General features: G+C 35.2%; 4 protein-coding genes across 5 annotated transcripts; 3 read left to right on the plus strand and 1 right to left on the minus strand.

The window, feature by feature from the left end:
* Window positions 1-311: 311 nt before the first annotated feature.
* LOC112416445 (probable leucine-rich repeat receptor-like protein kinase At1g35710) lies at window positions 312-2,887 on the minus strand. The gene is made up of 3 exons (XM_024770263.2): window positions 2,290-2,887; window positions 904-2,169; window positions 312-697 (listed from the first exon to the last, which is right to left on the minus strand). The coding sequence occupies exons 1-3, from the start codon at window positions 2,885-2,887 to the stop codon at window positions 312-314; spliced, it is 2,250 nt and encodes a 749-aa protein (XP_024626031.2).
* Window positions 2,888-11,503: 8,616 nt separating this feature from the next.
* On the plus strand, window positions 11,504-15,949 carry LOC25497451 (uncharacterized). 2 transcript variants are annotated; one of them, XM_039828057.1, is made up of 6 exons: window positions 11,504-11,616; window positions 12,174-12,544; window positions 13,767-14,074; window positions 14,164-14,220; window positions 14,455-14,867; window positions 15,515-15,949. In XM_039828057.1, exons 2-6 carry the CDS (start codon window positions 12,177-12,179, stop codon window positions 15,695-15,697), a joined length of 1,329 nt encoding a protein of 442 aa, XP_039683991.1. In that variant the 5' UTR covers window positions 11,504-11,616; window positions 12,174-12,176; the 3' UTR covers window positions 15,698-15,949. The 2 variants fall into 2 exon arrangements, with proteins under 2 accessions (XP_039683991.1, XP_024627279.2); XM_024771511.2 differs by having other exon boundaries at window positions 11,556-11,671.
* Window positions 15,950-53,173: 37,224 nt separating this feature from the next.
* On the plus strand, window positions 53,174-55,949 carry LOC25497452 (probable leucine-rich repeat receptor-like protein kinase At1g35710). The gene is made up of 2 exons (XM_013592032.1): window positions 53,174-55,016; window positions 55,564-55,949. The coding sequence occupies exons 1-2, from the start codon at window positions 53,174-53,176 to the stop codon at window positions 55,947-55,949; spliced, it is 2,229 nt and encodes a 742-aa protein (XP_013447486.1).
* Window positions 55,950-61,412: 5,463 nt separating this feature from the next.
* On the plus strand, window positions 61,413-64,058 carry LOC25497453 (MDIS1-interacting receptor like kinase 2). The gene is made up of 2 exons (XM_013592033.3): window positions 61,413-63,342; window positions 63,534-64,058. Exons 1-2 carry the CDS (start codon window positions 61,413-61,415, stop codon window positions 63,917-63,919), a joined length of 2,316 nt encoding a protein of 771 aa, XP_013447487.3. The 3' UTR covers window positions 63,920-64,058.
* The last annotated feature ends 8,031 nt before the right edge of the window (window positions 64,059-72,089 follow it).

The following is a 72,089-nucleotide window of genomic DNA, read 5'->3' on the forward strand; positions in this document are numbered from 1 at the left end:
TAGGTAATTTGCTGCCCATTCCATGCTACAGCCAGTATGACAGCTAAATCACACCTAAAAGGTAGCAAATCTGCTACGCTTTAACTGCGCATTAACTACGATTTGAATTGGAGCAAATCTATGATTTGAATTGTAGTGAATGCCTTTATCTTTTAATTCAATTTTATACACAAACAAAAATGTGAATACATATATACTTATGTTTGATTTATCAGAACAACAAAGTTTTACAGCATTTTTCAACAACTTTTGGGAAAGAAAAAAAAGACAACGTCTTTATTATTGAATAATAACACACTCAAGTTTCTCTTTCAAGGGTTCTCAATATAAAATAATGCATTGAGTTCTTCACTCATTAGTTGTTGCACTGAAATTTCACTCAAAGGAATGCTTAATGGTGTAAGTTCAGTGACAAAACTTTGTGACACACGTTTCATTGTTGGTCGAGAATGAGGATTGATATTTAAGCATGCAAATGCAACCACGACAACATGAATTATGTCACGTATAACTATGTCATTATTTGGAAGTGGAAGACGCTGGTCTAATACTTGACATAGTTTGACACTTCGTGTCGATGTTGACTGAAGTGATGACAGTAAATCTCCAGGATGCCTTCCAACTAAAGTTTCAAGTGCTACAACACCAAAACTATATGCATCACACTTTTCATTCACAACCATAGTATAGGCAAGCTCTGCATTGATCAAATCACAATGAGTATTTAAAAAGAGTCCACATACACACATATAAGCAACTATATAATTTGTTATAATCAACTTTGTAAGTACAACTGTATGTTATTTGTCGGGACTATGAATATGCATGTTTTGCATCATACAGAAATGAAGAAGAAAAAAACAAAATAAGAAAGAAAGAATATCAAAGATTAATATAATTTACCAGGAGCAATATATCCAATAGTTCCAGCAACTATAGTTCGATTGGATGAATCATATTGAAGGAGTCGAGCTGTGCCAAAGTCACAAACACTAGCCTGCCACTCAGAGTTAACAAATATATTGCTACTAGATACATCTCTATGCACTATTGGAGCATTGCAATCATGATGAAGATAAGATAGAGCAAATGCAACTCCTTTAACAGTGTTAACCCTTTTTCTCCAATTGAATTCCACAGCTTCCACATCATCATACAAGACAGAGAACAAGCTTCCTTTCTCCATGTATTGATATATCAAAAACATGATTCTTTTGTGCAAGCAGAATCCATAAAGCTTCACGATATGTTTGTGCTTTATTTCTGATAATATTCTCACTTCATTTCTGAAACTCTCATCAAAAGATGGAACCTCAGCTTCATAGCCGTGAAGTTTCTTTAAGGCAACAACCTTGCCACATGGTAATTGTGCCTTGTAAACACTTCCATATGCTCCTGTTCCAATGCAATATCTCATGTCAAAGTCTTCTGTTGCTTTGATGATGTCATCATATGCTATTTTCCCATCATAATTCCATATACAAAACATATCTCCATTCTTTGTTTTTGTTGAGTTTCCATGCAACTTCTCAGAAGAATGATGATGACGATTTAAACATATGAGAAGTAAGAAGACTATGACTAGAATAATAAGGATCGGAAGAACAATGACAACAATGTGCTTTAATTTATTATTTTTCTTGTGTGGTGACCAAGGCTGGAATTTGTTAAATGAACATACATCAGAATTTTCCATATGATCAAGACAATTTGGAATGGGACCCTCCAAACAATTGTATGAAATGTCCACATAATAATTGAATAAATTACAGAGAGATTGGGGAATTGTTCCAGTGAGATTATTATTGCTTAAATTAAGTGACCAATAAAATCCAATATGAGAAGGGATTTGACCACTAATGAGGTTGTGACGGAAGTCTACGTAAATTACATAATCAGTAAGATATGTTTGAAAAGTAGGCAGGTTACCATTAAGTCTATTGTGAGATAGATCTAATGAAGAGAGATATTCCAAGAACCCCAACTCATGAGGAATGGAACCTTTAAGGTTGTTGTGAGAGATGTCTAATCTAGTTAGATTTTTGAGGAACCGCAACTCAAAAGGAATATAACCTTCAATGTAGTTGTGAGAGATGTCTAGCTTCTGTAATTGTTTGAGATTTCCTAGTGAAGAAGGTATCTCACCTTTGAAACTATTGTTAGATAGACCTAAGAAAGTGAGATTTTTTAGCAACCACAATTCAGGAGGGATGGAACCATTAATATTGTTAAAAGAGATGTCTAGGTAGTTTAATTGTCTAAGATTTTCTATTGAAGGAGGTACCTAGCCTTTAAGATAATTGGCAGACAAATCAAGATGAGTGAGCTTGGAGAGATTTCCTAGTGAAGGAGGTATCCGACCTTCAAAATGATTGCGCGATAGATCAAGATGAGTGAGCTTGGAGAGATGTCCTAGTGAAGTAGGTACTGGACCTAGAAGATAAATGCCAGACAGATCAAGATGAGTGAGCATGGAGAGATTTCCTAGTGAATGAGGTACCTGACCTTCAATATAATTGTTAGACAGATCAAGATAAGTGAGCTTAGAGAGATGACCAATTTCATTTGGCATAGTCCCTTCTAGTTCAGCTGACCTTATAACAAGTCTTTCTAAATTGTTAAAAGTAGAATAGTTGAGAGTAGACAAGTTGGGTGTTGCAAGTGGAGATCTCCAAGGGTCTATGTTGATAGCTTTTATGCTTCCATCATCGTTGCAACATATATCATGCCAATTACAACGATCAGAGATATTGAATCGTGCATCAGAGGTGTTCCACCATCCACTATTCGATATAGCATTTGCTTCCATTTGAAGTTGAGATGTCACAGTGGCAGCGGATTGAGTTCCCACAATCAAACTGCAAATAATAAGAAAGGCAATCAACATTTTTGGACCAAGGAAATTTGAAATTATATATTTTTTCTATAGTTCATAAATTTTTGTTTTAGATCTAATGAATGACCATAAAAAAACCTTTATAATGTTTGTGTGACTACTAGCATATGCTCGTTGGTCAATCTCATTCTCACACGCCAATTTTGATATTTTAATTAAGGCTAAAATATAGTTTTAGTCCCTGCAAATATGCCTCGTTTTGATTTTAATCCCTGTTAAAAAAACATTTTGTTTTTGGTCCCTGCAAAATTTTTTGTTTATGAAAATAGTCCCTCCTGGGACTATTTAAAAAAATAAAAAAATTTGCAGGGACCTTTTTTAAAAACAAAATATTTTGCAGGGACCAAAAATTATAAAATTGGTTCAGTTATAATGTGTCACGTATGCAAATCATCACAAAAGTGGGGTCAGGGACTATTTTCAAAAACAAAAAATTTTGCAAGGACCAAAAACAATTTTTTTTTTACAGGGACTAAAATTAAAACGAGGCATATTTGCAGGGACTAAAACCATATTTTAGCCTTTAATTAATGTATTGTTCTACGTATATATGTCACTGCATAAGATAAGTCTATAGTATGTCCTCCCGAAATAGCATCACCCTGAACGTTACCCTGATTCTGATTCTGAGACATATCTACTCTGTTTTTACTCCGCTGCATATCAGATTCTGAACAATACATCAGAAGCAATTTAATTGCATCTGAAGTATTATCACATCAGAAGCACTCTCAAACAGCTTCTGAAGTGATATCAGAAGAAGATTTTTCTAAGAAAAAGAAAACACAATTCAACCCCCCTTCTTGTGTTTTTCTCACCTTCAGTATTTTCAGTTATTGAAGTAATAATCTCCCAAGTACATCAAGAAACAGTACTTCCTTAAATAATATATCTTCAATAAATAAAAATAAAAGCATCCTTCAAGAAAGAGCATGATCCACATATTCACATAATGTAATAATGAACTCATTTCTTGGTGCAGCAAAATATATACCAACTAAACCAGAATTTACACATTATGATTTTGATGTTGTAACTCTCGAAGAAATAAATAATCAAACTCTAAGGACCAAACTTCCTCCTTACCCTCCTTGTGTTCCTAGGGAAATGTGTCTTGGATGTTGAACATGGTTTAATAGAATGAGCATTAGGAACAGCATTCGCAGTGACCATGTTAGAGTCTGAAACTTGATCTCGAGAAATGGATTTCTACTCTTCAACTGATTCATTGGATTTCTCTTCAACTTGAACAATAACTGTTGTGAATCCCCGAGCCTCCAAGGTCGGATCGAACCACACCAATACAAAGAATAATGATGTGTGGAGCGACGGAGAGTGGTAACCACCGAACAGAGTATATTGTGCAAGCAAGAAACAACAAAACACCACCTAGATCTAATCTAGGAACCAAGTGTGAAACACAAAGCAACAATCACAAGATAAACAAGGAGAGGGAAGAAGAAAACAAATACACCAAGAGATTGGTTACCCAGTTCGGTCCAAACTTGACCTACTCTGGAGGAGAGATTGTACTCTCCAATCCACTATCAAATGAGTTCTTACAAAAGGGATACTCAAAGGTTGATCACGAGTATTGTTATCACCGCCTCTCCAGACTAACCACGAGTATTCTCACCACCGCCTCTCCAGGCTGACGTTGAGTGTTTAACGTCTCTCCAGACGAACCACACCGTCTACAAGGAATCAATACCAAGGTGAGACCCCTCACCTTCACCTTCCTCCCAACAACTCACCATCAAAGCACCCGCATCTCCATACTCCTCGGACACAACTTGCGCGGAGCTATCATCTTCCTCCGGACAATCCCTCTTGAAGTGTCCCAACTTGTGACACTTAAAGCACTTATACTTATCCTTGTTTCCGCTCTTTGAGCTTCCTCGGCTGCCCCTACCTCCACCATTTCCTTTTGACACACTAAGGCCTTCACTGTTTTCATCCGCTCTCAATTCCTTGGACTTGGTCAACTCCTTGGTTCTTAAAGCCGCTTGAACTTTTTCCAAGGTGACAGTGCCTTCTTTGCCATAGAGCATGGTATCCTTAAAGGATTCAAATGACCTCGGTAGTGCGCACAACAAGAGTATAGCCTTGTCTTCGTCCTCAAGTTGCACCTCAATGTTCTCTAAATCGTCGAGGATCTTGTTGAACTCCGCCAATTGCTCCATCACGGTCTTTGATTCCACCATCTTGAATGAGTAGAGTTGTTGCTTAAGGAATTGCCTATGAGCCAACGACTTGGTCATATACAACGATTCCAACTTAGACCATATCGATGCCGCGGTTGGTTCCTTCGCGACATCCCTCAAAACTTTGTCCCCAAGGCACAAGACAATGGCGCTCCTCGCCTTGTCCACCATCTCGGTCTTCTCCTCTTGTGACATGGTGACCGGCAACGCACCTTCACCCTTCAAAGCTTTCTCACACTTTTGTTGAATCAACACCGCTTGCATCTTCACCTTCCATAACCCGAAATTGTTAAGCCCGGTGAACTTCTCAATATCCCACTTTGAACCCATGGTACAAACTAAACCAAATCACTACCGTTGCCCCACGGTGGGCGCCAATTGTTGTGAATCCCCGAGCCTCCAAGGTCGGATCGAACCACACCAATACAAAGAATAATGATGTGTGGAGCGACGGAGAGTGGTAACCACCGAACAGAGTATATTGTGCAAGCAAGAAACAATAAAACACCACCTAGATCTAATCTAGGAACCAAGTGTGAAACACAAAGCAACAATCACAAGATAAACAAGGAGAGGGAAGAAGAAAACAAATACACCAAGAGATTGGTTACCCAGTTCGGTCCAAACTTGACCTACTCTGGAGGAGAGATTGTACTCTCCAATCCACTATCAAATGAGTTCTTACAAAAGGGATACAAAAGGTTACAAGAAATTAGCTTGACAAGTTCACTATGAACAAACCCTAATTTCTACCCTTTTCCCAATCTCACCAAGACACTCAATGATTCTCTCTACAAGGTGTTTCCCATGTTTTCAACCCAAGAGATACTCTAATCAAAGAACCCTAAACCCTAGAGCTTCCCCTTTGATTCCCCAAGTCTCTCTCTCTTCCAACTCTCTCCTTCAAATCTGCACAAGAACACATAAATACTAGTCTTCCTCTGTTCCAATCGTGTCACGATTTTCCCAATCGTGTCACGATTTGCGTCCGTCCCAAGGAACGACCAGTCCTTATCAAGGATACTTAACGAGCAAGTTTCACGATCGTGTCACGATTTTCCCAAATCGTGTCACGATTTTGCACCCCTGCAACCTAGCTCACGGCACCCGAAATCGTGTCACGATACCAAAATCGTGTCACGATTTCCCTGTTCTTCCAGACCACAAATTTGAAGACAATCTCAACAATAACATTACAAGAAAATGACAACATTCTAAATTTACAATGTCTGCAATAATCCTATTACGCAGAGTAATTGGAAAAGTTTTTCATTCTAACATGCAACCTTAGTAGATGAACAAACAGGTACATGACTAATCAAATTATTGTTATCAACTCCAAAAATTAAAGGTACCAGTGTTGTCAAATAGAAGCTATAGCATTGCGGAATTTGAACAGATTGTTACTTTCCCACGGTACGATGGAAGGAGTATCCCTTCTCGAGTTGATAATGCATTGTCAGTCATAAGTTGATCTTTCGCATATAACTCAGATTTACCAGCAAAACTACCTGGGAACTGGAATTTCTTTACGGGCAAAAGAGGCAGAATTATGAACAGAACGATTAAATCCATTCGATGGCCCAATTATGTTCGATTCAGTTGCAGAACAGAACTTTCCTGTATTTTCATTTTTCACGGTATCAATCCGAGTTTTCAAATTTTCAACTTGGGACAACAACGCTTCAACATTTTCAATCATGTCAATGAACAATTTATCATTATCCCCAACATTATCAGCATTACCTTTTCATATCAATGAAACAGAACGTGGGATTAAAAATTTAGAATCTCGTGGAATGTAGAATCATATACTCTAAACACATGAAAGTAAAGATGAATATCTATGTAACTCTTAAATCAAACTGTTTTTTTTTTTTTTTTTATCAATATATAGCAGCAATCTCTTTTAAATATTTCTGTGCTTGAAAGTCAAAATCACTTTATGACAAGGCAATGCTTCTGATAAGTTGACTATGTTATGCTTCAGTGCATATATAATTCAAATTCAGGGACGAGAATAGTTGTTTGGTTTAACACATTGAAGTAATAATCACCAAGTACATCAAGAATTTTTTTTTTGTTGAATTTGTAAACCTTGAGATTTTGATTGAAGCAATTGCAATACCTTTATCTTTTAATTAATTCAATTAACATAATAATTGAAACAGAAGTAGTTTAACTTTATACAAAAACAGAAATGTGAATACATATATACTTATGTTTGATATATCATAACAACAAAGTTTTACTTCTCTCAAAAAACAATGTCTTTTTTTTTTTTGTCAAGTAGCCTAGTGGTTAGAGCTCACACAATTTAATTGTAGAGAAGTGGGGTGTCCGGGGTTCGAACCCCGGCCCCTGCATATAATATGCAATATCCCTACCAACTGAGCAATGTCTTATTATTGAATAAAGACACACTCAACTTAATTCATTCCGAAGTTTTTCTTTCAAGGGGTCCCAATATAAAATAATGCTTCGAGTTCTTCACTCATTAGTTGCTGCACTGAAATTTCACTCAAAGGAAGGCTTAACGGTGTCAGCTCAGTGGCAAAACATTGTGATACACATTTCATTGTTGGTCGAGAACGAGGATTGAGATTTAAACTTGCAAATGCTACCACGGCAACATGAATTATGTCACGTATAACTATTTCGTTATTTGGAAGTCGAAGACGTTGGTCTAATACTTGACATAATTTGATACTTTGTGTCGATGTTGATTGAAGTGATGACAATATATCTCCAGGTTTCCTTCCAACTAAAGTTTCAAGTGTCACTACACCAAAACTATATGCCATTCATCACAACAACACGGTGGCAACCAAAAAAGACAAAGAGCAAACTCTAGGGAAATGAGAGAAGTCAATATATTAAATATATATAAATAAATTGGGAAGAAAATTAAGAGAGAGGAAAACCAGTGAGTTAAAGAATTAAAAACAGGAGAATAAGTTGCACAGGAGAATAGGAAATCAAAAGAAAAATTTGGACAGATATATGATTAAATTGTTAATTATTAGTTATTTATTTACTGAACGTCAATTGATTAGAATGTTATATGTTCAAGTTAAAAAAATATAGTGATAAATAAAGCAAAAAAAAAAAAAAAAACTAACAACTCTTTTACAATTAAAAAAACATTGTTTATTTTTTTTAGAAATCAAACTAGTCCACTAAAATTGGTATCAGGAAGAATTGAAGCTAAGACTTTGAGAGCACACTCTAAGATTTCAAGTCAACGTCACCAGACCAACCTAAATGAGTTATTAATACATATGGTTTTTTTAAGCTGTAAAAAAATATTGTTAGTTGTTGTAATAACTAAATAATTGTTATAACTTTTTTTTCTAAGCCAGGAGCAAAGACATGCATCAAGGGGAAGCAATGACATATCAACTATGTTGACACCTTGAAGAACCCTCATCCTCTGCCGCTAATCTCAAATAAAGTTTTATTAAACAAAGGGGGAAAAATATACAAGAGGGCGTACTAAGCCAAAAAAAACCCTCAAAACAGACAACAAAAAAACATAAACAGACAACAACAACTGCCTAAGGAAACTTGTAATTAGGCATAGCATACCACAACGATCCGTAAAGAACTCAATCTGCGAAGCGGGAGGCAACACCGAGAACCAAACCGTATCCTGAAGCGAGGGAATAGGTTCAACAAAAAAAAAAAACCACTGGTTTAGGAAACAAATAATTTTTTTTATGCAATTTCCGTGTCGAGTCACCAAAACCACGGGCATTCCAATAGAAGACATTCATTGAGCGGCATCTCGGCTGCTTTTTCATCATATTCACGAATACGACGCCATAATTTCATGTCATGTTATATTCTCGGATTGTTGTGTGTGTTCTCATGCACAACTAAAACCATGTTACCATCTGCATCTCGATCCACGACCGGTGTCACAATATCTTTTTTAAATAGTTAATATTCTTAAAATCACTTTAACAAATAACGTTTTCTTCAAAATAAAGCTTATATTATTACATACTCCACCCGTTTCTAAATATACGCAAATTTTACTTTTCAGGTTCATTCAATTAATGATGTATGTGGTTCATAATATGGATCACATACTTCATTAATTGAATGAACCTAAAAAATAAATTTTGCTTATATTTATAAACGGATGGAGTATACATGAAAGTGTGGTATATACTAATTTTATTAAAATTGATTCATAGTTGATAAATACAATTGATTATCAATTATAAAATTTATCTTAAACTTAGTTATATACATGGTGTCATCTCAACAGTGAGAGTTTGATATTATAACATCAAAAAATGAAGTTTAAATTTTTAGATTATACTCCCTTCGGTTCTATTTATAAGAGAATTTTGGGTCAACAAAAGTTGATGTATCTAGTTAAAAATTCAGTCCAAATACATTCACTTTTGTTGACCTAAATTTCTCTTATAAATAGGACCGGAGGTAGTATTTATTCAAAAAAAAAAAAAAAATTGGATTATTTGTAAAAATGGTCATTAATAATATATTTATCCATACCTTGTCTGTTTTATAAAAAACTATATTTTTGACCCGTGCTCCGCTCGGGTTTATTGTAAAGGGATTGACATACGAACAGTAAAATGCAATATATAATTGGGAACGGTGAAAAAAATAATTTGTAAGGTCATGTCTTTCCATTTGTAAAGCTCTAAATATCAAAATATATGATTTTTGTGTTATGTGTGAAATTTTTATACAGTTTAGGAGTTTTTATTTTTTTTTAGAGAAATACGTTAATGCTTGGTATATATAACCAAGTTTACATGGAAATTATGGTAGAAAAAAGGCATTAAATTAGTGCGATGAATTTTTCTAGTATTGTGTACAAAATATTGTCAAAAAAAAAAAAGGCAAGAGGATAGAAATGAAATTGGTGCGATCCATTTTTTTAGTATTAAATAAGTATACAAAATATTGTGAAAAAAATATATAAAATAGAAGGTATCAAACGTGATCATTGATATGCTCATAGTTTCTAGAACAAGCGTGTAACATCATATAAGTGTAGAAAATATTTTCTTCAAAATAAAAATAAAAAAACAAGAGGATATGAATGAAATTGGTGCAATTCATTTTCTTTAGATGAAATTTGTTAGGTTAAATAATTGCAAACCTAATAAAGCAAATGTGCGAAAAAAAAATTAGGTTAAATTGTTGCAGACCTAAAAAATTAGGTTAACACCTGTGTGAATTAACTCATGCGGCGCGAGTAAAGTCAAGCATGTGTAAAAAAAAAATTAAGTCAATTAATTTTACAGATACATTAGTTAACTAACGCATAAGTATTTTAATCAGTTTAGCTAAATGAGAACGAAACTTACTGAGAAGAGCAGAAATCATTGAACCTCTTTTTAAGATTTTGAGTTTGGAACTTGACCCTGAGGGCTACGGGCTACCTAGAGATATAAGAACAAGTTTGCCAACGAAGTGACTTTGTGGGAGAGAGGCTAATACATCTAAACTTTAGTAATTGATAAACTAACAATAATTAATGTACTTAGGACATTGGTTAAGATGATAAATTTATAAAAATTGTATTGAGAAACGGTGAAAAGTGATAAATTTGATTTTTGAAAAACTAAAAAATTGTTGAATTTTATGTAAACTTACCATTTTTTTTTATTTCCTTAACCATTCTCCTAAAGACACTGATTGACAATACCTTTAATTTTATTTTTTTTATCAAATGGTCTGGTAGTTAGAATTTCACTCTTTAAAATGAATAAGCAATAAATTAATGTTTAAACCCCACTATTATTGGCATTGTCTCTTTTTTCTAATATTTTTTTAAATTTTTTTATTGAATTGTCTCTAACAACTGAATTATACTCATAATGACACAATTATTAAATTTTTGATTTGGTCCCCTCCCTCTTCTTTGTATCTTTTACTCTTTTTATATATCCTTTGTGGGTTGCTAGCTTTTTGCAGCACCCTATTTTGCAAAAAAAAAAAAAAAAAAAAAAAAAAAGATGAAGCGAGTTTCATTTACGCACAATTGTAGTGACTATATAAAACTACACTTTACATCGACAATATATATGAACCAAATAATTTATTTAAATAATTACATCTTTTATAAAACTCTTTTACATTATAAAATAAAACTTTTTACTTCCACATTGTATATTAAATATGTTATAAAATAATTTATTACACAATACTATGATACATTTTAGAATTTTAATACTCGTAAGTATAACTTAGTTGATAGAAACATTATATTATACACACGAGAATCAATGTTCGAATTCTGGATTTCTCGTTAATTCAATTTAACCGGTGAAATTATAACAAATAAGCTGCTTGACGAAAAAGATAGAATTTAAAACGATTATTATTTTTTTTTTATCAAACTTAAAATTTAAAAATAATAATTTATCAAAAGTAATTTATATCAAAAGATAGAATATTTTACATTTTTTACAGCAAGGGAATTTCACCACTGTCGCTCACAACACAATCGAGTAGCGACAGCTTTCAATTGTAAGTGTTCTTTTTGTTCCCATGTTCTTCTTCTTCCTTGTTTCAAGGTTTTATGGTAATTGAATTTTGTTCATCGTATCGCACGATTTTATGATATTTTATATTATTTTTGTTCCATAATTATTTTATTTGTTTATTATTATTCACTTTTTTATGTGAAATTTGCACAATTTTGATGATTTTATGCAATTTCTTCACATGGGTTTATGCTGTTTTATTTGATCATGAAGGTGTTGCTTTTGTTTCATTGATTTGTGCATTATTTTTGTTGCATAAACATGTAATGTTTATTTGATGTTATTCATGATTTTGGTGAAAGTTTTGATTTTGATGATTATACAATTGATAGCATGTGATTTCTTCGTATGGGTTTGTGAGAAATCAATTTTTCAATCATGAAGTTGTTTCTTTTATTTCATTGATTGTATTCATGATTTTTTGTATGAAAGTTTTGATTTTGATGATTTTATAATTGTTTGCATGCAATTTCTTCATATGGGTCTATGATTATATTGATTTTTTTCGATTATGAAGTTTTAGCTATGGTTTTTGAACAGATAATGAGTGAAAAAACTGGCCCAGAATTGGAACTTGACAAGATAGTAGAAGGAGGTGACCTTGGAAAAGAAGAGAATAATGTAACAAATATTGAATCTTCTGTTGCAATTTCAGAACAAAAAGAACAAAATGTGGTTGAAGAGATTCCGTCGTTGTCTTGTAGAGATGAGGAGAATGTGGAAGTTAATATAATTGGGAATTCTGGTTTCAAGGGTGTGGAAGATAATTGTGTGGATCTTACTGTTACTGAGAGTTCAAGTTCTAGTTCTTTTGGTCATACAGACACTAGTTCTGATTCTGCATTCGGTGATTCTGAGGAGGTTGAATCGCAGCGGAGGCATAAGGTGTGGAGACAGCCACTTCTATTGAGGTATGTTTCTCAATGTTTTAGTTATTGGCCCGAACTAGGAAGTAGGAACTGGGCAGTTTGCTGGTTGGTTTGAGCTCGGTTGTACCTTACTCTAGTTGAACCAGGATTGAACTAGGTTTAACCATGGTTGCTTCATCTAGTTTTTTATTTTTTGCATTTATTTGTTTGTTTTACTTTTTAAATATGGTTTCACCGATTGGAGCATAACTCCGAGGTTGTTTGAGCATGTAGAGAGAAGTCGTGTAGATGTTGTAGAAAGGAGAGTAGATCAGATGGAGGATAGTCAGATTGCTAGAGGCAGAGGTAGTCCTAGAAAAACTATAAGAGTAACTATTAAGAAAGATCTAGAGATTAATGAGTTGGATCAAAATATGGTTTATGATAGAACATTACGGCGTAATTTGATCGATGTAGTCGACCCCACTATAGGGTTTGGTTGTTGTTTTTGTGGTCTTAACTCTCTGGTTCTTAGGGAAAGGGGTCTTTGATAATCCGGAAGGCAAGTAAGTATGGCCAAAGATTGTTTCAGCCAGGATTCAAACTCGGGTTTTTTCAAGTGATAAAAGATTACTGTTATTGACTCGATTTCAATTCATACTTTTTGGCCAATATTAAGAAGCAGTAAATCAAAATTGAAAAACCTAACAAAAAAAGAACTAAACTCATACAGAAGGAATGTACATTGGATTGGATTGCAGTTATGAGTTGTTTTGTGTGTGTCCTGTGCACATGTTTCGGACACTGACACCCGTACGACACGTTCGGATAATTCATTTAGGCGTCCAAATAAAATGTTCTTTTTATTTCACACCAACATGTTCGGGACATTGTTCTGCTGGAAAGGGACACATTTTTTATGATGTGTTTTGCTTATTTTGTACGATTTCGTTGCTGTAATTCATAACTTGTGGATATTTCTGACTATGTGAATCATCAAATTTCACCTCATTTTTATCTTTTATATATCATGCTTTTATATTTATTAATACTATATATCCGTGTCAGTGTTCTACATTTCGGACATAAGTGGTGTATGTGTCTGTGCATAGGTTCTCATGATTGAAGTTTGTGATACATCATAAATGTCATATTTGTATTTTCAAATTACCTTGTTTTGGCTGTTATGTATTTTTTTATAAGGATTTCATCTAGTTGTGTTTAAACTTTTACACTGTTAACTATCTGTGTCAGTGTTTAAAGGTATTTCTGTTTAACTATTCAGAAAGAAAAAGTTAACTGATCATTGGAGGAGGTACATCTTTCCTATAATGTGGCGCTCTAAATGGATCGAGTTGAAAATAAAGAAACTCAACTCTCAAGCACAGAAATACGTAAAAGAGATTGCGGCTATCGATCAACAAAAACAGTTTGATTTTTTGAAGTTTGCAGTAGATGATTTTGGTGTCAAGTCAGTACCTAGATCTGAGGGAATTCAAAGGACTAAAGTAATGTGGAGAAAGAACAGGAAAAGAGCTGAAGAATGTGATTTATCATCATATATGTCTAACCATTGTTTTTTCTCGTACTATGGTATGAAATTACTTGGTTTGTTGTAGTATTTTCTTTTGCCAGTGTATTTTGCTTTGATCCTAATCTTTTCTCTCTCTTCTGCTGTCCAGAGAATAAAAACCAAGCTCATGATGGTCCCGTAGAAGGTTTTCATGATGATGTCGTGGGTAAGTAGCCATAATATAATGTTTTTTAATTTAACTAACAAGATTTGACTCTGTTAAAGTGTGAATCAAACAAGGTTCAAGAGTTACATGAATATTCATCTTTACTTACATGTGTTTATTGAGTATATGATTATAAACATTTTTCAAACTGGTTTTAATCAATTGCTATATGTTTCTACATTCCATGAGATTCTAAATTTTTAATCCTATGTTCTGTTTCATTGATATGAGAAGGTAATGCTGATAATATTGGGGAGATCAAGTTAAACGATATGTGGTCATCTGTAGATCATCAAAAAGATAATGATAAATCCTTCGTTGACATGATTGAAAATGTTGAAGCTTTGTTGTCGCAAGTCGAGAATTTGAAAACTCGGATTGATACCGTGAAAAATGAAAATCCAGGAAAGTTCTGTTCTGCAACTCAATCAAACATAATTGGGCCGTCTAATGGATTTAATCGTTCTGTCCATAATTCTGCTTCTTTTGCCGGTAAAGAAATTCCAGTTCCAGGTAGTTTTGCCGGTAAATCTGAGTTATTTGCGGAAGATCAACTTATGACTGACAATGCATTATCAACTCGAGAAGGGATAACTCCTTCCATCGAATCTGCCAATAGGAACCAGTTTGAGGTTCAGGGAGAAAATGTAAGCTTTATTATTTGAAAGTTATTTCAACAATTTGTATGTCATTCGTGTTTTCCATTTTTATTGCATAAGTTTCCACTGCCTACACCATATGCTCTTGGTTTTGTTTAGTTTCTATTATGCATTCTATCCATGAAGAAAGTTGTTCAAAATTCACAGGAATTAAGATGCCAGAAAACATTTATAATCCAGTTTTTGTTATCCCAAAAAAATGTCATTGGTGTCTTGGTGAGTGATTTTACAATTTTCTTATGCACGTGTATAGTAAAATACTCTCGACCGGTCATAACCCAGCCATGTTATCTGTATTCTTTGTTGTGTACTTTTAAGTGTTATTAATTGTGGATCGCAGAAAATTGTTATTTGTTCAAATTCTTCTACACTAGAGTGTTATAGCGTACTGTGGGAAAGTAACAATTTGTTCAAATTTCGCAATGCTATAGCTGCTATTTGACAACACCAGTGCCTTTACTTAAATTTTGGAGTTGATAACAATAATGTTATTAATCATGGACCCGTTTGTTCATCTACTAAGGTTGCATGTTAGAATGAAAAACTTTGTCCAATTACTCTGCGTAATAGGATTATTGCTGCCATTTTAAATTAAATTTATAATGTTCTTGTTTTCTTGTAATGTAATGATTCAGGTTGAGGAGAAATCCAATGAATCAGTTGAAGAGAAGAAATCGATTTCTCGAGATCAAGTTTCAGACTCTGACATGGTCACTGAGAATGCTGTTCCTAATGCTCATTCTATTAAACCATGTTCAACATCCAAGACACATTTCCCTAGGAACACAAGGAGGGTAAGGAGGAAGTTTGGTCCTTAGAGTTTGATTATTTATTTCTTCAAGAGTTACAACATCAAAATCATAATGTGTAAATTCTGGTTTAGTTGGTATATATTTTGCTGCACCAAGAATGAGTTCATTATTACATTATGTGAATATGTGGATCATGCTCTTTCTTGAAGGATGCTTTTATTTTTATTTATTGAAGATATATTATTTAAGGAAGTACATTATTACATTATGTAAAAATTATTCTCTTTAAGAAAATTGTATTCTGGGTTTGAAGATGAAGAAGTGAGAGATGATTTTTCATATTTATGGGCTTTAAAATTTAGTTGAAGTTATGAAGAAAGACAAAAAAATAGATGGAGAGGAGCAAGTTGAATGATATATGCACAACATTATGAATATGTCGGAGTGTGTCATTGTACTTCACAACATTAAATTATGAGAGAGGACACAACATAGAATCTCCAACAATAGAGATGAGAGGACTAAGCAAGCATTGAGTGGTTCAAAAGAGATAACTCAACGTTTCAGGGTGTTCAAAAATTTCAGCGTGTATTTCAAGTAATGTTCTCAATGTTTTGACGATTGCCCCTCAATTTTGCATTTTTCTCTGTTACTTTGCTTCCCAAATTTACATCACCTTCACCTCATTTCTCTATTCTTAGGGAGTGCAACATTTGAGTTTGGTACCGATACAAATTAAATCGATGATAATTGGTTTGTTTCAGTTGTTGCGTTAATCTAAAAATCGATTGAATAGTTGATCTTTTATGCTAATAGTGTTTTACACTCTGTAATATAGGTTATTTCTAATTTTTCACTATGTAATTTTTTTTTAGTTTTAGTCCATGTAATTTGAAGATTTCTAGTTTTGGACCTTCAAGAACTTTGTCTGTACAACATCGATGATATGGCAGGGGGTAAATCGAAATTTTCTTAAATTAACAAGGGGTAACCGAAATTTTCTCAAATTATTGGCAGGTAAACCAAAATTTTCTCAGATTACATGAGGCGAAATTTTCCATAAAGGTCCAAAACCAAAAAATCTTCAAATTACAAAGACGAAAATCACTTCTTTAAAATGAAATAGAGCGAAAAAGATAAGAGTAAATTAAACTCCCTTCCCATCTAAAATGCTTGAATTACACTCCCCTCCCCTCTTATGTTAAAATATACATCCCCTCCCCTCTTATTCAAAACATATTAGAAAACGTTTCACCCCCTCCCCTAAGTCCCCTAAGAGAAGCTTGAATTACATTCCACTCCCCTCTTATGTTAAAATCTACACTTTACTCCCTCAATATTTTTTTTATTTCTAATAATCTAGCAAAAATAATAGTAATCTAACACATTTCGAAAAAAATTGTATTACGGGTTTATTTTAATATAATAAAAAATTGAATACATATTTTTCGTTATTTTTTATTCACAATTTCATTAACATGTAGTTTTAAACCCTATTATAAAATATGAAACAACCCAAAATGAAATTAAAATATGTAAAAAATTACTAAAGACAATAAAATAGAGTTATTTAAAAGTTAATTTTATACTCTAAATTATAAAATCAATAACAAAATATTTAAGTTTAATTATCATTGACATTTAAATTATAAAGAAATGAATTAATTTTTCTTAAATGGTGGTTCAAAATTAAAATATATCATAAAAATATTTATTTATGTTAAATAGATTAAAGTGTAGAACATATTTAATTATTAAGGGAGGAGGATGTAATTCAAGCATCTTATAAGGGAGGGGATTATAAAGTTTACTTTGCAAGGGAGGTGAGTGTATATTTTAACATAAGAGGGGAGGGGAGTGTAATTTAAGCATTTTTAAAGAGAGTGAAGTATAATTTTTTTTTTTTGGTAGATAGACAAAATGGTAAAGCCATTATAAACTTACACACACAAGTGGAGGTACCGGGGTTCGAACCCCGGTCATGGCATCCGGCCTAACAATTTCGGCATTTTACCAGTTGAGCTAGGACTTCTGGATAAAATGAAGTATAATTTAATCAAAAGATAAAGATGAGTGATTTCATGTCAAAATTTAACCCATAACTACTTCGTCAATGAAAAAGATGATCGAGAGAGATATTAAACTAGGTCTGACTTTACCTTCATTTCCCTTTATTTTCTCTCATATTAAACCACTAAATAATAATAAGACTTGTCATTCACTTTATCTTCTTCTTACTATATTTTCATTTCTATATCTTTTGTTCATCAACCAAGGGATTAACTATCAAGAGACTAAGTTGTTCTATCTATAAAAAAGGAAAAAGGGACCAAGTTGATCTCGTTTATTTTCCTTAAAGACTAAAAATAAGTTTTTTTTCTTCTTCTCAAGCACTAATTTGAAACTTATAGTTTTTCTTAAGAATAAACTAGTTTCACTCAAGAGTAAAAATATTACTTGCAAAGAAAATGGTGTTGTATATGTTGTAGATTGTTAATGAATCCCCTTAAAATATTGATTAAAATATTAAAATTAAGTTTGTAACAAAGTTTTTATTAATGGCTTTTTATTCAATATCCTAAGAGCACGGCAAAATCCTTATTCGTTTAATTTCATGTTTAGAAACGAAACACTAAAGTTGACTCATTGACAACGTTTAGTTTCTTCCTCTTAGGGACTGCAACATATCATTAAAAAAAATGTTAAAGTCAATTAATTTACATTAATTTGATTTGGTTTTATGTTTTTTTCTTTATAAATGAACCGATAGAAACGAAATCAATGATACTACCTCCGTCCCTAATTATAAGACCCTTTTAAAAAAAAAATGTGTCCCTTTTTATAAGACTCCTTTGCTATTTCCAACTACATTAATTATTTCTTTACATACATGCCCCTATTAAATATACATATTATTCTTCAATCAACAATAAATAACATGTTGAAAACATAAATCATCTCTCTCTTAAAGGATAAAATTGTAAAAACAATACTAATTACAAACATATTTAATACAAATATCCACTATCTTAATTCCCGTTATTTTTTCAAAAGGGCCCTATAATTAGGGACGGAGGTAGTATTTAGTTTCTTTCAGTTGACCGGTTCATCAAAAAAATCAATTGAATAAAGTTGATATTTCAATATAAAACAAATGAACACCACAATTATAAGAAGAGAAATCAAACAACGTCGCACAAAATAATGAACAATATATCGCCACATTTAGACGATGAAATCACAAAGAAAAATAATTAGATCTATGCGACAATAACTTATGTAAATTGAAATAAGGAGAAAAAGATGAAGATGAGTGATTTCGGATCAAAATATGTCCTCAAAACCACCTTGTCAATGAAGAAAATGAAAGAGATGACATAGAGAGGGAAAACTAGGACCGACTTTACCTTCATTTTCTTTTATTTTCTCTCATATTAGACTACTAAATAATAATAAGATTTGTCATTCACTTTAACTTCTTTTCACTATATTTTCTTTTCTCTAATTTTTGTTCATGAACCAAACAAAGTTTGAATAAAGTAAAGACCAAGTTGTTCTATATATCAAAAAAGAAAAAGAGACCAAGTTGTTCTCGTTTATTTTCCTTAAAGACTGAAAATAAGTTTTTTTCTTCTCAAGCAATAATTTTGAACTTATTGTTTTTCTTAAGAATAAAATTAGTTTCACTTAAAAGTAAAAAGATTATTTGCAAAGAAAATGGTGTTTTATATGTTTGATAATGTTAATGAGTCTGTCCCCATGAGCTTAACTCATTTGGTAAGGGATAATACACAATATGTACAGGGGTTGGGGTTCGAACCCCAGACACCCTAGGGGTGTTCAAATCCAAACCGATCCAAAATAAAACCGCAAATTGATCCAAAAAAAACCGAAAACCGCAAAAAACTGAATATTTTTGGATGTGTTTGGATGTTGTTTTGGAAAAACCGCTATGATCGGATCGGATTTCGGATTGCGTTTTCAAAACCGAACCGAACCAAACCGAACCGCAAAAGTAAATTTTTATACTTATTTATTATTTTATTAGTATTATATATTGCACTAATATATTGCTTATTGGTATTTAATCTTATATATTGCATTAATTTAATCTATATTATTACTACTACATCTATTTCAAATATAATCAATCATTTTCATTGTGTAATGTTAACTTTTTTAATAAATTTGTGTCATATTTTGTATCAAACCTATTATTTTATTGTGTATGAGTAATATTAATATTAAAAAAAAAATTACATGTTACACTTTGGATATCCAAAAACCGATCCAAATTAAACCGCATATATTTGGATCGGATCGGTTCGGATTTTTTTAACATAATCATCCAAACCGAACCGAACCGCACGTGATTTTTATTTTGGATCGGTTGATTTTTAACCTCAAAACCGATCCAAACCGGACCGCGAACACCCCTAACCCCACTTATTCGTTTTTAAGGTGAATTTCTCTAGCCACCAGGCTATTTGACAAAAAAAATAATGTTTATGAGTCTCCTTGAAAAATTACTTAAAATACTAAAATACTCGTAAACAAGTTTGCATAAAAAAATTATACAATTATTTTCAATTTCCAATGCACTGTTTAGAAACTCTTTTCAAAATAAAGTCTCTATTCATATGTTTTTTAACCAATATCTAAAAACTCTGGTTAACAAGATCCTTACTCGTTTAATTTCATGTATAGAAACGAAAAAACACTAAAGTTGAGGAAGAAAAACTCGGACACTAGGAAACTAATGGGAAGGAGATATATGCATGTATATCTAGACGTATCCAATGGGGAAAGACCATTACACATAAATTTATGGGTCAATATTTAAGGTATGGTCCATTTTATTTTGTTGATAAATGGGTATGGTTGAATTGTTTTTTACGCTAGCTAGGAAACAAAGTCTTATTTTGATTCTTTTTTTTTTTTTTTTTTTAGGGAGCTAGGAGAACAAAATTCTTTTTTAGGATATCTAGGTAAACGAAGTTGACGAGGAGAATTTTCATATATATATATATATATCATTTTTTTTTTTTGGTTACAAGGGGGAAAGAAACGAAAAGCAGAGAAAACAAAAAAGAAAAAAGAACAGAGGCTAACTAGTTCCTTGGGAAGAGAGTTCCTCAAGCATCATCTTTAATCAGCTGAATCATCCCATCAGGAGGTGAGGCATGAATCTTCAACACAGAATCCGAAGCCGCTCCCAACTTTGCAAAAAAATCTGCGCAATAATTTCCCTCACGGAGAGTGTGAAAAACAAAAGTCTTGCTGGTAATGATGAGGTCCTTTATGTCTTCAATGAGAGTGGCATAGACATGAAATTCATGGAAGGGTCGTTGATGAGGCTAACAGAGTGGAGAGAGTTAGAGTAGCACACGAAATAGGATATTCCCATATATGAAACCAATCGCAGACCTTGAATGATGGCGTGGAGCTCGGCCAAAAGAATATCAGACGCGTTGGCAATGTTCCCGAAGAAACCAAAGATAAATAATCCCGCACTGTTCCTAAGGAGGCCGCGGAATCCAGTACGCTGAGGGTTGCCAAGACAACTCCCGTCAACATTGAGAATATAACAAGAGTGGTTGTCGCAACTCCATTTTACCACGGTGTCGGTGGCGTGAGAAAGAGAGTTATGCAGGAAGGATGCGTGGTTAACATCAATAGAGTTCTGAATATTGAATGCAAGACGATTAAGAGACCACTCCTTATTGTTGAGACACATTAAATTGCGGTGACGTCAAGCCCACCAAACACCTGCTGAGAAGGTAAAACATTGAGTACATGTGAGACCATTTTTTAACCAAACATAGGTGCTTGTTTCCGCAAAGAAAGCATCCGAATTGAAACCAAAGTGGCGCAAAATCTTGGAGGAGTGAGGACAGTCACAAATACAATGAAGAAAGGACTCATCTTGTTGGTTGCAACGGGTACACACGGCTGATTGGGCAATGTTTATATACGATAATAGAGATAGAGTAGGAGTGGCATCATGACAGGCCAGCCAAACAAGGAATTTATATTTTTCTGGGAGGTGCAAATTCCAAATCCATGTCCAAGATTCATGAGGGTTTGCAGTGGTGTTGGCGGCAGGGTGGGAGAGGAGGAGCCAGTCATAGCCGCTTTTAGCAGTATAAACTCCATTTTTGTTGTGATACCAAACAAAAGTGTCGTCTATGGCATCATTGAAAGTGACATTGGTACTGTTGATGTTGTTTGAAATCTCGGTAGGAAGAGAGGTGTAAAGAATGTTAGTGTGGGGTGTGGGACAATTAATTACATCCTTGACAGTGAGGTGAAGGTCATTAATGTCGACATAAGCGACGGCGTTGGCTAGGTAACCTGTGGAGGTCCAATTAATGAACCAAAAGGAGGAGGCACCGCTGCCATGTCTCCAAGAATAGCCGGCGGAAAACAAGTTTTTTGTGCGAACAATGGATGCCTAGGTGGAGGAGCAACTCAGATGATTAGTGGCGAGGAGAAAGTTTGGGGCTGCTGAATATTTGTCAGTAAGAAGTTGGACTCATAGCTTGGTGGAGTGTTGAACCATGTCCCAAACCAATTTACAAAGGAGACAAATATTCATTCTTCTAGCTGTACGGATACCCAAGCCACCCATGATTTTTGGTTTAGCTATTTTATCCCTACCAACCAAATGAATGCATCTATTGTTAGAATCTCTCCATATGAAATTACGGGTTGTTTGATCAATGTTATCGCAGATGCTTTGGGGGAGCCAATTAATCTGCATGTAATAAGTAGGGATAGATGATAAAACATAAGAAGCTAAGGCTAATCTATCCGGTTTGTTGAAAAGCTTGTTCTTCCAAGAGGCTAATCTAGTTTACATTTTCTCAATGATGAAGAAAAAATCATTCCTTTTAGGACTTCCTTTGAGAAGAGGGAAAGTCAAATACTTGTCTAGAGAGGTAGTACTTCGGATACCAGATATAGAGGTGAGATTGGTGATTTTGCTATGAGGAGTACTTGAAGAATAAAAAGCTCTAGACTTGTGAAGATTAATTTTTAACCCTGAAACCTTGATGAAACGATTGAACAAATCTCTGATGAATCTAAGATGAGAGCTTCGAACTTTAGTAAACAAGAGAACGTCGTCTGTGAAGAGTAAGTGAGATAGCTTAGGCCCCCGATTTGAAATTTGGATAGGATACCAATTCCCTTGACTGACGGCGTTGTTGATGGCTGAGGAGAGCTTTTCCATGCAAAGAATAAAGAGGTAAGGGGAGAGCGGATCACCCTGTCTGAGCCCATGAGTAGGATGAAAGGGAGGCAACTTGTTTCTATTCTAGAGAATAGAGAAAGTTGAAGAAGAAACACAATGCATGATGAGATTGATAGTGGCATCTGGGAATCCAAAATCTTGAAGACAATAACGGAGAAAACCCCAATTGACATTATCAAAGGCTTTCTCCAGATCAATTTTGAAAGCCACATAACCATCTTTCTTCTTTGACCCGCACATGAAGTGAGTTATTTCCTTCAAAACAATTGAGTTGTCAGTAGCGCCCCTACTAGGCAGAAAACTGCTTTGATAGGGACCAATAATATTGCTAAGAATAGGTCTCAGTCGATGAACAAGGACTTTGGTGATGATTTTGTAGATGATATTGCATAGGCTAATGGGGCGAAAGTCTTTGTAAGTGGTGGGAGGGTCCGCCTTGGGTATGAGGGCTATAAGAGTGTCAGAAATGTAGGGGTCAATATGGCCGGTGTGGAAGGCTGAGTGAACAAGGTTGAAGACGTCATCTCCAACAATGTGCCAATATTTTTTAAAGAAGATACATTGAAACTCATCCGAACCAGGGGCTTTGTAGGGTTTCATGGAGTGAAGAGCGGCAGTCACTTCTTTCTTGGTTATGGGGCTAGCGAGAGTATTTCTGTCGGCATCCTCTAGGGTGGGGTGGATACATTCATTGAAGACATGGTTATGGTGATGATGGTGATTCCCACATAAAAGGTTTTTGAAATATTTTAGGGCCTCCTCTTGAAGAATAGTTGTATCTGAGGACCATAAACCATTGGGAAGTTGAAGGTTATGAATTCTATTCTTGTTTCTTCCAATGATGGTTTGAGAATGGAAGAAAGAACTATTTTTGTCACCAAATTTCACCCATTACTCACGGGTTTTTTGGTACCAAAGTATCTCTTCTTGATGGAGAATGAGATATATATCATCTTTATGCCACAATTTTTTTTTTACTAAAATAAATTTTTTTAACATTTTTTTTATTTTACTATATTTTCCCCTTAATATAGCATTAGCTTCTCATATTTTTATCTTGTCGCTTTTAACATGGCCTTTTTTAAATTTTCAATTGTATAATTAATTTTTCACAAAAACATCATAATTATTGTGCATTTTCTTTTACATTATATTCGTCTCTAATTATAAGTCCCTTCAAAAACATCATGATTGCCTAAAATTTTAAATTCTTTAAAAAATTTCAATTACCTCATCCAACACACACTCTTAAACTTTTTTGCTATGATTATGATTATCATCATCTAATATTTCTATTAATTATGTCTCTCATACTAAACTACTTGTACTAATTAAATAATGCAGACTAAGTTGTTATGGCTTATTATCCTCAAAGACTAAAAATTGTCTTTTCCTTCTTCTCAATAATTAATTTGGATCTTGCAATTTTTCGTAAGGACTAAAATTAGTTTCACTCTAAAGAAAAAATATCCACTTTCAAAGTTTTCTTTTTTTATTTTAGAAATTCTAATATAGACTACCCGTAATCTAATACTTCAAAAATGTTTAAAACTCCAAATACTACAAACGTCGTATGTCTATAGTAAATGTTAATGATCCTACTCACTTTTACAATTAAAATATTGATTTAAATGATACCAATTTGATATTCTTGACACACCTCTGTTTGTGGAAGTTCAGAATGAAAGAATAACGTGGATGATGGAACGTAATGAGAGGTATACTATTAAGATTGGTTATAAACTAGTTATGACAGAGTTGCTACATACTGATCGATTCCATGTTGAAGGAGAATGACATAAAATCTGGAAGGTGAATTCCCCTCATAAAGCTTGTAATCGTAACTTGCTATGGAGGATTTGTAGAGAGTGTGTTCCGACGCTCCTTCGATTACAATCACGACATGTACAATGTGAGATGATATGTCCTTTGTCTGAAACAGTTGTTGAGGATGATTGGCATGCTTTTGTGGGTTGTACGGTGGCGCGTGAGAGTTTGTATTGGGCAGGGCTTGCGACTATGTTCCAACCGCGAGTTTGAACTGTGAGAAGTTTGGTAGACTTTGTCTTTGATATATGTCGTTCAAAAAGCCGAGACATTGTTGGTCAGGTGGCTTTATTTCTTTGGCAAATTTGGGCTGCACGAAATGATGTCATTTGGAATGACGCTCATCATACTTCAACGAGCATTGCGAGAACGACACTAGATGCTTGGCAACAATGGCAAGAGGTTCATAAACATCCCTCACCATCGGTTGTACAACACGAACAAAGTATAGTGCAACGTAACAACTCAGTTTGGGAGAAACTGAGCGAGATGTGGTTGAAGTGCAATGTGGATGCTGCGTTCCATGACCATAACCATATTACATCTTTTGCGTGTTGTGCTAGAGACTCCAGCGGATAGTTTATCCGGGCTCAAACGAAATGGCAGAGGGCAAATATTATAGTTTTTGAGGGGGGATGCAGTAGCCTTACTCGAGGCCCTTCACTTTGCTGATGCGAACAGATGAGATCGGGTTCTATTGGAGTCCAACTCATCTACACTAATGCAAACTCTATCGTCTCCGGACCATGGTGATTCGAAATTCTATGCCATTGTTTATAATATTATTTATCAGTTATCTTTACATTTCAACTTCGATGTGAAGTTTGTTAGGAGACAAGCGAACATGGGGTGCTCATAGTTTAGCTAAGGAGGCTTATTTTTGGGCTAGTCACCGTATTTTTTATTCTTATCCTTCTTGTATTGAACATTGGTTGATTAATGATAATAGTTAACTTTGTTTTTGTCAAAAAAAAATGATACCAATTTAATTAAAACAACAAAAAAATAAATGTATAATTTGTATTTAACCGACGCTTTCTCATCTCTTTATCTCTTCGCATTTTCTTCCTGCAAGCAAACATATTCTAAAGTTAATCCACGAAGAAAAGCTGGCATACACTAAAGGAAACTTGGTAGCATAGTTTTAAAACTCGGCTCGGTCATCGACTCAGCAGGTGCACTGGGTCAATGAGTCAATGGTCGAACCGTTGAGTCATTGATTGAACCGCATGACTGAATCGGATTAAATCGGATGACTCGTTCTTATGACTCGGACACTATAATTTTTTATAGGTACTAAAATTTATTGAACCAGTGACTCGGTCTCTAAATCATTTAAAAAATATTGTGACACCTATAAAAAAAATCTTAGAGACAACTTTGATTAGGTAAAATTAATGTGTAATTTTTCATTATTATTGTTATTCAATTAAACATAATAAATAAAAGAACAAAAAACATTAAGAAGTAATGCCAAACAAAAGATATAATATATGTATTGAAAAATTTAATATATGGGATAGTGATAATTATGTCAAAAAGAATTATAATTATAATATATACCCGAATGATATACCTTTTGTTTTTTTTTTTTTTTTGGTAGATAGACGAAATGGCAAAGCTATTATAAACTCACACACAAGTAGAGGTACCGGGGTTCGAACCCCGGTCATAGCATCCGGCCTAACAATTTCGGCATTTTGCCAGTTTCAAAATTGTAACAAAATTACTTTCAAAATAGTTGGCTGGACCGCATCACAATTCTTATGATATAAGCCCACAAAACAAAGGGCAAAAATGTCACTTTGTCTTTCTAATTATCAAGGGTTTCTAGTGTTGAAATATAAGAATCTGTGTGAATATTGTCACATGCTCACTCAGCCGCCTTTCAAACCGATCTTGCTCTTGCATTCATTTCACACAGCTCTCCCTGTTTATCTCTTAGCGGTGGCTTTTCTTCTTCTTTACCTACTCTATCTGCGTGTTTCTTCTTTCTTTCTTGTTTGTGCAAAAAATCTTCGTTTCTGCAACGCCATAGTGGTGCTAGGACTGTACGACACATTGACTCGGCCGGTTTTGAAAAACCGGCGAGTCACCGATTTTTACCGAGTTTTGACGAGTTACACCGGTTCTTTTCGGTTTGATTGCATGTCCGATCCGATAACTGACTCGAACCGCTTGCCCTTTCGATTCCCGATCCGACCGGTTCAACCGGCCGGTCCGGTCCGATTTTTAAAACTATGCTTGGTAGACACATGCATTTTTATCTTTTTATATAATCGACTTAGTCAATAGTCGACTTGGGAGACACATGCATCTTTTTAAAGGGGCTTTAAAAAAAGTCCATAGAAATAAAGGGTCCCGCTCAAAAAGAAAAGAAATAAGTGGGTTAACATTTAAGAGTCCCATGTAGAAAAACATTTAAATCGATTGCATAAAAATAAAGTTCTTGTTAATAAGTGTTTTAGAACATTTTTTAAAGAAATTTAAATAGCAAAATGGCAAATTATGTAGTACATCCGAATTATTGAGTGTACCGATATACCAAATCGTTGATTTAATAATTAAATGATTTGCTTTTTTAAGAAAACAAATTATTTTCTATCATTAACAATGATAATAATTAAATGGAAAACTCTATAGTACACCCAAAAATTTGAATGTATCTGTACACCAAATCATTAAATTAATAATTAAATAAATTGTTTTTTTTTAAGAAAAAGAATTATTTTTTATCATTGACAATTATAATAATTAAATCTTATTTACGGAAAGCATCGATGAAATACAATTTAATTTTTTTAAATTTTTACTACTCATAACAAAGATTATTGATTATTTTTTATGAGAAGATGTTAAAAAATCAATATTATTCTTATAAACAATGAAATGATGTTTCCTAAAATATAAATATTAATAAATAGCTCTTTATTTCATAAAAATGATTGTTATTTCATAAATTTATGAATTAAGAATACCGATACACGTCAATTTGTAAGGTATAAACTATGCTAAGAGAGATCACTTATAAATTCGAACAATATGGCAAGCCAACAACACAAGGGAAAAAACTTGCATTACAAAGTGCTTCCCATACACGATAAAGGGTGGCGCAGCCACTCATAATGAGTAAGAAAAGTGCAATATTTTTTCCTTAACCCACAAAAGACAATAATTTAATATTGTCGAAAAATCCCATGTTAATACTAATTTATCTTGTTTGATGAAAATTAAAATTTAGACACGTTAATATATAGAGGATCGTATTCATATAGATGTTTGTCTCGTCCAAATAATTTGCGTTACTTATTTTGTTTTGACGATATAAAATAAAAGAGTTAAAGGTTAGAGATTGCAATTTTTATCTTTTTGCAAAAAGCAAGTTACCTATTTGGTTGTAGAAAAGTAAGCCGTGGTTGTTGGAATTAAATAACATTCATATCGCGTTTAGTTATCTTAAGTAGACTATACAAGTGATAAGGTTGTTGGGACTTTCTAACCTAGTCGATTGTGATGGTCGGATTAGGCAAGTGTACCAATCATTTACCAAGTAATAAAGTGATAAGTGAGTATCGTATCCACAGGGATTGTTGTTTCGTCTAAACAAATCGCGTTACTTATTTTAAGTTGACGATAAAATAAAAAGATAAGGGTTAAGAGATTTAAAATATTTATATGTCTGCAACAGAGTAAGTTACCAGTTTTTGGTTGCAAAAATGTAATAGTGGTTAGAGGATTCTTTGAATGCCCCCTATTTATTTGTAGGATAATAAATTAACATACATGTCGCATCTACTTATTCTAAGTGAGCAATCTATGTGATGAGGTCGTGAGACGTATATACCATAATCGGTCGTCAAGTTGCACATGTTGATCGCACATTACGTGTGGGGTCTTACTCTCCATGTTTATTAAAGGCTATCCCTCTGATGGCTAACTGCACATGTTGGTCACTCAGTGACCTTTACATGTGGGGTCTTGTTAATTCAAAGGTAATGGAAGCATGGACTTAAATTGGCCTTCCAATTTTCCCTAAGGCTATGAAGTGCCAAAGTTCTATTAGGTTAGTCCATCTATGAATCTTAGGTATCTCAACTCACACTATCCCTCTCGGTAGTTCTATAAATGAGCAGCCCCAACAACGTCTGCCTAAACAAGGGTCAAGAAGGATGGTTCTATTATGGATCAGTTTATTTCCTTCAAGCAAACCACTTGTTTCGTTAGTCTCTAACTAGTTACCTCCTAGGTTCAACATATTTTACTTAGTCTTAGTAATGTCACCTCTTAAGTTTCTTACTACTAGGGTCAACTCGCTTTCGGTATCTTTCGCTTATTATTAACAAATTACTTCCAAGATAGATATTTATTAGTATAAGGACATAAATATCAAGATATAAGCATCCATATAGTAAAAACAATGTTAGGCCTTGTCACAACCTAAGTCTCTAATCTAGGGTTGCGCCTAATACATAAATAAACCTAGACTAACAAAACTAAACAGTAAACAGAAAATAACTAAATAAACGACATATTATTAAATAGTTATCCAAAAAAATAAATAGAAGTTCTTGTTAGAACTCTATAACTTCTTAGTTACTCATGGTAACTAAAGACGAGATACAAAAAGATAAAACATACCATAGAAAAGATAAGAGAATATATAACTGCTCCTTGACTCCTAGAATCGCCTTCCTCTTGAACTATTCTAGTTCTGAACGAGAAATTATGAATGAGGAAGGCAGTGTTTATAGGGAAAGCTTCGACCTAACTTGGGCTAAAAATATGGGCTTTCTAGGAGCGAAAAAGTTACAAAAGTGACTTTTTTTGCAAGTCAGAAAGCGCTAGGCGCTTTTTCCATGCTCCCGGGAACATTAGGCTTAGCCATCCATGCGCGGGGCGCTTTAGTGTAAATTCAGTGCTGAAATACATATTTTCTTCAATGTAAGATGTCTTGAAACTTGGGAACATAATTCCTCCCTCTGTAACAACTTCTGAGGCATCTTGGATCTTGAATCTTCGTCTTCCCAAGGATCACGTAAATCTTCGGATGTCTTGATTTGCCGATTTGCATGATTTCTTCGTGAATTACTTCAAGAACACCATAAAACTGATATGTTTGTATAACTCTGATTACATACTCAAATAAAGAAAACATTACAAATGTCCTGAAATCATAGACAATTGCTCTAATGCTCCTCTATTTTGCTGGTATAACCTACTGGTAAAGACTGGAAAACATGCTAAGAATAACGTAGGATGACATATCATAAGGTTGTCAAGCTGCACCTATTGATCACACATTGATCCTTACGTGCGGGGTCTATACTATCTTCGTTGATTTAGGTCTATCCCTCGGATAGATAACTGCACCTGCTGATCACACGATGATCCTTACGTGCGGGATTTTGTTAATCCAAAGGTAATTGAAACATAGACTTAAATTGATGTTCCTAGGTTTCCAAGGGCAATGAAGGCCAATGTTCTTGAAGGTCTTCCCATCTATAAATATTATGACACTCAATGTACCAAAGAAAAAGTGCCTCATTTATAATATAACCTAACCGATTTTCTGTAAAGAACGACTACAAATTTGAGCAAAAATAGAATTCATATGGAACACTCATAATAGAAAGAATTTAAGTATCTAACAACATAGAATGGATTTGAAATATTTGGCTCTAAATCTCATTGGTTATGTATTCAGAAAAGAGATGGTGATCCTACAAGTACCTTCAGTAGCAAGCCCCTGAAAGTATCGTGCTCTTGAATGCAAAGGTAAACTAGCCTCCAATGTAAACAAATCTAAAGCATAAACGGAAATGTTATAAATGTAAATGCAAGAGAATAATATTTTATAAGATAAAACTTGAGTATTAGTAACCGAAAAACAAATGAAATTGATTAGTCAGAAAATCTCAGCTTAGCAAAAAATAAAAATGCAGAAAAGTAAATCAATGGGTTGCTTCCCATTCAGCGCTTGTTTAACGTCTCAGTCCCGACGATCAATAGGTTGCCTCCTAATTAGAGCTTCTTTTAAGTTACTAGCTTGACGGAATAGGTTGCCTCCTATTCAACGTGTGTTTTACGTCTTGCGCCTGGCGGATATGTCTATCTAAATGCACTTGAACCCATTTGAATCAGGTTCCTCATTTCTGGTACTCAATCCTTCTATATAATCTTGCAAGTGTATAATTTCCTTTGTAGAGACTTTCGCATACCATCTATTGTGATCCCAGACGTCAACACTCGATCATTTTTGCAGATGCGGACTATGGTAAAAGGACCATACCATCCTTTGTTCGTTTGGGTTGGTGGATAGAAGAGTTTGTGTGACTTGATCATAGATATTATACATAGATATTATAACAAATTGTTATTTTTACTACGACTCTCTAAAATGCAATGCAACTAAGTATAACCTAAACTATAACTAAGAAAATAAAATGGGTTAGTTCCTAAATGTGAAAAGAAGAGAAAAATGGTTAGTAGTAAAGATGGATAAATATAAACTAAATGCAAACAGAAAAATAAAATGCGGAAAAATAAACGACTAAAATTTAAACGACAGAAAAATAGAAGACAAAAATAAGTACTTTGAATTGCTTAGTCGAAAACATCAACAATCTCCGGCAACGGCACCAAAAACTTGATGGTCGGATTAGGCAAATGTACCAAATCGTTTACTAAGTAGTAAAGTGATAATTAGAGTATCATATCTACATAGATAGTTGTTTCATCCAAACAATTCGCGTTACCTATTTTGTTTTGACGATATAAAATAAAAGATTTAGGGTTAGAGAGATTGCAATTTTTATTTGTTTGCAACAGAGCAAGTTACCTCTTGGTTGCAGAAAAGTAAGCAGCGGATATGAATCTTTGAATCCCCATATCTCTTTTGTTGTAATTAAATAACATTCATCTCGCGTTTAGTTGTCTTATGTAGACTGTATAAGTGATCCTTACGTGTGGGGTCTGTCTAATTCAAAGGTAACTAAAACATAAACTTAAATTGACGTTCCTAATTTTCCAATGGCAATGAAGTCCAGTGTTCCTAAAGGTCTTCCCATCTATGAATATTAGGACACTCATAGAACACTCTCCTTCTCCTCTTGGTAGTTCTACAATCGGAAAGCCCTATCAGTGATTACCTTACTAAGGAGTCGAGGAGAATAGTTCACTCTCTAGAGACACTTGTTTCCCTGATTAATAACTAATTACATCCTATGTTCAACATATTTTACTTAATATTACTAATGTCACCTGCAAAGTACTTACTACTAGGGTAAACTCGCTTTCAGTAACTTTTGTCTAGTTATTAACTACTTACTTCCTAGATAGGTATATATAAATATCAAGATATAAGCATCAATATTAGGCTCTACCACAACCTAAGTACCTAATATAAGGTTGCGCTCCTTTGAAACAGACAAATCATAATAAAACTTAATAGAGAACATAAAATAAACTAAAATAAACGACATTAAATTAAATAAATATCCAACAAAACAAATAGAGGTTCATCTTAGAATCCTAGCCTATAAATATCTAGTTACACATGATAACTAAGACAAAATAAAAAAAAGATGAACGTACCCTAGAAGGATAAAGAGAAGATAAAACCCATTCTGAAGCTCTTAAAATCGCCTTCGTCTTAAATTGCTACAGTTTTGAACGAGAAATTATAAATTAGGAAGGCGTTATTTATAGGGAAATTTTTCACCTGACTTGGGCTAAAAACATGGGCTTCTATGAGTGAAAAAATCACTAAAAGTGACTTTTTGCAAGTCACAGGGTGCCTAGCGCCCTAGACCATGCGCCAGGCACATGTGCCTTTCAGGTCTAGGTGCCTGGTGCCACCTAGCATGCACCTGGGTGCTTTTGTGCAGCTTCTAGGTAGCTCCCCTTCCGGTGCGCCTGGGCGCTTCAGTACAACTTCTGGTGCTGAAATTCCTGTTTTCTTCGCTTTTATAGGTGTTTTCTTCAATGTAAGATGTCTTGGAACTTGGGAACATAATTCCTCCTTCTGTAAAGTCTTCTGAGGCATGTTGAATCTTCATTCTTCATCTTCCCAAGGACCACATAAATCTTTGGATGTCTTACTTTTCCCTGATTTGCTTGATTTCTTCGTGAATTACATCAAGAACACCCTAAAATTGCTATATTTCGGGAAGAATAGAATTACATACTCAAATATAGACAACAATACAAATGTCTTGAAATCATATGCAATTAATCTAATACTCCTCTACTTTGCAGATAAAACCTACTGAAAAATGGCTGAAAAACATGCTAAGAATAGCATAAGATGACCTGTCATCAAGTACTTTAAGAACAAGATCTCCATATACAATACCATATTTAATTAAGAGTTAATAGGCCTTTACCCCCCTGTAATATAGGTCACTTTTGGTTTTGCCCCCTGTAAAATTTTTTTTTTCGATTCGATCCTTGTAAAATTTGTTTGTTTTGGAAAACCCCCCTAAACCAGCTGACTGTGCATTTTTGCTGATGTGGCATGCTGCGTCATCCTTTTTGGATGACGTGGCGCTCTTACTGTATAATTTTTTTTTATGGGGTACACGTGGCATAATGATTATTTTTTTAAATAAATTCTTAAAAAATATAAAAAAATGAAATAAATTCTAGAAAAATAAAAATATTAATAAAAAAACGAAAATAATTATGGAAAAATTAATAAAAATCAGTTAAATGAAAAAATCTAGAAAATTCTGGAATAATTTAAAAAATCTGATAAAATGAAAAAAATATAGATAATTTAATAAAATAAAATCTGGATAAATTATTATGTTTCAAAAAAATTCATATTTCCATTTTATTTTCAATAGAGGAAAAATTTAAAAATTCTGGAAAAATAAAAAAAATTCATACTTTTTTTTTTTTGAAATTAAGAAGTTTTATTTTATAAAAAATAAAAAATTCAGCAACTTAAAATATTTCAAAATTTATGAATCTAATAAGAATAGAATTAAAAATGAAAGTTCAGATTTTTCTTTCGAAATTAAAAAGTTTGTTTTTTTATTTCTTATACAGAAAATCAAAATAATACATGTTATCATGGTTTTTGGGTGCCAAGCCATTAATTGGACTTGTACCTTTCGACCGTTGATATCTCTCTTTTTTCTTGGGAAGGGTAAAAGGAGAAAAACCCTTGAGTTTCCGAATTCGGGGGTCGTTTTCGCTACGGGAAGGTGTTAGGCACCCGGAGCGATTATGGTATTCCATAAGAACCGCTTTCCTAAGTTGATTTCTACGCTTTAGTTTTATTGCTTATTTGTAAAAAAAGAAGGTGTGATTAGTTAAGAAAGGGGGGTGAGAAGAAGTAGAATTTGATTTTATTTCGGCTTGGATGAGTTTTGACTCATTGCCTACGTACCGTTTTACGGGATCAAAACCGTTCGTAGTTCTTGCTAAAGAAACTTGTTTTTTTTGTTTTAATTGTTTGATTTTAAGTTTTGAAAAAAAGGTTTTGAAGAAGGAGATTGGGAGGCTTCATGAGCATTAGATTTAGCAAAAAAGTGAGGTTTGATTAGTGATTAGAAAGAAAGTCTAAATGATTAAGATGAATTGAATTTTTCTTAAGAAAAAAAGAAAGGAAAAAAATGAAGTGTTGACTTCATATTTACTATGAAAATTTTTGAAGTGAAGTTCAATTGTTTTTTTTGGAAAAAAGATGGATTTTCTCTAAGTGTTTAAAACCTAAACGCTTATTTAACCATACAATCCTATGCATACATCTAAGGTGAGTGTGTGCGTGTCGGTGCGTCATAGTGTCCATAGTCCATATTACAAAAATTGCCTAAATACATTCTATGGCCCCTTTGCCAAGCTACAAAATAATGATGACAAATTACATCTCTAAATGAATTAAAACTTGCAAAAATAAATGCTAGGCTAAAGAAGGCAAAGGGAATACTAAATGAGATGCATGAAACATGGAAATAAACTTGTTAGTGAAAAGAAAAAAAAACATAACAAGTACTAAGAAATAAAAGCATGCAAGATGGCACAAAAAGTTAACAAAATGACATTAAACCCTAAAAACTTAGGTATGAAACCTAAAGCATTCTTGGCCTCTAATTCTCATGCTTTAACAAATTTTGAAAGAGTTTTCTTTATCTCAAGTTATAGCATGGAATTATTGGAAACATGCAAGCATGGTTTCATGCCATATTTTCTAGAATAAACTTGGCATTTTATATCTTTCAAAATATGCATATATTGTTCATAAAATCAAGAACTTATGAACCAAATCAAAACAGCAAATCAACATGAAATTAAAGGCACAAATCTCTCATATTAACACAGCAAGTAGTTTTTATCACATATTCTCACATCAAGGACAAATGTGTGAAGAAGAATCCATAACAAATAATTCAAAGAGAATTAAAATGCTATGAATTAATTATACCAAAATTTCATAGATCCTTAATGTGCAAAAATGTCATAAAAACACTAAGAAAATATCAAGAAACATGTATGAATTTTTCTAGGAATTTTACCACAATTTTAATCAAGACATAGGTGCAGGTAGCAAAAAAATAGGGGTGTGAATAGCACAGGAATAGCAAAACGTAAAGATCCAAAGAAACCAAAGGCCCAACCCAAAACCCTAAAGAACCGGATTCACAGGAGCCACAGGATTGATCCAGGATCCTGAAACCCTAGATCAAACGGCCTGGAATCAACAGGATTGGACCGGTCTTGGACCGGTCTGGTTCACTAGCTTATTTATAAGGCATGGCACCGGTTTAAATCATTTGTAAACTCTCTTTCTCTCTCTAAGTTTCAGAGCTTCTCTCTCTCCTCTCACCTCTCTCCTCCCTTCTCCGGTGGTGGTTGGCTGGAGAAGATGAAGATTCCGCCGGAAACTTCATCTTCTCCGGTGAGAAGTTAGGGTTCCGACGAACAAAATCTCCAGAACTTCAAATTTTTTACACTTTCCTGTTCGCTTTGTTCTTCTAATTATGTTTTTAGCACTGGATTTTACATGCAATGTCTAGATCTTTATAGATCTAGACTTGAATTTTACGGTTACAAACTGTTCTTTATGTTCTGGAAACTAGATCTGTTGGTTTACGTGATTTTTATGCAGGTTTGAAATATGATTAACACTTTTTCAAAGAAAATCTGAGTTTTACCTGAGATTTGTTCGAAGCTTTTTGATAAGAAATTCTTTGGAAAACTTCGATTGATCCTTGATGATTTCTGGTTGCTTTCTGGACCGAAAATAAATCGGTTTCACCGGCTTGATTTCTTCATCTTCTTCGATTCTTTCTCTGATTATACGTTTGAACCTGCTTCTTTGATTTTTTTTGCGAGAGGCTCTCTGTGATCAACGCTTGAGCTTGCTTTGATGCGAGCTCGCGTTTGGAATTGCAGAGAATCGATCAATTCAGTGATGAAGATTCATACGAATCTCTGAGAATTGATACGAAAAACACTGAAACTTGATGAATTTGTGACTTTCTGGAAACGGTTAGGGTTTTGTGTTCTTCATGTTCTTGAGAATTTCTGATTTTTGATCTTTAACAGAAAGGAGAGAGAAACTTGATTGTGTTTGTTGAGTTGGCGTGTAGTTAATGGCATTGAATCTTACACTTGGCTCTATTTATAGCTGACATGTATTGCCTCTGACCCAATTGAATTGCGCCACCTGGATTCTGACTAAAAAAACGCAAATTTGACATTGGGCCTTTTCTGCAAAATTAAAAAGTTAAGGGACTGAAATGAAATTTACAAAGAAAGGACTGAAAAGTAAAATAAAAAAAATTCTGGACTGAAATATGAATTGAAAAAGAAACTGGACTGAAATGCAATTTTGGACCCTTTTGGGGACCAAAATGCAAAAAGGTAAAAACAAAATAAAATTGGATAAAAAACGTAAACTGACAAAACGTAAAGTGAAACCCAAAGTAAAATTGACAAAAGGACTAAAACGAACCAATGGCTTAAATGAGGTACTTCAAAGTAACCTCCCCATGCCAAAATTTTATGTGAAATGACCAAAATGCCCCTAGGGCTAAAAATGACCTAAACAGAATCAAATTGACTTGACACTGACTCAGACGCAAGTTTGAAATGAATTTTAACAAAGTTTACTGATGAAATGTTTAAAAATAATCTGAAAAGACTCAGAGACAGTCACAAGGATGAAAATGGGTCCCACTGCAGGAAATGACCAAAATACCCTTCTGTATGACTTTTTGCAAATTTTGAAATAAACTGTAGAAAAAGCAATGTAATGATTCAGAGACACTTTTGAATGACTTACAAGACAAGTAAAGACATTTCAAAAGGTTTTATGCAAGAAAAACATAGGTAAAATTGTGATTGAAAATACTGCGAGGCAGAGACAATTTGAACTGTGCAGTTGAAATTTGACAATTGACAAAGTTTGAAATGAAATTGGGCCCAGTATTTTTAGGTCCAAAAACAGGGTATAACAGCTGCCCCTATTTAAGTTTCTTTGTCTGGAGAGTCAAGAGACGGAGTCTTTGGCTTGACAGGACGAAGATACTTAAATATTAGCATTTGCACTGTGTTTGGACGTAAAAATACGCCTACCCATATTCAAATAATATGCATGCCATGCATCATTTGGATTATGAATACAAGACCTCATGGGGGTTGGAATCAACAAAATATGTCGTATCCATTGCGGGACTGGTAGACATTGACAAAGATAGTGAATAGCAGAGTAACGGGAAACTAGAAACAAGTTGGACAGGTACAAGCTGTTCTTGGATTCAAACTAGCCACTTGACCGGGGATGAAACAAACAGACAACTGCGAGTTGTTCTTATGGATTCGAACTGGTCACTTCGCAGGGGATAGAGGTTACTGGACAAACATGAGTTGTTCTTATGGATTCGAACTGGTGACTCACTTGGGGATATTGGAAAGTGCGAGTTGTTCTTATGGATTCGAACTGGTGACCCGACTGGAAAAAAGAGAAAATTGACAAATACGAGTTGTTCTTACGGATTCGAACTGGTGACTCGACTGAAAACATGTAAAATTGGCAGGTACGAGTTGTTCTTGATTCGAACTGGGCACTCGACCGATAACATACGCAAATTGATAGGTACAAGCTGTTCTTGGGCTTGAACTAGCCACTTGACCAAACAGAAACATATTCACTGGGGATTGGTTTGTTGGCACAATATAGATTGAGGTTGACTTGACGTCGATTTAGTTTGAAAGGTGAAAATTAAGACTGATGTTATTGGCTCACAAGGTTTTGACAGAGAACCTGACATGAGTATTGAATTGAGACTGATGTTGACATTGGAAATGCAATATGCATGGATGATATAACAGATTCATTAATATGCATGGGTACGTAATATGCATGATTATGCATGTATGAATGCTTGTAATGCATGACTGTTGGCATTTTGTAGGCACGACTTCATGGGGAAGACAAGACATCAGAATATTGGGCACGTAGTGGCTCGTGCTATATTACACATTCTTGGAAATCCTCTTTGAAGATGACGTCGTTGGGAGACGTATCGGAACCATGGCTGAGGGCAGGTAGCTATGCAACTTTGCTGGAGATAGAATCTTGGAAGACTTTACTGGGGAAAACGCCGTTGTGCTGGGCATTTCAGTACTGGGTACGTTGTGGACATCGCATCTGTGGTCAATGCTTTTTGCATGTTATTTTCTCAATTTTCATTCATCATTTTTTGCATCCCATTTTTGCCTGGATCGCCCTTTCGAGTTTTCGATCCACCGGGGAAATAGATTCTATTCAATGCCCCATTTTTGCCTGAACTGCCCTTTCGGGTTGTCAATCCAGCGGGGTGCTCATTTTTGCCTAAGCCGCCCTTTCGGGTTTTCGACTTAGCGAGCCTTTTTATTTTCATGCATTTTCATTCTGTTTTTTCATTCTTGCCATTGACCACAGACTATCCTGGAGGAGAACCTGCTTGTAACACATATTGAAATAGACATCAACATACTCTCACTCATGCATGTTTCATTTGAATGTACCCTGTTGCTCAGGTTTGCTTTTCAAAATAGACAAAAAGTTTTCAATTTTCAAAATGTTTGTTTCAAGCATTGTCATTATCAAAATAGAAAGAAAATGTTTTGTATATAGCTTTGAAAGTAGAAGAAAAAAAATAGAATTTTCAAACAAAAGCAAAGGCTCAAATTGATGTATAAGAGTGGTGGTCAGCCAAAGGCATGACTCCACGGATTCACAAAGCTTGGAAAATGGTAATTTTATTGGTTGGTGGTACATTGAACACAGTAATCACTACATTTCCTGGAAATTTTGAATTCACAAGCACAGAAACTTCTGATGAAAATGGTCATTAACAGCTGCAAATGCCCCAAGGGGGACGGTGGTTGGCCAGATATAGTTACTTGCCTTTTGTTTCAATCTCATTTTTGCATGAACCGCCCTTTCGGGTTTTCGGCTCATCGAGACGCTCATTCTTGCCTGAGTTGTGTACAATCTCAGCGAGCTTTTCATATTTGTTTTTTTTTTTGTCCCTTATTTTTGCCTGGACCGCCCTTTCGGGTTTTCGATCCACCGGGAAGCGCATTTTTGCCTAGGCCGCCCTTTCGGGTTTTCGACCTACCACGCTGTTCTTTTCATATTTCTAGGCAAAGTATTTCTTGACTATATCGGCATTCACTGGATTTGGAAGTTCCACACCATCCATGTGTGTAAGGATTAAAGCACCACCGGAGAAGGCCTTCTTGACAACATAAGGACCTTCATAGTTAGGCGTCCACTTGCCCCTTGGGTCGGGTTGCTGGCTTACCCTCCTTTTCAATACAAGTTCCCCTACCTTGAATTCTCGAGGATGGACTTTCTTGTCAAAGGCAGTCTTCATTCTTGCTTGATATGACTGTCCACGAGCCATGGCATCCATACGTTTTTCCTCAATCAAATTCAACTGATCATATCGGCTTTGACACCATTCAGCCTCTGATAACTTTGCTTCCATGATCACACGGAGAGACGGGATCTCTACTTCCAAAGGAAGAACTGCTTCCATACCATATACAAGAGAGAAAGGGGTTGCCCCTGTTGAACTGCGCACAGTAGTACGGTAGCCATGCAGAGCATAGGGTAACATCTCATGCCAGTCCTTGTAAGTGGTTACCATCTTCTGGACAATTCTCTTGATATTCTTGTTGGCGGCCTCAACTGCACCATTCATCTGAGGTCTATAGGGAGAAGAGTTATGATGCTCAATTTTGAATTCTTCACAAAGAGCTTGCACCACATTGTTGTTCAGGTTGGTACCATTGTCGGTAATAATCTTGCTGGGAACACCATATCGACATATGATGTTGTTCTTGATGAACTTAGCTACCACTTGCTTGGTCACATTGGTATAAGATGCTGCTTCAACCCACTTGGTGAAGTAGTCAATTGCCACTAAGATGAAACGATGACCATTTGAAGCCTTCGGTTCAATTCTTCCAATCATGTCGATGCCCCACATTGAGAACGGCCATGGGGATGAAATAACATTGAGAGCATGCGGAGGCACATGAATCTTATCAGCATAGATTTGACATTTGTGGCACTTTCTGGCGTATTGGTAGCAATCATGCTCCATGGCCATCCAGTAGTAACCTGCCCGTAGCAACTTTCTTGACATAGTATGCCCTGTAGCATGGGTCCCGAAGGTACCGTCATGTACATCATGCATTAACTGCTCTGCTTCGTGTTCATCAACACATCTTAACAATACCATGTCATAGTTTCTCTTGTACAGAATATCTCCATCTAACAGGAATCTACTGGCCAATCTTCTCAGGGTCTTCTTATCTTGTTTGGAAGCACCCGGCGGATATTCGTGGCTTAGCAAGAACTGCTTGATGTCATAGTACCAGGGTCTATAGTCAACCACATTTTCACCAGCCTGATCGATCACATCCCCAATAGCAAACACATGCGAAGGTCTTTCAAGGCGTTGCACTTTGATTATTGGCATATCATTCCAATGGTTTACTCGAAACATGGAAGATAGAGTAGCAAGAGCATCAGCCATTTGGTTCTCATCACGAGGAATATGGTGCAGCTCAACCTTTGTAAAATATGTCAGCAAACGCCTCGCATAATCACGATAAGGAATCAATTTAGCATGGTGGGTCTCCCATTCACCCTTTATCTGATTGATGACGAGCGCAGAATCTCCATAGATGTCGAGGTGTTTGATTCTCATGTCAATTGCTTCCTCGATCCCGAAGATACATGCTTCATACTCAGCCATGTTGTTGGTACATTCGAACAGGATTCGGGCGGTAAAGGGAATGTGATGCCCTTGCGGGGATACAATGACTGCCCCGATTCCTTTGCCATAAGCATTGACAGCACCATCAAAGACTAAACCCCACTTGCTATTGGGATCTGGACCTTCATTAATCAACGGTTCTTCGCAGTCTTTGGATTTCAAATACATGATCTCTTCATCAGGGAAGTCGAATTCAATTGGTTGGTAATCGTCAAGAGGTTGGTAAGCAAGATGATCTGCAAGAATGCTACCTTTGATTGCCTTTTGAGTTTTGAACACAATATCATATTCAGACAACAACATCTGCCAGCGTGCAATCTTCCCAGTAACGGCCGCTTTCTCAAAGATATACTTTATCGGATCCATTCTGGATATCAACCAAGTTGTATGATTCACCAAATAATGACGCAGGCGTTTAGCGGCCCAGGCCAAAGCACAACAAGTCTTCTCAAGCATTGTATACCGAGTTTCACAGTCGGTGAACTTCTTGCTTAGATAGTAGATAGCATGCTCTTTCTTTCCAGTTTCATCTTGTTGACCAAGCACGCATCCCATGGATTCATCAAATACTGCCAAATACATGATCAACGGCCTTCCTTCCACGGGTGGGACAAGGATAGGTGGTTCCAGCAGGTAATTCTTGATGCTATCAAAAGCTTCTTGGCATTCATCATTCCATACAACAGGCTGGTTCTTTCTAAGCAGTTTGAAGATCGGCCCGCAGGTTGCGGTCATATGAGATATGAATCGGGAGATGTAATTCAAACGCCCGAGGAAACCTCTGACTTGCTTCTCTGTCTGTGGAGCTGGCATTTCTCGGATGGCCCGGACTTTATCAGGGTCGACTTCAATGCCCTTTTGGCTGACAATGAAGCCTAATAACTTTCCGGACCTGACACCGAATGTACATTTGTTGGGATTCAAACGCAGCTTGTATTTTCTCAACCTTTCAAACATCTTTGTTAAATATTCAACATGCTGCTCCTCATCTGTTGACTTCACAATCATGTCGTCCACATATACCTCGACTTCTTTGTGAATCATGTCATGAAACAGAGTAGTCATTCCCCTTTGATAGGTAGCACCAGCATTGATTAGGCCGAACGGCATCACTTTGTAGCAGAAGGTACCCCATGGAGTGATAAAAGATGTCTTTTCTCTATCTTCAGGAGACATTTTGATCTGATTATAACCGGAAAAACCGTCCATGAAGGAGAACACCTTAGATTGAGCAGTATTATCAACAAGCACATCAATATGAGGTAATGGAAAGTTGTCTTTTGGACTGGCCTTGTTCAGGTCTCTGAAGTCAACACACATCCGGACTTTACCATCCTTCTTTGGCACAGGCACAATGTTAGCAACCCATTCAGGGTACTCAACTGTCATGAGGAAACCCGCATCAATCTGCTTTTGAACTTCACTCTTAATCTTGAGAGCCATATCAGGATGAGTCCTTCTCAATTTCTGCCTGACGGGAGGACATTCAGGCTTGGTAGGGATCCGATGCTCCACGATCATAGGGTCTAGACCTGGCATATCTTCATAGGACCATGCAAAAATATCCGGATATTCCCGGAGGAGCTGGATGATCTTCTGTTTAACCCCTTCCTCTAGAGTAGCACCAATCTTGATTTCTCGCTTGTTTTCCTCGGTACCTATGTTGATAAGCTCAATTTCTTCCTGGTGAGACTGAATGGCTTTCTTTTCTTGCTCAAGTAACCGAGTGATCTCATACGGTATGTCATCACCTTCCTCATCTTCGGCTTCATACACAGGGAAATCAAAATTTGGAGGAACCGTAGGATTACTGTGTTCAACGGGTTTATTATGGTTTAACCTGCATATAATGATTGGATGATTTTAGAAAGAGTTTTTTTTTTTCATGCAGATTTTTGAAATTAATAAGAAAATACAGACGTTTTGGTTTTTTCTGGCATTACCATTGTTTCCAAGGGAAAAAGCACTAAAAAAGTAGTCGTGGAAGAAACGACAAAATTTTATTAATCAACGGCAATGCCGAAACAAACATGCCCTTACAGAAAATATCACTCTCGCTTTGGGCAGAGCGAGAGGATTGTTATTTTGAAAACAAAGCACTAAAGCAACAAGACACATTACTCAGAAACATGCATGATTGAAGGAATGTCAATGGCATCCCAATTTGTCGTAATGCCTCCTGGTGTAACAAATACAGGCCTGAGACCAGATCCAGTGGCTTCTTCAGAGATAGCATTAACAAACCCTGCACTGTGGAAGACTCCTGAGGAAACCCTTGACGACGGAGAGAACCCGAGACCTTCTTTACGCTTGTTCTCACAGAGCTGTATCACCTTGCCCCAACCGGCGGTCTGACCTTCCTGGATAACCTTCTGAGCATCTTTCAATGAAGCCATAGCAGCCCCAGCTTTCTTAGGCTCTGCATCTTCAATGGTCAAACCTTGGAAAGCGGTCCCTTCAGCAGACCCTGCCTCAACACAAGAGAAGGAAGACAACTGGCTGACTAAGTATGCTTCTTCACCATGGATTGTAACGAGTTTTCCATTCTTCACAAATTTCAACTTCTGATGCAAGGTGGAAGTAACCGCACCTGCATCGTGTATCCACGGTCTTCCCAGCAGACAACTGTAGGATGCATTAATGTCCATCACCTGGAAGGTAACCAAGAAATTCTCAGGGCCAATGGTTATTGGCAAGTCTATCTCTCCCAGCACATTCTTTCGAGATCCATCAAAAGCTTTGACCAAGAAAGTACTTCTCCTCAACGGGGTCCCATGGTAGCTCAACTGATCTAGAGTTGTCTTGGGCATTACATTGAGAGAGGAACCGGTATCCACCAACACATTTGATATCATATCTGATTTACAATTCACCGAGATGTGCAAAGCCAAATTGTGACTCTTTCCCACTTCCGGCAGCTCTTCTTCACTAAACCAGAGATTGTTACAAGCAGTAATATTTCCCACTATGCCACCGAAACGATCTACCGAGACTTCGTGGTCAACATAAGCCTGCTCCAGCACTTTCAACAAGGTATTCCTGTGAGCCTCAGAGCTTAAGAGTAATGACAAGACAGATATCTTCGAAGGAGTCTGCAGCAACTGATCAACGATCTTGTAGTCGCTCCTCTTTATTATCCTCAGAATCTCATCTAAATTTGAATCCTCTATAGATTTACCTGACTGGTTCACATCTGTAGCAATGGGTGAAACAACGGTTGGAATTGTTTCTTCAACTGGTGGAATGGTCGGCGTAGCTACTTTCTTCTGAAATAACGGCGGACGGACTTTCCCGCTTCTTAGCGCTGCAGAAGTCCCTTCGGCAATATTGCTTACTGTGGCAAAGGAGGCTAGAGGCACCTCTACTCCATTTTCTATCATAGTAGCATTGTACTTGTATGGCACTGCCTTGTCCGAAACATAAGGAATGGGTCCTGGCAACCTTATCACCAAAGGCTCAGCATTCTTCTTCAAAGGTACACTCTTGACAGGCGGATCGTGAAAAACTGGCACGACCACGCAAACATCACTGACAGTCAGAAGATTATCATCCATCAGGCTTTGGATGTCATCCTGAACAGTATGGCAACCCAAGAGATTACAAAGGCATCCTAGACACTTGGCATGATCATGGCTGAACAGAGAGGCTTTGCACAGCTTGACGTGCAGAGGCACTAGAGGAGTGGCAACATTGCGGACATCAAGTCTAGGAGCTTCTTCACACACTTCGATCATATTCACAGCGGCATGATTTGGAAGAGGATTGTCGAGGACGTGTGGGACATTATTTTCAAAAGTCAGCTTCCCTTGATCGATGAGCTTCTTCACGATATACTTCAAAGCATAACACCCCTCGACATCATGACCCAGGGCACCTTGATGAAAGTCACATTTGAGATCAGACCTGAACCTTGGAGGCAACGGATCAGGTGGAGGCTTACCCTGTCTAGTTGTACAATGCCCTCTCTGGAGTAAAGTTGGAAGCAACTCAGCATATAACATCGGTATCGGAGGGAAAGTAGGCCTAGCTTGCTGATTTTGTTGTTGTTGTTGAACCGGCATCTGTTGTTTTATCTGTTGGGCAATTGCATTGACGGGCACTTGAGGCTGGCCCGGCGGCAAAGGGTACTGATGATAAAACGGTGGGAAGAACGGATGCTGAGAATACGACATATATGGGTATGACGGAGGCATTTGAGCTGCATTGATAGGAGCAACAGTAGCCATTGATTGACCGGCTCCAGCTGACACCATCCCCACTTCCGTTTCTTTCTTCTTGTGGTGTCCATTACCATATCTCTTCGATGCACTCACAGAGAATTCAGCTTTCTCAAACACAATGATCCCATCCCTGACGGCTTCCTCAAGGCGGGTTCCCATGGTGACCATCTCCGAAAAGTTGTTCGGGGCAGCGATGATCATCCTCTCAACATAATCTTTCTTCAACGTCTTTAAGAACGTCTGGGTCATTTCTTCCTCATCTAAAGCAGGAGTGATACGGGCAGCCGCCCCTCTCCACCTTTGCGCATATTCACGGAAACTTTCCTCCTTCTTCTGAGATAGGGACCTGAGAAACTCCCTATTTGGCCTCAGTCGAGTGTTAAACCCATAATGGCTCTTGAAAGCGGTGGCTAACTCATCAAAGGTATGGATGTCATTCTTACTCAAACTAGTATACCACTCTGCGGCATCCTCCATCAGACTATCCTGAAAACAGTGGATCATAAGGGAATCATTGTCTTTGTAATTGCCCATCTTCCGGACGTATTTGATGATGTGATTTTGAGGACAAGTTAGCCCGTTGTACCGGTCGAAGTCCGGAATCTTGAACTTTTTAGGAACATCCACTTTTGACACTAAGCAAAGGTCTTGAGTTTTGACAGAGTCTGCATTCCCTCGATTGGCCTGGATCTCGTGACGGAGTTCTTTAGCAAGTTCCTCCATCATCTCTTCCATAGTCTTGGTTACGGGGATGCTTCTGTGCTGTGTGTTGATGTTAATACCTTGAGGCAGAGTGTGTACCAGAGGCTCAGTGACAGCTACTGTTGTTTGTGGCAAAGTAGCAATGATGGAGGCGGCATTTGTTGCAGGGATCAGAACATTGTTAGCAGTGCCCGAGGTGCTTGCTGTAGCAACGGGAGTGAAGAACGGTGGAAGCCCATACGGAAACCCCACTGGCATAGTAAAGCGATTGTCTGCAGAAGTGGTAGGGAGCACGCTTGTAGTTACTGGTGCAGCTGTGGTTGTAGGGATAGCTGTAGCTGATTGCTCTTGAGCAGCTAGTAGAGCAGTCATGACGTCATTAGCTTTAGCCAATTCCTCCTTTAGAGAGGCTAACTCGGTGCGAAGCTGAGCGTTCTCTTCTTCCATAGCCCTTTTCTTTCTTCTGTATTCTCTGGTTCGATCAATTCTATCTGGTTCGTAAACTCTCTGAGCACGAGCCACTTTTCACACTGCGGCAGAGGAACCAGGAGATAGTGAGCACTTGGAAGCCTTTGTGACCAATGCATGATGCATATGATGCATGATATGCAAATGCGAATGCAAAAGACTTATTTTTTCATCGAAGGACTTTAAAACAAATTAGAAATCTTGCAAATAAACAAAATTACACAACATTTTCAACAAGGTAAACAAATAGAGCTCTCAAGCATAGGAAGTAGTCGGAAGATCATCGGACTCGGAATCTGAATCACAGTATCTGTCAAAGAAATCTCGTCGTCCTCGAGCTCTCTTGGAATCCCTCATAAGCAGCTCGTCTTTCTCTTCCAATTCCCTCCGGGCTTTAGCTAGTTCTTTCTTCAACATCAGATTCTCATGAGTCTTCTGCTCATCTCTACCATCCAAAGTCATGATTAGATTCTCAGCTTGATTGTACCGAGCTTTCCACACTTGCTTCTCACGACTCTCCATAGCTAGATGCTCCTGATACATATCCTGAGTCGCGGGGAGCAAAGGTAGAGGCATAGATGGGGTAGATGAAGACACATATCTCATAGCTGGATAAGGCATACCAATCTCCTCAGCTCGATCTATCACCCACTGAGTATAGGCCTCATGAGCGACACCGGATCTCACACCTAGATGCTTCACACTCTTCCTTCGAACCTTGGACCAAGCGTCTATGAAAGCTTTCCTTTGTCCGGTGGGAGCATTCATGTAGAAGAAGAACTCTGGAGATGTGGCAAGATTGATGGGCTTCGATTTCATAGGGAAACCGAACTGTCTCATAGCAAGCTCGGGGTTGTAGTTGATTCCTCCACGGGTACCAAGAAGAGGTACATTGAGAAAGTCTCCGCAACCCATAATGATTTCCTTCACTTGAGCGGCAGGAGTGAGCCAGACGACCTCATTAGGAGTAAGGGCCATAATCCGCTGCGAGTAGGACCAGTTCTCCGAGTTGTCATGGAAGGAACTCGGAAGGTGCGAAATAAACCACCTATACAAAAGAGATGTGCAGCAAAGAATATATCCACGGCCCTTGAGAGTCCTGTCATGAATGGCGTGGTAGGTATCCGCTAGCAAAGTAGGAACCGGGTTCTTGGAATGAAAGATCTCGATAGCATTCATGTCCACGAAGTTGTCGAGGTTCGGAAAGAGGATGAGCCCGTAGATAAGCAAAGCAAGAATAGCCTCGAGTGTATCCTGACGAGTAGTACCGAGATTAGCCTGATCAAGAAGATACTTTGAAGTGAACCCCCGGATGTGAGACTTGGTAATAAGATGGTTGGAGACGTCGGAAGTCTTGAGGTAGAGATCCTTAGCAATAACCAGAGGAGTAAGAGAAGTCCCGGGACCGGTGAAAGGCGTCTTCTCGGCTATAGGTAAACCCACTAGATTGGAGTAAGCCTCGAGAGTAGGAACCAACTGGAAGTCCGGGAAAGTGAAGCAACGGAAGCTCGGATCATAAAATTGCACTAGAGTGTGCACTAGCTTCTCATCCACATCGGTTCGGAGCAAAGTAAGCAATCCCCCATACCGGAGTCGGAACCCTGTTTGACTCTTGACCTTGAGTGCCAACTCTCTCAAACCAACCAGATCCACTTCCTTGAACTTGTAGCACTTAGTCTTCTTCATACCTGTGATTATTTACAAAAATTCTCATTTGTTTAAACCCTTCGATGAATGCATGAAAAATGTTTATGCATGAATGCATGTATGCATGATTGCGTTGTTTAGTTACAATGTGGGTTGAGGTTCAAAGTAACGGGGCCACGGATGGACACGGCGTCCGGTGAACTAAGGCTTTGGATAATAGTAACCAAGGTTCTAACACAGTTCCCAAACTGCAACCTCTCTCACATATATCATGGTAGTACAGGACGACACCCGTTCCATGATTATTTGTGAGAAGGTCTAGTTTGAGTGTAGTATCGCGTGACGACTAAAGTTTGAGACAACACTCAATTTAGCCACCGCACTACGTCCTAAAAAGGCTAGGATGGGTTTGGTAACTACGGTTCATAGCTTCGTCGAACAATTGAAAGTGAAGTGCCTAAGCATGACAACACACGCCGACAATATCACCTTCAAAATGCCTCAGCTATGTGAGATTGATCGCATAATCCAATACACGAGGCAACCCCCGGATCGAATTGTCGATTATATCTCTACCTAAACATAAGTTCACTCAGCCCGGGTTAGGACTTTTGATATTCTCACCCCACACGTTGAATGAAAGTAAACAAATATTCACATATGTAAGCAATAAAATAAAGCGTAAATATAAACTAAGGAAAACTAGGCGCGACCCGCTAAAAAGAGTCCCCAGTGAAGTCGCCATTTCTGTTATCATGGTTTTTGGGTGCCAAGCCATTAATTGGACTTGTACCTTTCGACCGTTGATATCTCTCTTTTTTCTTGGGAAGGGTAAAAGGAGAAAAACCCTTGAGTTTCCGAATTCGGGGGTCGTTTTCGCTACGGGAAGGTGTTAGGCACCCGGAGCGATTATGGTATTCCATAAGAACCGCTTTCCTAAGTTGATTTCTACGCTTTAGTTTTATTGCTTATTTGTAAAAAAAGAAGGTGTGATTAGTTAAGAAAGGGGGGTGAGAAGAAGTAGAATTTGATTTTATTTCGGCTTGGATGAGTTTTGACTCATTGCCTACGTACCGTTTTACGGGATCAAAACCGTTCGTAGTTCTTGCTAAAGAAACTTGTTTTTTTTGTTTTAATTGTTTGATTTTAAGTTTTGAAAAAAAAGGTTTTGAAGAAGGAGATTGGGAGGCTTCATGAGCATTAGATTTAGCAAAAAAGTGAGGTTTGATTAGTGATTAGAAAGAAAGTCTAAATGATTAAGATGAATTGAATTTTTCTTAAGAAAAAAAGAAAGGAAAAAAATGAAGTGTTGACTTCATATTTACTATGAAAATTTTTGAAGTGAAGTTCAATTGTTTTTTTTGGAAAAAAGATGGATTTTCTCTAAGTGTTTAAAACCTAAACGCTTATTTAACCATACAATCCTATGCATACATCTAAGGTGAGTGTGTGCGTGTCGGTGCGTCATAGTGTCCATAGTCCATATTACAAAAATTGCCTAAATACATTCTATGGCCCCTTTGCCAAGCTACAAAATAATGATGACAAATTACATCTCTAAATGAATTAAAACTTGCAAAAATAAATGCTAGGCTAAAGAAGGCAAAGGGAATACTAAATGAGATGCATGAAACATGGAAATAAACTTGTTAGTGAAAAGAAAAAAAAACATAACAAGTACTAAGAAATAAAAGCATGCAAGATGGCACAAAAAGTTAACAAAATGACATTAAACCCTAAAAACTTAGGTATGAAACCTAAAGCATTCTTGGCCTCTAATTCTCATGCTTTAACAAATTTTGAAAGAGTTTTCTTTATCTCAAGTTATAGCATGGAATTATTGGAAACATGCAAGCATGGTTTCATGCCATATTTTCTAGAATAAACTTGGCATTTTATATCTTTCAAAATATGCATATATTGTTCATAAAATCAAGAACTTATGAACCAAATCAAAACAGCAAATCAACATGAAATTAAAGGCACAAATCTCTCATATTAACACAGCAAGTAGTTTTTATCACATATTCTCACATCAAGGACAAATGTGTGAAGAAGAATCCATAACAAATAATTCAAAGAGAATTAAAATGCTATGAATTAATTATACCAAAATTTCATAGATCCTTAATGTGCAAAAATGTCATAAAAACACTAAGAAAATATCAAGAAACATGTATGAATTTTTCTAGGAATTTTACCACAATTTTAATCAAGACATAGGTGCAGGTAGCAAAAAAATAGGGGTGTGAATAGCACAGGAATAGCAAAACGTAAAGATCCAAAGAAACCAAAGGCCCAACCCAAAACCCTAAAGAACCGGATTCACAGGAGCCACAGGATTGATCCAGGATCCTGAAACCCTAGATCAAACGGCCTGGAATCAACAGGATTGGACCGGTCTTGGACCGGTCTGGTTCACTAGCTTATTTATAAGGCATGGCACCGGTTTAAATCATTTGTAAACTCTCTTTCTCTCTCTAAGTTTCAGAGCTTCTCTCTCTCCTCTCACCTCTCTCCTCCCTTCTCCGGTGGTGGTTGGCTGGAGAAGATGAAGATTCCGCCGGAAACTTCATCTTCTCCGGTGAGAAGTTAGGGTTCCGACGAACAAAATCTCCAGAACTTCAAATTTTTTACACTTTCCTGTTCGCTTTGTTCTTCTAATTATGTTTTTAGCACTGGATTTTACATGCAATGTCTAGATCTTTATAGATCTAGACTTGAATTTTACGGTTACAAACTGTTCTTTATGTTCTGGAAACTAGATCTGTTGGTTTACGTGATTTTTATGCAGGTTTGAAATATGATTAACACTTTTTCAAAGAAAATCTGAGTTTTACCTGAGATTTGTTCGAAGCTTTTTGATAAGAAATTCTTTGGAAAACTTCGATTGATCCTTGATGATTTCTGGTTGCTTTCTGGACCGAAAATAAATCGGTTTCACCGGCTTGATTTCTTCATCTTCTTCGATTCTTTCTCTGATTATACGTTTGAACCTGCTTCTTTGATTTTTTTTGCGAGAGGCTCTCTGTGATCAACGCTTGAGCTTGCTTTGATGCGAGCTCGCGTTTGGAATTGCAGAGAATCGATCAATTCAGTGATGAAGATTCATACGAATCTCTGAGAATTGATACGAAAAACACTGAAACTTGATGAATTTGTGACTTTCTGGAAACGGTTAGGGTTTTGTGTTCTTCATGTTCTTGAGAATTTCTGATTTTTGATCTTTAACAGAAAGGAGAGAGAAACTTGATTGTGTTTGTTGAGTTGGCGTGTAGTTAATGGCATTGAATCTTACACTTGGCTCTATTTATAGCTGACATGTATTGCCTCTGACCCAATTGAATTGCGCCACCTGGATTCTGACTAAAAAAACGCAAATTTGACATTGGGCCTTTTCTGCAAAATTAAAAAGTTAAGGGACTGAAATGAAATTTACAAAGAAAGGACTGAAAAGTAAAATAAAAAAAATTCTGGACTGAAATATGAATTGAAAAAGAAACTGGACTGAAATGCAATTTTGGACCCTTTTGGGGACCAAAATGCAAAAAGGTAAAAACAAAATAAAATTGGATAAAAAACGTAAACTGACAAAACGTAAAGTGAAACCCAAAGTAAAATTGACAAAAGGACTAAAACGAACCAATGGCTTAAATGAGGTACTTCAAAGTAACCTCCCCATGCCAAAATTTTATGTGAAATGACCAAAATGCCCCTAGGGCTAAAAATGACCTAAACAGAATCAAATTGACTTGACACTGACTCAGACGCAAGTTTGAAATGAATTTTAACAAAGTTTACTGATGAAATGTTTAAAAATAATCTGAAAAGACTCAGAGACAGTCACAAGGATGAAAATGGGTCCCACTGCAGGAAATGACCAAAATACCCTTCTGTATGACTTTTTGCAAATTTTGAAATAAACTGTAGAAAAAGCAATGTAATGATTCAGAGACACTTTTGAATGACTTACAAGACAAGTAAAGACATTTCAAAAGGTTTTATGCAAGAAAAACATAGGTAAAATTGTGATTGAAAATACTGCGAGGCAGAGACAATTTGAACTGTGCAGTTGAAATTTGACAATTGACAAAGTTTGAAATGAAATTGGGCCCAGTATTTTTAGGTCCAAAAACAGGGTATAACAATACAGAAAATCAAAATATTGGAAAGTATATTCATAATTAAAAAAACATAACATTAGATCATGAAGAATAGAAATTCTATATATATTAAGTTTTTTTTTATAGAATTTCGATTTTTTTATAATTTAATTTAATTCAGATATTTTTAATAATTTTTTTGAAAATTTTGATATATATTAATTTTTTTCCAGATTTTTTTTATTAAATTTTCTAGATTTTACTCGAATTTTTAAATTTGTCCATGTTTTTTTAAAATTTTCCAGATTTTATTTATTTTTCCATAATTATTTTCGTTTTTTTAATCATTTTTATTAATTTTTTTATTTTTTATAATTTTTAAAAAAAATCATAAATGCCACGTGTACCCCATAAAAATAAAAAAAATTATACGGTCAGCGCGCCACGTCATCCGAAAAAGCTGACGCATATGCCATATCAGCAAAAATGCACAGTCAGCTGGTCTAGGGGGGTTTTCCAAAACAAAAAAAATTTACAAGGACCGAATCCAAATTTTTTTTTTTGCAGGAGGCAAAACCAAAAGTGACCTATATTACAGGGGGTAAAGACCTATTAACCCTTTAATTAACTATATAGTTCTTTTCATAATATAAGCATGGCAAATGGAGCACTAAAACTTTGTTTTATTGCAAATGGAGTACTATAACTAACAGTATACAAATTGTTAACAAACTCAATAATATAATTAATTATTTTTTATTTTACGGGATTTAAATAAAGAGATTATATATTTAGGATAAAACATAATACTTGAGAAGAATCAATAAGCATGTCTCCATCAAAGCTTGTTTTTAAGGAGATAAATGTGCATTCTCTAGGAATTTTGCTTTCGGTTTTCCATGTTCACACATACCGACTTATCCTATAAATGAATCAAATTAGTGTGTGAGAATGAGAGTGACCATTCATTAGATCTCAAGAAAAAAAATATGAACTTGAGAAAATATTTAATTTCAAATTCCTTTGGTCCAAAAATGATGATTGCCTTTCTTCTTATTTGCAGTCTGACTGTGGGAACTCAATCTGCCAAAACGACATCTCATAAACTTCAAATGGAAGCAAATGCAATAATAAAGAGTGGATGGTGGAACACATCTGATCCACTCTTTAATATCTCTGATCGTTGTAATTGGTATGATATATTTTGTAACAAGGCTGGAAGCATAAAAGCAATCAAAATAGAACCCTGGGGAAGTCAACTTGCAACACTTAACTTGTCTACTTTCAACTATTCTACTTTCCACAATTTAGAAAGCTTTGTTGTAAGCTCAGTTGAACTACATGGGACTATCCCAAAAGAAATTGGTCATCTCTCTAAGCTCACTCATCTTGATTTGTCAGGCAATTATCTTAAAGGTGAGCTACCTCCTGAGTTGTGGTTGCTAAAAAATCTCACTTTCTTAGATCTATCATACAATAGATTCAAAGGTGAGATATCTTCTTCCCTAGAAAATCTCAAACAATTAGAGATGTTAAACATCTCTAACAACTACTTTGAAGGTTATATTCCTTTTGAGTTGGGGTTCCTGAAAAATCTCATTACACTAAATCTATCTAACAATAGATTCAAAGGTGAGATACCTTCTTCCATAGGAAATCTAACACAATTATGGGGGCTAGACATCTCTCACAACAACCTTGGTTCCATTCCTCATGAATTGGGATTCTTGGAAAATCTCTATACATTAGATCTATCTCACAATAGACTTAATGGAAACCTGCCTATTTTTCTTTCAAATCTTACAAAATTAGAATACCTTGACATTTCCCATAATTTACTCATCGGTACGCTTCCTTCCAAATTTTTTCCATTTAGTGACTATATATCTTCCATGGACCTCAGTCACAACCTCATTAATGGTGAAATCCCTTCTTATATTGTCTACATTTACAGATTTAATTTAAGCAATAATAATCTCACTGGCACAATTCCCCAATCTCTCTGTAATGTCTATTATGTGGACATTTCATACAATTGTTTGGAGGGTCCCTTTCCAAGTTGTCTTCAGCTTAACACAACAACAAGGGAAAATTCTGATGTATGTTCATTTAGCAAATTCCAGCCTTGGTCACCACACAAGAAAAATAATAAATTAAAGCACATTGTTGTCATTGTTCTTCCGATCCTTATTATTCTAGTCCTAGTCTTCTCACTTCTCATATACTTGAAACATCATCATAATTCTACTAATAAGTTGCATGGAAACATAACAAAAACAAAGAATGGAGATATGTTTTGTATATGGAATTATGATGGGAAGATAGCATATGATGACATAATCAAAGCAACAGAAGACTTTGACATGAGATATTGCATTGGAACGGGAGCATATGGAAGTGTTTACAGGGCACAATTACCAAGTGGAAAGGTTGTTGCCTTAAAGAAACTTCACGGCTATGAAGCCGAGGTTCCATCTTTTGATGAGAGTTTCAAAAATGAAGTGAGAATATTATCAGAAATAAAGCACCGACATATTGTGAAGCTTTATGGATTCTGCTTGCACAAAAGAATCATGTTTTTGATCTATCAGTACATGGAGAAAGGAAGCCTGTTCTCTGTCTTGTATGATGATGTAGAAGCCGTGGAATTCAAGTGGAGAACAAGGGTTAACACTGTTAAAGGAATTGCATTTGCTCTTTCATATCTTCATCATGAATGCACTACTCCAATAGTGCATAGAGATGTATCTAGTAGCAATATCTTACTAAACTCTGAATGGCATGCTAGTGTTTGTGACTTTGGCACATCCCGACTCCTTCAATATGATTCATCAAATCGAACTATAGTTGCTGGAACTATTGGATATATAGCTCCTGGTAAATTAGTCATTGATAATTTTTCGCTTGTTTTGTTTTTGTCTTCATTTTTGTATGATGCACATCATGCATATTCATAATCCATATAAATAACATACATGTTCGTTAGTTTTTCATGCTATGTTAAGAGTCCCACATCGGACAGGACATGGCCTGACAATGTGTTAATAAGTGGGGGCAATCCTCACCTTACAAGCCGGTTTGTGGGGTTGTGTTAGGCCTAACCACAATTTCTAAGATGGTATCAGAGCCTCTCCAAGATCCATTGGGCCACCTGTTATCAGGTTTCCGCTATCGGGCCACCCACCATTTATGTCCACGAACCAAGCCCAATAGTGCTGGTCGTGAGAGTGTGTGTTAAGAGTCCCACATCGGACAGGACATGGCCTAACAATGTTTTTATAAGTGGGGGCAATCCTCACCTTACAAGCCGGTTTTGTAGGGTTGTGTTAGGCCCAACCACAATTACTAAGATGCTAAGTAGTAGTTATTTTCAACTATTTTCTTTGGATTCTTTTAAATACTCATAGTGATTTTATCAATGCAGAGTTGGCCTATACTATGGCGGTGAATGAAAAGTGTGATGTATATAGCTTTGGCGTGGTGGCACTTGAAACTTTAGTTGGAAGGCACCCTGGGGATTTATTGTCATCACTTCAATCATCATCGACACAAAGTCTCAAACTATGTCAAGTATTAGACCAACGTCTTCCACTTCCAAATAATGAGATAGTTATACGTCACATAATTCATGTTGCCATAGTTGCATTTGCATGCTTAACTATTGATCCTCGTTCTCGACCAACAATGAAACGTGTGTCACAAAGTTTTGTCACCGAGCTTACACCATTAAGCATTCCTTTGAGTGAAATTTCCGTGCAGCAACTAATGAGTGAAGAACTCAGAGCATTAATTTATATTGGAAATCCTTGAAAAAAATACGTGCGTTATTATTCAATAATAAAGACATTGTCTTTTTTTTTTCTTTCCCAAAAGTTCTTGAAAAATGCTGCAAAATATTGTTGTTCTGATATATCAAACATAAGTATATATGTATTCACATTTCTGTTTTTGTATAAAATTGAACTACTTCTGTTTCAATTATTATGTTAATTGAATTAAAAGATAAAGGTATTGCAATTGCTTCAATCAAAATCTCAAGGTTTACAATTTCAACAAGAAAAATCTTGATGTACTTGGTGATTATTACTTTAATAACTGAATGAATATTTTCTTTTTTATACTCCATTTATCAATGTATGTCCTTTAATATTATTATTTTTCTCTTCAGAAAAGACACACTTGATATTTGAGTAAACCAAACAACTAGGTAATTTATTTTGTAAATAACATTTGTTGTAACATGTAAGAACAAGTTGTGGATCAGCTGAACTATTAATTGTCTTGGGCTTCAATGTGAGAAAAATAAGCAACTCATTTTGAGTTGAGAAAGCACTTTAATGTGGTCACACTCACACAATGTCACATTGTTGTTAACCAATTCATAAACAACTAACATGTGTATGCTTCTTTTTGTTCATTTCAGATGTGAATGAATATATATATATATATATATATATATATATATATATATATATATATATATATATATATTTTAATAATAAGAAACTTTCTGTTTGAAGCAACCATATATGTCTCATAATCAAACTATAAGACAAAAACAAGCAAAGTTCTCCAAAGCTAATATTCTCGGTGGTGGAGCTTCACATAATTTTGAATATTGTGAAAGAGTGAAAACAAATTTAAAAATGTATGAATATAATTAACTATTTATATACATTATTTAACATAATCGAAATTTGGCAAAGTGGTTAGCAAATTACCATCCTGGTCACCTATTTGGATTGTTCCTTTTATGGAGCCCTTTAGATTGATGTTTACCGTTGGTTAGGAATTGTTACAGTTTGTCTAATCATTTACAGCAGTTCGATCATATTGTTGGGATCTCCAAATCTCAGCGTGTGTGGCTTGTAATGATTTGGTGCGCTTGTATTTGGATTATTTGGAATGACAGAAACAACAATTTTTTTACAGATAAACCAGCTTCTACCCTACATCTTATTGATAGTGTTAAACTCCTCTCGTTTTGGTGGTTAAATGCAAAGATTCCTAACTTATCCTTTGATTATTATAGATGGTGGCTTAGCTCTTTATTGTGTATGGGCATTGGTTGATGCTCTTGTTATTTTTTCCTTTGTACTATGTTTCTGATGTAATACATTTATGACATCTCCGCTAAGGTCCACCACTAAACATGCAAACGCGGATTTTTGAAGAAGACTTGTTCAAATCAATAATTATACATAGCTGAGGAAAGAGAACATATAGAACCGCTAGAATGCGAATTCAAAATCTTGTTGTGAATTTGGCTAGCAAATTTAAATAGTTTATATTCGATATTAGAAATAGAAATGCATTGCTCAAATTTTGGTGAGGCCTAAATTACCCTCTTTTGTTTAAGGGTATTTACCCTTTCAAGATATCAACCAATCAAAATGTAATATACAAATGTAACATTAAATGATAAATAAATGAGTCAAATTTTCTATAAAAAAAAAATCAATTTTAATAAGGTAACTTTAATTTTGGGTTAAATATGTTTTTTGTCCTTATAAATATACAAACTTTTCGTTTTAGTCCCTCTAAAACTTTCCTTCAACTTTTAGTCCGTATAAAATTTTCAATCATTACTTTTGATCACTCTTTTAAAGTAAACTCATATGTAGAATTCATATTTTTGAATAAAAAAATTTTCGAAAAAATTCATAATATTATAAGAATCTCTCCCTAAAAGAATTAAAAATTTTTAACAAAACATGAATTTAATATAAATTTTTACATTTTTTTTGGTTAAAAATTCATATTAAATTTGTGTTTTATTAAAAATTTCCAACTTTTTTTGTGAATTTTTTTAACAATATTCTGCACATTTCTACACAATTTCATTAAAAAATACAAAAAAAATAGCTTAAAAATAGGGACTAAAAGTAGTGCCTGAAAATTTTATAGGGACTAAAAGTTAAAGGAGAATTTTAGAGGGACTAAAACGAAAAGTTGGTATATTTATAGCGACCAAAAACATATTTATCCCTTTAAATTTTATTTAATTATATTTAGGTATACAATCTTAATTAATTTACACTGTAGGGCTTGTAACAATTAAAATTTCACATCAAATTCAACTCATCATATACGTTCATAAATTTTGTTCCATTCCAAAACCTAGAACACACATAACGTGCAATTTCTTCTTCATTCTTCTTTTCATCTTGATTGTTCAATTCTCTCGTTTCAGAACTGCCGCCGTTTCCAATTATCGTGAGAATCGTTGCCATCCGTTAGATTCCAGACATCGTGATCGAGATCGCCATTGTTTCCAAAAGTTATATCCACGAATTAATATTCACCTTAATTATGAAATTCACGTTTGTATTAGCATTATATATTATTTATTTATTTCATTTTGTCTTCTATTCCATAACTTTAATCGACCTCACACCGTGTTCACAATCTCAACAAATGTTAATTTCGGCAACACAAAATACACCAGGAACAAAAACAATATAACAACACAATATAATGATTTGAATAAAACAAATTCCAAAAGTAAATTTAATAATCAATATTGTACCAAAAATAAAATTAATAATCAACGCATTGAAGATCCATTTATCTTAATCAAACGCAAAACATATGTGATAAAATACAATTTTATATAATCTCAAACAACTCAATCAAACTCAAAACTCAAATAAAAATGGAAGCATCATTGGAATTCATGCCAAAGTTGAAAGTCACCACTGTCGCATTATAAGTGTGAAACGGTTGCAATCAAGTCACGATAGTAGTCAGAAAGAAATGAAAATGAAAAATCAAATCAAGAAGAAAAATCAAGTCACGATACCTGATGTGATTATGAAAACAACACCGATTCTCACAATGTCTGGAATCTAAAGGACAACGACGATTCTCACGATAATTGGAAATGACGGCAATTCTAGAATGAGAGAATTGAACAATCAAGATGGGAATAAGAATGAAGAAGAAATTGCACGTTATGTGTGTTCTAGGTTTTGGAATGGAACAAAATTTATGAACGTATGTGGGGTGTGTTTGGTAAATATAAGCTATAAGCTAGCTGAAATCTGAAAAGCTAGCTTATAGCTGATGTCTTATAACTGATAGTTTATAGCTGAAAAGATGGTTTATTAAAATTGAAGTGTTAGGTAAAATTAGATATTGAAGTGGCTGATAAGTATAAATGACATAAAATGACATGTTATATATATATATATATATATTTTTTTTTCTAATGTATTTATTTTTTAATATTTTAATTTATGGTTAACTATGTTTTGAATCCCTATAAATATTCAAACTTTTGGTTTTAGTCTCCAATAAAATTCCACCGACAATTTTGATCTCTGCTTATTTTTTATTTTTTTTTTGTACAAAAGAGGGCAAAAGTTCATTGATCTCGACTTTTATGAATCCCAAAAATAAGAGGAAAGTGGAAAAAAATGTAAGCAAGAATATATAAAATTTTACAACGTACCGTAGGCTAGTTATAGTTAAATATACAACATTTCTTTTAAGAAATATATATAAAGCGTTCATTAAAAATACAATAAAGCATGGTGGTTTTTTTTCAAAGGAGAAAATGTGGCAATTGTTTTATTAAAAAATAAGCTATGGACTTGGCCGTTATTTTTTAAGCCATGAACATGTTTTATTAAAAAATAATTAAATTAAATTAATAGGGTTAAAATTGGAAGGAAATATATAAAAACTACCAGGTATAAGCTCAAAAGCTACTTGAAATAAAGTATGAAAAAGCTTGCTGATTTAAATTAAAGTGTTTGGTAAAATTAGCTTTTTTTTGTTTTTTGGTTACATGGTAAAATTAGCTTTTGAAGTTACTAATAAACACAAAATGACTTAAAAGTACATATATGTTTAATTTATAAAAAAAAATTACTTTTTTTAACCATAAATAATTTAACTAAGAAATTATCTTAATAATTTTAATTTATTTCAAATTATTTTTATGGAAAATTATTTCTTTGATTTATATTGGTAAATATGTTCAAAGAAAAAAAGAATGATAAATATTTATAGATATTTTTTTTAAGGAACAAATAAATATTTAGATATGAATTTAATAGAAAGTAACCGTGTAAAAAAAAAACCAAATCTAGAACAATATTTCAACCAACAGGAACACTAATTTAATTTTTTTTTTAAAAAAAATAAAATAAAATTGATATGGAATACTGCTATTTCGTGTTTCCCGTAGAAATCCCTTCGTGGGATTTAGCATTAATCATAAACCAATGTAAAACAAACTGCTGCAAAAAAAAATTAAGCACTACGTGGGAAGTTTTTCCCTTTTACGTGGGTAGTTTTTTTAATAAAAAATAATATTAAAGGTTAAAAGTGTAATAAAATGTAAAAAGCTACAGATTATAAGCTCAAAAGCTACTTATATTAGCTTCTTAAAAAAAGCTATAAGCTAGTGAGAAAAGCTTTTTACCAAACACATCTCATTCTATCAAAACTAGCTTATAAGCTAGTCCAACAAGCTATAAGCTAGCTTTTTATGTTACCAAACACATCTCATTCTATCAAAACTAGCTTATAAGCTAGTCCAACAAGCTATAAGTTAGCTTTTTATGTTATCAAACACAACCATATATATCAAAACAAGCTTATAAGCTAGTCCAACAAGCTATAAGCTATCTTATTCGTGTTATCAAACACTGCCATGATGGGTTGAATTTGATGTAAAATTTTAATTGTTACAAGCTTATAGTGTAAATTAATTAAGATTGTTTACATAAATATAATTAAATACAAATTAAAAGTTACCTTATTAAACTTGATTTTTTTATAGAAAAAATTGACTAATTTATTTGACATTTAATGTTACATTTGTATATTACATTTTGATTGATTGATATCTTAAAGGAATAAATACCCTATAAACAAAAGAGGGTAATGTAGAAAAAACCTCAAATTTAATTTGTATCAACGTGTGAGTGTTGTGTCTTGTGTATGTCTCATAGCTTATAATTTGAGCTAATTATATTGGAAAAAGTAGTTAAACAGTGCAGAGTTAAATTTGAACGTAAATGGAGGGGTAGATGCTAATTCCTTCATTGGGGCCCTCACACAACCAATAATGATGCCTCATTCAAAGCTTGCAATCATTTTCTCCTGTAATGAATTGGCGTGTGAGAATGAGAATGAGAGTGATTGACGAGGTCACAGAATATCATTATAAAGGTTTTCAATGGTCATTCATTAGATCTCAAGAAAAAGAGTATGAACTTGATCAAATATTTAGTTTCAAATTTCTTTGGTTCAAAAATATGGATGCTCTTTTTTCTTATTTGGGATTTGATTGTGGGAATTCAATCTGCTGCTACTGTGACATCTCATCAACTTCAAATGGAAGCAAATGCTATATTGAATAGTGGATGGGTGAACATAGACAATATGGTTCCTGACTACAATATATCTAATCGTTGTAATTGGCCTGATATAACTTGCAACGAAGTAGGAAGCATAAAAGCAATCAACATAGACAATATGATGCCTCGCTATACAGGGACGGTGCTATTTGAAAGACTCAACTTGTCTACTTTTCGCAATTTAGAAAGTCTTGTTGTCATTGGACATCATCTTCCAAAGACAATTTTAAAAGAAATTTGTCTTCTCTCCAAGCTCACTCATCTTCAACTATCTAGGAATTATCTTGAAAGTCAGGTACCTCATTCACTGGGAAATCTCTCAAAGCTCACTCATCTTAATCTGTCTAACAATATTCTTGTAGGTAAGCTACCTCCTTCAATAGAAAATCTCTCCAAGCTCACTCATCTTGATTTGTCTGCCAATTCTCTTAAAGGCCAGGTACCTCCTTCAATAGAAAACCTTAGACAATTAAACTACCTAAACATCTCTTTTAACTTTATTCAAGGTTCCATCCCTCCTGAATTGTGGTTGCTAAAAAATCTCACTTGCTTATATCTATCTAACAATAGATTCAAAGGTGAGATACCTTCTTCCCTAGGAAATCTCAAACAATTACAGGTGTTAGACATCTCTCACAACAACATTCAAGGTTCCATTCCTCTTGAGTTGGGGTTCTTGGAATATCTCTCTTCATTAGATCTATCTCACAATAGACTTAATGGTAACCTGCCTATTTTTCTTTCAAATCTTACACAATTACAATACCTTGACATTTCCCATAATTTACTCATCGGTACGCTTCCTTCCAATTGGTTTCCATTTAATAATTATCTACTTTCCATGGACCTCAGTCACAACCTCATTAGTGGTAAAATCCCTTCTCATATTGAAGATGTTTATTACAAACTTAATTTAAGCAATAATAATCTCTCTGGAACAATTCCCCAATCTCTCTGTAATTTCTATTATTATGTGGACATTTCATACAATTGTTTGGAGGATCCCATTCCAAATTGTCTTCAGCCAAGTAACAAGGAAAATAATAATCTCACTGTAATATCTTTTAACCAATTCCATCCTTGGCCAATACACAAGAAAAATAAAAAATTAAAGCACATTGTTGTCATTGTTCTTCCGATCCTTATTCTTCTAGTCCTAGTCTTCTCACTTCTCATATGCTTGAATCTTCATCATAATTTTCGTAACAAGTTGGATGGAAACTCAACAAAAACAAAGAATGGAGATATGTTTTGTATATGGAATTATGATGGGAAGATAGCATATGATGACATCGTTAGAGCAACGGAAGACTTCGACATGAGATATTGCATTGGAACAGGAGCATATGGAAGTGTTTACAAGGCACAATTACCAAGTGGCAAGGTTGTTGCCTTAAAGAAACTTCACGGCTATGAAGCAGAGGTTCCATCTTTTGATGAGAGTTTCAGAAATGAAGTGAAAATATTATCAGAAATAAAGCACCGACATATTGTGAAGCTTTATGGATTCTGCTTGCACAAAAGAATCATGTTTTTGATCTATCAATACATGGAGAAAGGAAGCTTGTTCTCTGTCTTGTATGATGATGTAGAAGCCGTGGAATTCAAGTGGAGAAAAAGGGTTAACACTATTAAAGGAGTTGCATTTGCTCTTTCATATCTTCATCATGATTGCACTGCTCCAATCATGCATAGAGATGTATCTAGTAGCAATATATTGCTAAACTATGAGTGGCAGGCTAGTGTTTGTGACTTTGGCACAGCTCGACTCCTTCAATATAATTCATCCAATCGAACTATAGTTGCTGGAACTATTGGATATATAGCTCCTGGTAAATTTCAATATGATATTTTTTCTTTTCTTGTTCTGTTTTTTTCTCTTCATTTTTATATGATGCACAACATGCATATTCATAATCCACATAAGTAACATACATGTTAATTAGTTTTTCATGCCAAATAGTAATTTTCAATTATTTTCTTTTGATTCTTTTAAATACTCATGTTTTTTTTATCAATGCAGAGCTTGCTTATACAATGGCTGTGAATGAAAAGTGTGATGTATATAGTTTTGGTGTAGTGGCACTTGAAGCTTTAGTTGGAAGGCACCCTGAGGATATATTGTCATCACTTCAATCAAATTCGACACAAAGTGTCAAACTATGTCAAGTATTAGACCAGCGTCTTCCACTTCCAAATAACGATGTAGTTATACGTGACATAATTCATGTTGCCGTGGTTGCATTTGCATGCTTAAATATCAATCCTCGTTCTCGACCAACAATGAAACGTGTGTCACAAAGTTTTGTCACGGAGCTCACACCATTAAGCATTCCTTTGAGTGAAATTTCAGTGCAACAACTCATGAGTCAAGAACTGAAAGGATTATTTTATATTGGGAACCCCTGAAAGAAAAACTTCATAATGAATTAATTTGGGTGTGTTATTATTCAATGTTGACAAATGCTGTAAAATTTTGTTGTTCAGATATCTCAAATATATGTTTAAATGTCTTCATGTTTTCTGATTTTGAATAAAATAGAACTACTTTTGGTTCCATTAATTATTATGTTAATGTAAATATGTAATTAAAAAATAAAGGTATTGCAATTACTTCAATCAAAATCTACAATTTCCACACAAAAATCTTGACGTACTAGGGGATTATTACTTTAATAACTGAATGAATGTTTTCATTTTTATACTCCATTTAGTCATTGTATGTCCTTTGATATTATTTTTTGAGTAAACCAAACTACTATTTTGGTCCCTGAAGTTGCTCATACACAAAGTACAACAGTGAGTTATGGATAACTTACATGTAATTTCTAACAAACTATTGGCATTAATCAGTCACCAGTAACTTGCTTATAGGCAAAAGAGCCAAGGATTTCGAGAGCGATAACCAAACAGAAATTAGTTCTGTTTGGCCAGAATCATGGACATTCAAACCAAGTTGTTTGGACTCCAATGACAAGGAGCTCCTTCCAAGGACGTACCCGGAGAATACCTGGTTCGATTTCCAGGGGGAACAACGCTTGGCCAGTGCACATGCCTCTAGGCTTGAGCCGGATTAGTCGCCCACCTTTGGTGGATCGGAAACCGGTGCGAAAGCCAAAAAAAAGATAAAAAATAATCATGGACATACAAGAGGAACTCCTCTTCTGCAATCATACACTTTTATCGTAATGATCAAAACAGTGAACTGAATTCCAATCAAGTTGTTTGCACCGTGTTGTAGTATGACTCAAAATTTGATGGAAGAAGAATATTGTTGCTAAAAATATAAAAGATTTGTTTCAAATATATATTGTGCTGAAAATATATTTATGGACAATAAATATATTTTTGTATCGTATGAAGAACGATTTGATGCAAATATATTTTGAAAGGGAATATTATATTTTTGATGCAAATATTCTTTCACTGAAGGAGAAAAAAAAACGAATCTTCAGTGTGGTATTTGTTCCAAATTTATGAGTTATACTTTTACTATAAATATAGACCTTGTATCAAAGCAAACTTTGAGATAGAGATAGAGATAGAGAGAAACACTATTAGGATTGGAGTCTCTTGGTTACGGGAAGAGATTGGGACTTTGGGTAGAATTAGGCGGGAGACTATTCTTGTAACCCATTGATTTCTCTTTGTAACGTTACTCATCAAATAGTGGATCGGAGGGCTGCTCTCTCCCCCAGACTAGATCAGATTGGACCGAACTGGGTCAACAAATTTCCTTGTGTTCTTCTTCTTCTTTTGTTCTTCTCGCCGTTGTTTTCTACTTTTGGCTTGTATTTAATTATTCCATACGCTTTGTTTTGGTTGCTTAATTATCCCTTGCTCCACACATCAAGTTGTTATTGGTGTGATTTTTCATCGAATTCACAACACACCGTGATCTCCTGAATTGTAGCGGAGGTGGGTTGGCATGTGGTTGAAGAAATGGCAAGCATGTTGGAAGAAGGAAGACCTTGAGAAGTGGAAGAAGAGATGAATTTGGTGAGAGGGTTGAGATTTTTTTGAAAATAGTTTTGAAGAAAGAAAGCGTGGATTTCAAGTAATGTTTTCGATGTTTTGTTCTTGGAATCCATATTCTTCTTGAGTTGTTGTTGCGACTCACCAAGGTTAGTACATACTAACTGACTATCCACCAAAGAGCTTCTCATATAACAGGAGTTGAACTCACGCTCTTGCAAGGTATGAATCAACTCCATGCAAACTGAATTAACATTCGTTCACAATTGAGAATCTTCTATTAAACTAGTTTTGTAGAGAAAATAATTGTTTCAAAGATAATCATCCTAGCAGCACACAATATATTTACAGTCATCCTGATTAGTTGGGGTTCCATTCCTCATGAGTTGGGGTTCTTGAAAAATCTCACTAAATTAGATCTATCTAACAATAGATTCAATATAAACTTGCCTATATTCCTTACAAACCTCACAGAGTTACAATACCTTGACATCTCTAACAAATAATAAATTATTTGCATTCACACTAGCTAATAACTTACATAAGTTTAAAGATTAATTGGACATAAAGTTTTTGAACGTAAAAGGTTCCTTCATTGGGACCCTCACATAACTAATAATACCACATACAGGATGGAAAAGAAAAATTATGTCTCCTTCAAGACTTGTTGCTAAGAAGATAAAGTTGCATTCTACAAGGATATTACTTTCAATAGTTAGATTAACGAGAGTGCAAGTTGATGGAGGTTACTATTGCACCTACTAAATTTACTTGAAGAGGGCCTAAGTGGAATGGGAGAGACAGGGTCTTCAAGACACTTGATCGGTTTCTCTGTAATGTCGAGTGGAGGTTGAGATTTCAGGAAGGGTTTGGCAGGGTTCTCTGTAACGACCCAAAAATTTGAGACAATTAACTTATACGATTCTTAATGAAAAATGGTGCATATTTTTTTTTTATCATACTAATAACTTAAAACTCCTTCACTTCAAAGTAAAAATAGGTAATAAATAAATAAGTTTTTCTTTGAACTTTTTAAAATAAAAAATCAGTATTGTTTTACATCAAAATATATAATTCTTAAGAGTAAGGCCCTTGGCCTTTAACTACCCAAAGACACACCCTAGCTGGTCATAACTTTGGACGCTTGCGAGAACTCTCGCTAAAGCGCACCCAAGGTCCACATCACTCTAAGCCTCCAACTGTAAGTCATTATCATTATCTGATTTTCAAATACGGAAAAAGGGTCAACTCCCAAACAACAACAAATATACAAGTTATACATTTAATTAACAAAGTCAAGCAAATAGTACAAATAATAATATAAACTACGCAAAATGTCAAGACCCCAAGACACTAGTGGACTCGACAAATGAACGACACCTTAAAGTTGACCTATATGCGACACAAATGATCCGGATATCACCTCCCTTAAAAGGGCAACAAAATTTCTTCGTAGATATTTGTGAGCTTCAACCAATTATGAACACTCCACCGTAGCTCCAACCAATTATGGACACCACATACCCCACGGGTCCCAACCAATTATGGGCACCAAAAGAAATCAAAGAGCCTCAACCAATTATGAGCACTCAAAAGGAAACAATAAGCCCCAACCAATTATGGGCACTCAAGACTTTGGGTCCCAACCAATTATGGGCACCACGCGACCATGAATGTATGCATGCGACACCTGCTTATTAACTCCACAAGATAGACCACTCACAATGAGTATCCGACTAAATTAATCATTGTCTTAACCACCTGCTAGAGACATTGATTACACGACAGTAACTCCGACTAACAAAATATGCAAGACCACAAACCAGGCAAGGAACGGCAAGTTATACTCACAACCAAGCAATACAAAATCAAATTCACATAGTATGTAAGCATGATACAATACATAAACATGTTAAAAACATCATCCTTTAAACAACCAGTAAATACATATATAAAATAAAAAATGGAGCGCCCTTTTCCTTACCTTAGCAATATAGCAGCTATTAATATTTCTACTCATGGTCTTTGCTCCACTGAATCTACACTTGATTATGATAATTTTCCTAAGGTTTGCTCTAATCTCTCTATTAGCCCTTCATCCTTCTCCGCTATGGTTCTTCCTTTCCTCTCTATTCTTCAAAGTGTAGAATCAGCAAAGTGGTGACTAAATAGAAGAGAAGAGGTAACTGATTGTTGTTATTATGAAATAACTATCCCACTAACTCTCTTCCTAGATGAGTGGCACTATACTTGAGGAATGGTAGGTTACACGGTTTTTTTTTTATTTCTTTCTTATACACATTTCTTTTTCTCGACACTAGTTATCCTATTGTATACCTGTCCCATTTCTTGTTCTATACTATTGGCTGATCATTATACTTAATTAAATTAATACTAACATGAGATAAAGATGAGGAATTCTACACGTGCACACATAAAAATAGTAGGAATAAATAGTTACTGGGTACACTATTTAATAATTAATATAATGAATTTTGGCTATATACTTTGAAAGAAAAATACAAAATAAAATTATCATTCAATAAATCACAAAGGTAAATTATTTTAAAGTCAAATTAAGATAAAATAATTTAGAATAAAAATATGATAAAATACCGGGATCTTACATTCTCCCTCGTGTGCAGTCTGATCATCATCCCATTATGATTTTGACAGAAGGTGAACCTAACATTAGCATGAATGGCCCTTTTCGTTTTGAGGCCGTTTGGACTACTCATCCTGATTTCCACCGGTTCCTTATAGATAATTAGGGAAGGGATAACAATTTGGTGCTGCAACTTCATAATCTCACTCCCCTTCTGAAGGAGTGGAATAATGATACTTTTGGTAATATTTTTAAAAGAAAAAGGGAATTACTTGCTAGATTGAATGGTATTCTGAATAGTTATAGTTATGGTTATAGTGTGTTTTTAGATACGCTTGAAAAAGAGCTTCAAGAGCAACAGGTTATTACCTTATATCAGGAAGAATGTTTATGGTTCCAAAAATCTAGAGGCAAATGGATTTCGGATGGTGACCGTAATACCAAGCATAATCACTCTAAAACCATTATCAGAAGAAGAAGAAACAAAATTCTTTCCCTGCGCAATGAGGTGGGGGATTGGGTTGATGAGCCAAAAGCTCTAAAACATATGGTGCGAGATTTCTATATTAATTTATATAAAGAGGAGCAACCTACTCGAGACCCAATGATTTCTTGGGATACTTATCCTATGAATCTTGAGGCCGATCAGAGCGGGTTGAGTTCTCCAACAAGTTTCAATGAATTCAAGCACGCTCTTTTTGATATGGGACCCCAAAAGGCGCCTGACGAAGATGGCTATCAACCCTTTTTTCCAACAATGTTGGGGTACAATAGCAAATTCTCTTTTTAAGTATGTGAATCAGGTTTGTTCTAACCCTTCTCTGATTGCTTTGTGTAATGGGACTTATAACATCATTACTAAGGTTATTGTTAATAGAATCAAACCTTTGTTAGATGGAATCATTTCTCCTTATCAATCTAGCTTTATTTCAGGACGAACAATCCACCATAATATCATTGTGGCTCAGAAGATGGTACATTCCATGGCTAAGATGAAAGGTAAAAGAATGTTCATGTCTATCAAGATTGATCTAGAAAAAGCTTATGATCACCTAAATTGGAATTTTATTGAGAATTGAATGGCGGAGTGTAAGTTTCCATCTAAAATCATTAGCATTATTCATCATTGCATTACATCCCCATCTTTCAAAATTTTGTGGAATGGAGACAAGACTGATAATTTCTCTCCTACGAGAGGAATTCGTCAAGGAGACCCATTATCCCCTTACCTTTTTGTCATTTGCATGGAGAGACTCTCACATATCATAGCTGGTCAAATGGAGGCTAACTACTGGAAACCCATGCGTGCAGGTAAGTTTGGCCCTCAAATTTCTCATCTTCTTTTTGCTGACAATCTTCTTTTTGCAGACGCTTCTATTGAGCAGGCTCACTGTGTGATTTATTTTATCAGTTTTGTCAGGCATCAGACTAGAGGATTAACAATGAGAAAACTCAAATTTTTTTCTCCAAAAATGCAGACCAGTTGCTCAAAGATAATATCTTGTAGCATACTAGTTTCACTACATGGGGGCGAATTTCGCTCCTAGTAGAACTACAAGAGGGAAGTTTCAACACATCATTGAAAAGATTCAAAATAGGTTAAGTGGGTGGAAGCATCAATGTCTTAGCTTCGCCGATAGACTTACTCTGACAAAATCCGTTTTGAGCTATATATCGTACTATCACATGCAATATGCTAAGATCCCCAAAACTCTTTGTGATGAGATGTATAAAATTCAGAGGGTTTTTCTTTAGGGGGACACTGACCAGAATTGTAAACCTCATCTAGGTTGTTGCGATGTTTGTTGCTTACCAAAGAAAGATGAGGGCCTCGGGATAAGAAACTCATATAATATGAATGAAGCCTTTCCTATGAAAATTATTTGGAACATGATCAACAAACTTGAGGACCACTGGTGTAAGGTCTTATATGGTAAGTATGGAAGGAGTAATGATCTTCGGAACAATATTAGTTCTCATCCCTACGACTTCCCTCCTTTATGGAGAGCTCTTGATGGTTTTTGGGACCAATTCCAAAACCATGTTGTGTGGTAGTTGGGCAATGGTAAGTGATGAGTCAATAATTAGTAGTTTTGATACAATATTTGATTTCGTTTTATTTAGATTTAAGTTTGTTTTATTTAAATATTATTTTCTTGTAGAACTATTTTACTTCAATTGCATATTATTATATATTTCAGGAACGAATGTTTGATAGATTGAGTCTTGGAGCAAAAGAAAGAGGATTTAGAGCTGATTCGGGTTGAAAATACGAAGATTAAAGACAAAAATATGATTTCCCCAATTCAGAAGCTTGGCACGGCCCGTGCCACCAGCCACACGGCCGTGCCACCTCCCAGACCCACTTTTGTTGCTTTTGCTTCATGGAAAAGCTACCTATTTTGACCTAAAAGCCCGTGGTTTCTTGTGGAACATTCCAGTGAATAGTTGCTTAAGTTTTAAGTCGACATAAGACTATAAATAGAGTAGCTAGCTGTAACACCCCGTTTCCCAAAATCAATTAAATAATAATAATTCAACATCAGAGTAAAACCTAAACGAGCATGTCATATCACATTTACATCAATCATCTTAAATAGAATATAAAAAGAAAATCTATTTAATTAAACATCCTTCGAATTTATCATTAAAATCTGCAGCGGAATATTATCACCAACAACAATCCATAACTGTTTTAAACTCCATAATAAATTCTTGGCATGAAAGCCTTAACATCATAAAATCCAACATCAATAGGGCTACAACAGCAATATTCAAAATTTGATACATAGGAAAGAAATTAAGCAATAAAATCTCATCCCACGTATCAGAGCCCTAGACACTTTGAGCCACCACCTACTACCCAGGATCACCTGCAAGTTACCCATAAGAAGGGCAACATTTTCAAGCAGAAGGGATGAGATTCACAACAATAATATAGATAAAGAATGCATCAATTGAATCTAACACCCTATCATAATAATTCATCAACATTATATTAATATCATCATTTTCAATATCATCAACAAATGGTAGTTAAAACCAACTCCGCGACTCATGCCACTCATCACCACTCCACTAAGACTCCTCTAACAACACCCATGCATGTGGTACCATAATCAGGACCGTAGCCCCCACCGCTGTAGAATGGTTAAAGCATTCATTTTCAGGACATAAGTCCTCACCACTAACACCACTTTGAGCAAATAGTGTTCCACCACTTTGAACGACAAGGCGTTCCAGAGCCGAAGCTCTCCCACTTTTATGCTTATGCAACTAACCCACTTGTGTATATCTACATACAACTCAACCATACATATACGTATATATGACTTACAACTCTACAATGCAATGACATGTATGACTTAGTTAAATAGAGCATACATCTCAGTCAACAACAATTCATTACCATCAATCCAACATTTCATATAATTTATTTGAGTATGATCATGCATAATTCATCACTCAATAGTTAATCATGTTCTTGGTAAATAATATAGTCATACTTAATCATTAGCACAGCCAAAAGAATCAACCAAACAGTGCGTTCAACTGGATATACAAAACTCCAAAATTATAGTTCAGTTCTGGGCACTTTCGCCAGGCGAACTACCATTCTCGCCAGGCGAAGTTCAACAAAAAGGCTTCTCGCCATGGCGAGCGAAAGGCGAAAAGCTACTGGGCACTTTCGCCGGGGCGAGCAAAAGGCGAAGGAATGGCGAACTAAGGCAGTGTTCTTGGGAAACTTTCTGGGCAGCTTCGCCATGGCGAACCAATGGCGAGCAAAAGGCAAAATTTCGCCACGCAAAATGTATCAGTTTCAAAATCGTGAATTTACAGTTTCTTCACCAAAAATCCCCATTTTTCCCAATTCAATCCCCAAAACAGTTTACAGTAATGTTATGCAATCCTAAAATCGCCCGGAACATAATCTAAGTACATTAATCTGGTTTCTAAACATTTTCCAATTCAAGAATCAAAAATCAAACCTAATTTTCC

The sequence above is a fragment of the Medicago truncatula genome, chromosome 7 (genome assembly GCF_003473485.1).
Source record: "Medicago truncatula cultivar Jemalong A17 chromosome 7, MtrunA17r5.0-ANR, whole genome shotgun sequence".
NCBI lineage: Eukaryota > Viridiplantae > Streptophyta > Magnoliopsida > Fabales > Fabaceae > Medicago > Medicago truncatula.

What these genes read in the sequence shown, in the direction of transcription:
- LOC25497452 (XM_013592032.1), top strand. Translation starts at nt 53,174, where the DNA reads ATGATGATTGCCTTTCTTCTTATTTGCAGTCTGACTGTGGGAACTCAA. An exon ending in TATTGGATATATAGCTCCTG is followed by an intron (nt 55,017 to 55,563) that starts GTAAATTAGTCA and finishes TTATCAATGCAG; the next exon opens with AGTTGGCCTATACTATGGCG.
- LOC25497453 (XM_013592033.3), top strand. Translation starts at nt 61,413, where the DNA reads ATGCTCTTTTTTCTTATTTGGGATTTGATTGTGGGAATTCAATCTGCT. An exon ending in TATTGGATATATAGCTCCTG is followed by an intron (nt 63,343 to 63,533) that starts GTAAATTTCAAT and finishes TTATCAATGCAG; the next exon opens with AGCTTGCTTATACAATGGCT.
- LOC112416445 (XM_024770263.2), bottom strand. Translation starts at nt 2,887, where the DNA reads ATGTTGATTGCCTTTCTTATTATTTGCAGTTTGATTGTGGGAACTCAA. An exon ending in GTCTGCCAATTATCTTAAAG is followed by an intron (nt 2,170 to 2,289) that starts GCTAGGTACCTC and finishes TCACTTTCTTAG; the next exon opens with GTCTATCTAACAATAGTTTC. An exon ending in TATTGGATATATTGCTCCTG is followed by an intron (nt 698 to 903) that starts GTAAATTATATT and finishes TGATCAATGCAG; the next exon opens with AGCTTGCCTATACTATGGTT.
- LOC25497451 (XM_024771511.2), top strand. An exon ending in AGACAGCCACTTCTATTGAG is followed by an intron (nt 12,545 to 13,766) that starts GTATGTTTCTCA and finishes TTAACTATTCAG; the next exon opens with AAAGAAAAAGTTAACTGATC. An exon ending in TTGTTTTTTCTCGTACTATG is followed by an intron (nt 14,075 to 14,163) that starts GTATGAAATTAC and finishes TCTGCTGTCCAG; the next exon opens with AGAATAAAAACCAAGCTCAT.